General features: G+C 45.7%; 4 protein-coding genes across 5 annotated transcripts; 2 read left to right on the forward strand and 2 right to left on the reverse strand.

Annotated features, from left to right (window-relative positions):
* Positions 1–28,539: 28,539 nt before the first annotated feature.
* On the reverse strand, positions 28,540–29,879 carry LOC123129682 (uncharacterized). Its single transcript, XM_044549749.1, has 2 exons — positions 29,647–29,879; positions 28,540–29,588 (listed from the first exon to the last, which is right to left on the reverse strand). The coding sequence occupies exons 1-2, from the start codon at positions 29,877–29,879 to the stop codon at positions 28,649–28,651; spliced, it is 1,173 nt and encodes a 390-aa protein (XP_044405684.1). The 3' UTR covers positions 28,540–28,648.
* A 454-nt stretch (positions 29,880–30,333) lies between these two features.
* On the reverse strand, positions 30,334–36,228 carry LOC123128331 (nicastrin). Its single transcript, XM_044548302.1, has 16 exons — positions 35,967–36,228; positions 35,138–35,251; positions 34,890–35,007; positions 34,598–34,671; positions 34,433–34,509; positions 34,158–34,235; positions 34,006–34,077; positions 33,813–33,886; positions 33,536–33,668; positions 33,388–33,459; positions 33,021–33,140; positions 32,594–32,665; positions 31,926–32,066; positions 31,716–31,800; positions 31,195–31,633; positions 30,334–30,869 (listed from the first exon to the last, which is right to left on the reverse strand). Exons 1-16 carry the CDS (start codon positions 36,043–36,045, stop codon positions 30,605–30,607), a joined length of 2,013 nt encoding a protein of 670 aa, XP_044404237.1. The 5' UTR covers positions 36,046–36,228; the 3' UTR covers positions 30,334–30,604.
* Positions 36,222–45,951, forward strand: LOC123128330 (ATP-dependent RNA helicase DEAH13). Of its 2 annotated transcripts, XM_044548300.1 has the most exons (13): positions 36,222–36,421; positions 36,496–36,574; positions 36,685–36,840; positions 36,947–37,021; positions 37,098–37,147; positions 37,234–37,294; positions 37,380–37,799; positions 37,893–38,105; positions 38,227–38,457; positions 38,868–38,981; positions 39,065–40,225; positions 40,324–41,821; positions 45,589–45,951. In XM_044548300.1, the coding sequence occupies exons 2-12, from the start codon at positions 36,503–36,505 to the stop codon at positions 41,749–41,751; spliced, it is 3,981 nt and encodes a 1,326-aa protein (XP_044404235.1). In that variant the 5' UTR covers positions 36,222–36,421; positions 36,496–36,502; the 3' UTR covers positions 41,752–41,821; positions 45,589–45,951. The 2 variants fall into 2 exon arrangements, with proteins under 2 accessions (XP_044404235.1, XP_044404236.1); XM_044548301.1 differs by lacking the exon at positions 36,685–36,840 and having other exon boundaries at positions 36,229–36,421.
* Positions 45,952–46,959: 1,008 nt separating this feature from the next.
* On the forward strand, positions 46,960–50,002 carry LOC123130945 (chromatin modification-related protein eaf-1). Its single transcript, XM_044550734.1, has 3 exons — positions 46,960–47,361; positions 47,469–47,785; positions 48,600–50,002. The coding sequence occupies exons 1-3, from the start codon at positions 47,046–47,048 to the stop codon at positions 49,800–49,802; spliced, it is 1,836 nt and encodes a 611-aa protein (XP_044406669.1). The 5' UTR covers positions 46,960–47,045; the 3' UTR covers positions 49,803–50,002.
* Positions 50,003–71,666: the final 21,664 nt, after the last annotated feature.

The following is a 71,666-nucleotide window of genomic DNA, read 5'->3' on the forward strand; positions in this document are numbered from 1 at the left end:
TTTTAAATATGCACAAATTTAGGGGGAGCTCTTGCTTATCAAATACTTCTCAAAGCGACGATGTGTTTCACCCTTATTATCATTTGTCGAAGCTTTGATCTATATGTTGTCATCAATTACCAAAAAGGGGGAGATTGAAAGGGCAACTATCCCTGGGTGGTTTTGGTAATTCCTAACAACATATAGTTCATTGAGCTAACATTATTCCGAGATGAATATTTCAGGAAAAGCTCAATGGATGGCATGGCATGGATGAGGAAAGTGGATCCCTCAAAATTATAAGGACGAAGGATTGGCTCAAACTTCAAGATCAAGACTCTACATTTTATATTTTAGTGATCCAAGATCACATTGAGTCTATAGGAAAAGCTAATACTATCAAGGAGGGATGAGGTGTTGCTTAATGAGCCTCTTCCTTCATGTGCTTAGTGATATACTCCAAAACCCTCAACTATTCTTCCAACATTCAAACTGATTGCAATTTCTCTGTTTCCTTTCGTAACGTTTCGGTCCAACCGAAGTGAGCGATCGGTCCCACCAAGATTGCAATGTAAACTCACTGTTTCCTTTTCGTAACATTTCGGTCTCACCGAGAAGAGCGAATCGGTCCCACCGAGTTTACCTGACCAACTCTCTAGTTAGCTTATTACCAAAATCGGTCCCACCAAGTTTGTGTAATCGGTCACACCGAGATTACGTTATGCCCAAACCCTAACCATATCGGTCCTACCGAGTTGCATCTCAGTCCCACCAAAAATCCTAATGGTCACTAGGTTTGCTGATTTGGTCCGACCGAGTTTAACGATTCGGTCCCACCGAGTTTGGCAGATTGTGTGTAACGGTTAGATTTTGTGTGGAGGCTATATATACCCCTCCACCCACTCTTCATTCATGGAGAGAGCCATCAGAACACATCTACACTTCCAACTCACATGTTCTAAGAGAGAACCACCTACCCTTGTGTTGAGCTCAAGATATTCCATTCCAACCATATGAATCTTGATCTCTAGCCTTCCCCAAGTTGCTTTCCACTCAAATCTTCTTTCCACCAAATCCAAATCCTGTGAGAGAGAGTTGAGTGTTGGGGAGACTATCATTTGAAGCACAAGAGCAAGGAGTTCATCATCAACACACCATTTGTTACTTCTTGGAGAGTGGTGTCTCCTAGATTGGCTAGGTGTCACTTGGGAGCCTCCGACAAGATTGTGGAGTTGAACCAAGGAGTTTGTAAGGGCAAGGAGATCGCTTACTTCGTGAAGATCTACCACTAGTGAGGCAAGTCCTTCGTGGGTGACGACCATGATGGAATAGACAAGGTTGCTTCTTCGTGGACCCTTCATGGGTGGAGCCCTCCATGGACTCGCGCAACCGTTACCCTCCGTGGGTTGAAGTCTCCATCAACGTGGATGTACGATAGCACCACCTATCGGAACCACGCCAAAAACATCCGTGTCTCCAATTGCGTTTGAATTCTCCAAACCCTTCCCTTTACATTCTTGCAAGTTGCATGCTTTACTTTCCGCTGCTCATATACTCTTTTGCATGCTTGCTTGAATTGTGTGGAGATTGCTTGACTTGTGCTAAGATAGCTAAAATCTGCCAAGAACTAAAATTGGGAAAAGTCTAGATTTTTATTTGGTCAAGTAGTCTAATCACACCCCCTCTAGACATACTTCCGATCCTACAGAATCCCAAGAAATCCGCGGACAGCAGAACAACTTGTCAGACGGAAGATCTCCTCCACATCATCACTCGGAGCTCTTCCAATAAAAGATCACTCGACGAAAACTAAGAATGGATCAAGGCGACTGAAAAAGAAGTTGGTGTCGTCACCTCGGTTCGTTGATCCAGAAAAAAATACTCATAGCACGAAAAACGGGTCGGAAGTGTTCTCAACTCCTTCCTCACTCAAACCCTGATCCATTCGGGGGCTAATGATGAAGCTATGTACCTATGGTAGGGTCACAGACCTGTCCAAGATACCCTCCCCAAGGACATCTCTAAAAGAACCAGAAACATTTGAAGAAGAATCATCATCCACTCGACCATGAAGAAATGTTCCACTCGACAGTCTTGAAGAAACTCGACCGCGTAGTCAATCACTCGACTACCGGGAGGTCTAAAGCCACTCTGCTCTACAACGGTCGGGAATTAAGACATAGCTTTAATGGTCATTATGTATCTTTATTACTGGCGTTACCACTAACGCCCATCTCTTAATGTACATTGAACCCTGTGTAATGGAGGGGAGCTGGGGTCCTGGCGCACTCTATATAAGCCACCCCCTCCTCTGGGACAAGGGTTCACACCCCCTGTAACTCACACGCTCATAATCCAGTCGACCGCCTTCGGGCTCCGAGACGTAGGGCTATTACTTCCTTCGAGAAGGGCCTGAACTCGTAAAACTTGCGTGTACAACTCCTCCATATCTAGGATCTTGCCTCTACATTCCTACCCCCCATTCTACTGTCAGACTTATAACTATGACAGGCAGTACGCGAAGCAGCATGCAATGAGTCACAGTCGAGGGCATGCATGCAGCCACTTAAATCGCTGGAATTAATTAGGCTTAAACTTCTGCATGCCGTTAATTATTGCCATGCCTTGGTCTTGCTGCTTTGCTCATGGGACTAATAAACCCGGACGGAGGGAATACCTTGGTTGGTGAGAGGTTTGAATTAAGCCCTGCAAACTGGAAAGGAGGTACTAGTACGTGTGTGATCCGCTCTTTATCCGTGTAGGATCGAGTAGGTCGTTTCTTGAATTGAGCCCTGCAAACCGGAAAGGAGGTAGTACGTGCGTGATCCGCTATTTATCCGTGTAGGATCGATAGTGTAGCTTGTCAGTTTCTTCATAGGTAGGCATTTTTATCCGTGTAGGATCGATAGTGTAGCTTGTCAGTTTCTTCAGAGGTAGGCATTTTATTCAAAAAACTGCCACTTCGCATCTTGCGTCGCAAAAAAATTTGCCAGGAGCACATTTGTAGGCTAGCTAGTGATTGATCAGTAACTTGTAAACACTGAGCGAACAGAAATAAGTAACTGTTAATGCATCTCAATGATTCACAAATCATATACAAATATGTAGCTCCAAAAGCAAAGATCAGCCACTTCGGATCTTGTGTCGCAACTAAAACTAACTAGTACGATTCCCATACATAATATCAACATGTTAATGCATCTCAATGATTCACAAATCATATACAAATATGTAGCTCCAAAAGCAAAGATCTAGAAAAAACATCTGTTCTTCCTACTAACATGGATGCTTCTCTTGGCCAACATTCAGTACAGACTGAAAGACAAATTTGTTTGTGAAGTCTACAAATCCTCTTGCAAAGGTAAGTGGTTTCACCAACAGCTGGAACCATGAGAATGAACCACACATGACGGAGGAACATCCATTGCAATATGATTTGGTCTTCTCTTGATCACACTGCGAGACTATTTTCGGAATACAAACTTTAACTTAGGCAAAATGATGCCCATTGTATAATCAGACCAAAGCAATGAAGCACCTAGTGTTGGCCAATAAATAGTACAGTACTACTTTTCTGCAGTCCATGAAGTTATCCAATCTTTCTGTGTCTATTTTCAAATGGCACTGCATGTAGTGACTATGCTATTCTCTTGTGCAGTTCAACCAAAATTGCGGGCACTTTGTTTGTTTGCCAAATAGCAACGGGCAGACATCTCTGTCTGCACAAATATCAAGCAGCTAGTAAACATATACCACACCTTGTATTTTCGGTTTAAACATGTCTCTTCTGCTTAGCATCTGTCATGTTCTGCACTGGACAATCTAATACAGTTATGTTTTGCCCTGGACAATTTCATACTGAATTGTTTTGCTGGTTCAGAGCAGAAATATAGCGCCTATTCTTCATCAGACCAAGGATATCCATGTTCGCGGTGATGGAAGAGGTGAAACCGATACAACCGAAATTGAGCATCCAATCATTAAATCCTATCCTGCACCTCCAATGTAGGTCCACCCTGCCAATAAATTCACATGCAAACCACTAGTATTACTATCTAATGACAGTACAAAAAGAGTAGCAAGATAGTAGCAAACCATGTACCTTTGTAATGAACAGCTCATAGTGCCACCAATTGGATATAAAGGTTTGGAAAAAAACATGCTCCTAATGTTGAACCAGTTGGACTTTTTGTGCAGTTCCACTAAAATCGAGCATCCCTGTTTGCATAGATATTGAAAGTGTGATTACTCTAAAAGTGGCACTAGTTGAAGCATAGACTCACAAATATAAGCATTCCAATTTCTTAATGGGAAAAGGTAGCAAGACTGTTTCTAACCACCTGTTTGAAGGAATAATAAAGCAACAGTGGCTGATGTCAGGAAGGCATGCATAGTTTTTTCTGGAGAAGTGAGCCATTCCTGACCTTTCCTCTTCTTTTAAGCAAATTTTGTGCAGTTCTACTAAAATAAAATGCCATCACCGCCTTGACAATTCAGTGACACTGTACAAAAGGAAACGACTTAACATTACATCATGATGTCAGGTATGTAGTTGACATGCATTAGAGACAAACATACAGACCTCCTCAAGAGAACAGCCGGAGGAGGAGGTGCCCACTCTTGACCTTTCCTCTTGTCTTCATAATTGTCTGTGCAGTTTAACCAAAATAAAATGACATCAGCGCCTTGGCATTTTGGTGACACTGTACAAAAAAATTAACTTATCTCATGAAAGTGAGGCATGTAATCTATAATCATTAATAGTGCAAAAATCTGAAGGTAGTAACAAGTTTCATCATTGGTATACTGGCTGTGCAACAACATTAGAATGCCTTAGCTGAAAAATCTTTAATACATCCACAATCAATAGCTAACCCTAAAATAATCCAGTGACATTAAATGGCATTGCTTAAATTTATGGGTGGAATTAGACTGAGAGCGGCATTAGTTAAATCCACATGCAACGACGTGGCAGATGGGGCAATAGAACAAGGTTATGGTTCGAAAAGAGGTAGCATACCTGAGGGTCGGTGGGAAGTGGCTTCGCTCGTGGTCGTCGTCCTCCGCACACACTACGACAGCAAGCTTGGGGACGGAGGCCATCCCGCGCGGGCGCTAGGTCTGAGAGGACGGCCTTGTCGTCAGTGTGTGACCTCGCTCGTCGATGACGAGTGCATCAACGCTGCACGTCCTTTTCTTCCCCGGTGGATCTGTGACCACCGGTGAGGAGGGAGAGAGGGGCCATCTTTTTTAGATCTGGAGAGAGGGTGGTAGTGTGAGAAGCAAGTGGGAAGCCCTTAGCAAGAAAGCGCTGAAGCTCCAGCCTATATATCTTTTTTATACTACTAGTACTGGAGGTGGGGTAGTGGTAGAGTAGTTTATATTTTCTCTGCGTACAGTACCAGTTAGTCATGCTTCAAAACCGATCGGCACGCCATTATAAAAAAATAAAGGTTGATAACGTGGAACAGCTGGAGTGATCTCTTCCCAATTGATGTCTTGTTGCGGGGCCAAAAGACACATAAATCCATCGGAGATTCATCGAGGCGATGTGGAGGCTAATGAACCTATGGATCTGCTCAAGACGAAGGTACTCGAGCGCAGTATAGCTGCGGAGCAGGTGCTCCATAGCCTTCTTCGAGATGACAACGTCGAAGAGGTCGAGCTGCTTGAGTTAAGGGAGAAGAAGAGCGGGCGCGGCATTAATCTGGGGAAGATAGAAGGAGCTGAAGCTGGCGCAGCGCAGCGTTGGCGTGAGGCGGAGCGCGGACGGCGGCAGAGAGCGACATCGTTCAGCTTCAAAGCTGAGCTCCTCGAGCTGATCTAGGGCGGGGGATAAGAACCACTTGTCGAACTTGGGTTGGACCTTGCAGTTGGTACTGAACATGCGGATGTCAAGGCGTTTGGCTGGCCCAGGGTGCGATGAAAGGATCTTGGAGACTGCGGCCATGCGTTTGCAATCCCCGTCGCAGAGGCAGCTGTCGATGGTGAGGTTGAGGGGGACGCAGCGCCAGAGGGGCCGCCACCATCGAGAGAGCAGGGCGGTCCGCACGACAGATTTGGTGGGGAGGAGGCCGATGATGATGAGCAGCATGTCATCGGGGAGGCTGTTGATGAAGTCCAGGCTCGCTGGATGCGGTTTTGGCTCGAGCCGCCTCCGCTTGTTGGCTGCCTCGCCGTCCATCTCAACCGGCGGCAACGCCGGTGTACACGTGTGCTGGTGTGTGTTGTGTGCTGGGTGTGCGCGAGTGCGTCCTTCTATGCATGCCGCCGCACAGTGGTGAATTGTGCGCGAGTGTGTCCTTCGCGCGCAAGAAGTTTGTCCTCAATGCGCCCTCAATTTACTAGCGTGCGTGGTGCTACCCCGAGTGGTTTCAACTTTGTTTACTTCACCGCGTGTCAGATGGGCCTCTAGTTTACTTATTTTCACCCACTGCCACATGGGCCAGCACACGAAGATACAGAACACGAGCTGACAAGGCAGCATGTGGATTGGTTGACCGGTCAACTAAACAATATACGGAGCTATACGCTGACACAATGAGCATATAATCCGTCGATATAGAGAGTTCGAGTGAGAGGGGAGGCCCGTGAGAGATAGAAGAGAGAGAGAAAGAGCTACTCCCTCCGTTCGATAATGTAGTTCCAACATTTTTTAAGTCAAACTTTTGAAACTTTGACCAAGTTTATAAAGAAATTACTTATATCTACAATACCAAAGATAAATGATAGTATGAAGTAAGTACATGTTGTGATGAATCTAATGGTCGTTCCAGATGTAAATGTTTTTCTCCACATATACCTGGTCAAACTTTTCTGAGGTTTGACTTTTCAAAACATCCATATGCTTATGGACGTGACAGAGTCCCTAACAAGAGAGAGAGAGAGAGAGAGAGAGAGAGAGAGAGAGAGTGAAAAAAGTGTGTCTGCGTGTGTGAAAGAGACATGGACAACATACGATAAAAGTAGAGAAAAAGCGTGCGTGTCTTATGCAAACATATCACACATGCATCTTCGACAACGGAGGCAAGGTGAGGAGATAGTGTGTGGTTGTTTGGAACCGAGAGAGCAAGACCCCTAGCACGTGGCCAAGAGGGGTCTAACAAACAAGGGAGAGAGGTCGAGAGAGACGTACGGAGAAAATGCAGACATGGGGAGGAGAGAGTGTATGTTTGTCATAGAGAGATCCCCTGGAGATCGTGATGGGACTACATGGGTGGGAGATCGAGTGACAAGGTGTGTGCGCGATAGAAGATGCCCCGAGAGATATCGAGATAGACGTATGGATGGAAGGAGACAATACGTGTGTTCCTGATGGCTAGTAAGAGATAATCATACTTAGGAGGGGGGAGTGCTTGCGCCTATGATGGATTGAGGGATTATGGTACTTAGGGGGTGCGTCACATGGAGAGAGAACAAGGGCGGAGAGTGTTGGATGGGTCTATATGTATAGCGCGAGTGAGACATGTGTATGTATGAACCAGGGAGATATAAGGCCAGTTTGGCTTGCGTCCTGAGCATCTTTTGCCTGGCCTGGGGTTGTGGCTGGATTTCATGCACGCTTGTTTGGTTGCTACCCTGTGAAAAAGAAAGCCCGCCTGGCCTGGGTTCCCTTGCACTTTAATTAGCCTGGCTGAACTCCAGACACTGCAAGTAGCCTGGCCCAGGCGACCTATTTCGAACGCCTGGCCGTGCCTGGTCGTGTGGCCATGAGGCTAACAGCAACATGGATGGATATTAGCATTAAATAATTGGTGCATGGATTGATTGATGGGACGTTGATGCTTTGCCTGGCCCAGGCATGAACCAAACGCTTCAGCGCCACACAAGCCTGGCCAGGCAGAAATATTTTACATCTCATGTCCACACCAGGCAGTATCGGCCATCAAGGCATGAGGGTCAGGTCAGGAACCAAACTGACCAATAAAGTTTGAGAGAGATTGAGGAGCCCCGATAAGGCTGAGTGGTGCGTCAGATAGCTGAGAGGGGAAAAGAGATATTCCATCCGCTCGATAATGCAGTGCATGTAAATTTTTTAGAAGTCAAACTTTGGAAACTTTGATCAGGTTTACGCAAATGTTATTTATATCTACAATACCAAAGATACATCATACAAAAGTACATCTCATGGTGAATCTAATGGTATATGTTTGTCGTACTAGATGTAATTCTTTTTCTCCACGTACATGGTTAAACTTTGTGATGTTTGACTTTTCAATAAATCTATATGCTATGGACCGAGGAGAGTGCCTCAGTCGAGACAGATCAAGTGTGTGTGAAGGAGAATGAGTAAGTGTGCAAAAAGAGTATGTGTGTGAAAGAGAAAGTGACAACAAATGATAAATTAGAGAGAGTGTGTGTTTTTTCGTTTCTTATGCGAACATATCACGCATGCATCTCCAAGATGGAAAAGCGAGGCGAGGAGATACACGAAGATAGCTAGTGTGTGATTGTTTGCAACGGAGAGAGACACCCCTATAGCACATGTCCAATAGAGGTCTGGCCAACAAGGAACAAAGGTCGAGAGGGACACATGGATGGCATGGACGCATGTGGAGGGAGAGAGGGTGTGTTTGTGATAGAGAGATCCCGTCGAGATCGTGAGGGGACTATATGGGTGGGAGATCGAGGGAGTGTGTGCGCGATAGAAAGATGCCCCGAGAGAAATCGAGATAGACCATGCACATGTTTGTGATGGAGACTAAGATTAGCTAGTCATATACATATAGGGGGGGACTGCGTGTGCCTACAATTGAGTGAGAGACCATCATACTTGGCTAGCTGAGCATGAGATTGTGTGTGTGCGCGTGTGAGATGGAGAGAGAACGAGGGGGAGAGATAGAGTTTTAGATGGGCCTATCGAGTGCGAGTGAGATATGCATGTGTATGTGTGACCCAGGTGGATGGAGAGTTTGAGAGAGGGGGGGGAAGAGCTCCGAGACGACATAGTGGTGCGTGAGAGAGTTACAGGCAAAGAGCCAAGGAACCTGTGTGCGTACGATGAGTGCACCCAAGATATCTAGCTTGGACTAGCTAGAGTATCATACATAGTGTGCGAGAGAGACATATAGATGGTGTATATATGCATGCGAACTAGAAGACCCCCCCACACACACACAAAGAGAGAGAGAGAGATGGAGAGAAAGGGAGAGGGACCAACAAGGTTTTTGTGTCGGATGCGTGCGACAGAATTGAAGATTGTCGGCGAGAGAGAGAGAGAGAGAACAGGAGTCCGGGAGAGGGGGAGGTCGTGTTTTATGCATCAAAGACTAATATAAACCATGTTTCGATATAAACTTGCATTCAAATATTTAAATTGGAGAACATGTTGTCTGCAATCCACACATGAACGGATATATGCGTATATCAAACAAGTTCATTAATTTGACTTTCAACATGTTCATGGAGTACTATAATAATGTACAACATGCTACTCGATTGAGGTGTTCAATTTTGGATTTAGTTCACTATTTTGACCTACTGAACAAGCTATTTCATTGAATCGAGCTATTTCATTTTGGGTTTGATTCGTGTTTTTGAGTGGGTCAACTATTTGTCATATAGTAAATCGCTAGCAACGAGCATGTAAAAACACATTACTCCCGAGCATCATCTCTCCATCTAAAAAAGGAGTGGCAAGCTAATATTTCAAAATTTGATCTGAATCGACTTGGTAAGGTAGACGTGGATGCTCGTTCTCCCAAAATTTGAATGAACCGTTAAACATCCTCTCTGCTCGGTGGAATTCGCCGGAGCAAATAAATGGGAGACGCGAAATTACCATCCTATGTGGGACACACATCAATTGGCCCGTTGTACATCGAGGGTAGGTTTGTAACTTCATCCAAGCGCCTTCTCCTCGGCCGAAATGACATGTGCCGAATAATTCATAAACCATGGTCGGCAAAACACGCTCTCCTCGCCCGAAATAGCTCGCGCCCACTATTTCAAAACACACTCTCCTCGCCCGAAATCGCTCGCGCCCACTATAGTTCAAAACATGCCCTCCTCGCCCGAAATTGCTCCCGCCCACTATTTGGGGAGAAGCAAAGTTACTCTACTATCCCTGACCCTTAGTACACAGAGCCAAGCCGAGAAGCCTATATGCAAGGGTAGAACTGTAACTCCCCCTCACATTTTAGACAAATGCGTCTTTAAGACATGGTTCCACTCCCCTCCCAATTCCCCCCCCCCCCCGCCCGCCCCCATTCATACCTCGTGGGCGCCAAATCACCTTCTCCCCAGGAAGCTCCCTTCTCCCAAGCCGCGAAACCTCAGCCCCACCTCCATGGCGCCCCCCACCGCACCAATTTCACAGCCGCCCTCCTCCCTAGCGCCGGAGACACTGTCCATTTGCCGTCGTGCACTGGGTCATGTGCCTCTTACTCCGTGCTGCTGGTGCTGCCTCGACGACGGCTGTGTGAATCGTACCAGAGATGATTCACCCCCGCCGTTGTTCACGATGTCGGAGCGGCTCCAACTTCGGATCCGTCCAGAGTCCTGGCGCTGCTTCGGCGTAGCCGTCGACCGTCGCGACATTGCTCTTTCCCTGCCGCCGGTCGCCACCGCAACTGCGCCGGCCTCATCGACTCGGCAGCTGGACCTGCCTACTTCACCATGCCGCCAGATAGGTCGCACCCTCATCTCAAATCACTTTCTTTAGGCATCAGTTGTCTGAATTTTTATTCTAGGCCAATCGATTTGCAATGGGAAGCAGCACCCCTCAAGGCAGCAGAGCTCCTAGGCTGTCGGTTGGCTGGTGTCTAACGTAAGGGTGGGGGCCACAAGTTCGCTGCGGAAGCAGCGCTTAGATGGCTATCTTTTAGAGTTGCGTGGGTTGAAGGTACTGCCGCCGCCGGATCTGGATGACGGGGAGTCTTTGTGGATTGGCCCGGGGGCGGCGCAACCACGGCAGTGCGGTGGGGCGGGGAGCGGGGTTTTGGCCGGGGCCACGGACGGCGGAGGCAGGCTGTTCTACCGTTGGTCGCTGGCTCTTCGGGGAAGATTCCGAACAGTGTCAGCCGGGAGGCACAAGACGGCCAGCCATCCGACGTAGATCGGACAGTACCAAAATAAAATAAAATTGTGTGACCCCAATTTAGTCTTCAGTAAACAGACGTGTGACCACTCTCGTACCTTGTTGTTGATCTCTTAGTGTATTTCTTCAGATCAAAGAGATATGTCGTTCTTAACATTATGCGTTATCTGCATCTTCAGACACACCGTCTTCCGACTCACCGCAGCTGCTCCAACAAGGGAAGCATACACCAGAAGGGAGCTATAGTCCCCACTCAACAGTTCCCTGCATCGAATGCACGTGCCTGACATGCACAGCCACAACAACTGCAAGGCCATCGACAAGTCAGCACATGATGCTCACTCCTATGGATGGCAGCCAGATAGGTTGTACCCTCATCTTACTTGTGTGCAACATTTATGGCTTTGTTATTCATCTAAGCATGGAAAATAGATCATCACATTTCACTGTATATTCATGATGATCTCTTACGGGTCTTGTTCAGGAGTTAACGTTGTTCCATAGTTCAGCTAAGATACTTGTTCTTTAGGTAACACTGTTCCATAGTTATCATCCATCAGCCAATGCTATCCCACAGGCTAGTGATTATAGTATTATACCACTTCTAGTATTACCTATGTTGTTCTTTAATACTTTTGTGTGCCATCTAGTTAATCTCGAGTATAAACGATACATATTCTGTAACTTTCATCTGTGTTCTCCCTTTAGTTTATGAGACCTGTTGCTGCTAGTTAACCCCAGTCCTACTATTTATGTCGTCTCCTACAGGCACTCATTACATAAATCTAACTACTAGTTGTCTTCCATGCATGTCAGATATAATTGCACACACTGATATATCCACAAGAACCTCACGGAGCAATGTAAAGGCCAATAAACTTGATGTCAATGATACCCAATATGATGGAACATGTAAAGGCAGTTCTTTAGAAGACTTGCAGAAAGATGATGAATCCTCTTCACCCCACAAGGTCCTTGCTCTAACTTGGCCTGTGATATGGGTACAACATGCATATAATGTCCTGGAGTGTATCTACTCTGTTGCAATGCCATGTGCTTAGCATGCTGATCATGCATGTAAATATGTCATGCCTTCCTGTTTTTTAGTACTATCATTCTACTCTATCGCAATGCCATCTGCTTAATTTGGACATCATGCTTCTGAATATCTTATGCATTGTTATTCATCAGTATGTACTTCATCTGTCTACCATACCATGTTTTTTTACATTGAAGTGCTATTCTAGTGTTCTGTTGCAATGCCATCTTATTTTCCCAATCATACACGTGTATGTTGCCTTAGTTATTTCTGTACGTATTCCGCTAGCATACAGTTTTACATTCAACTAGTGTTTTTTTTGCTGTGTTGTCCTGTCGTATCCCTAGCTCTTACACCATACTCCCTCCATCCGGATTACATGTTGCCGAAATGGATAAAAAAAGGATGTATCTAGAACTGAAATACACCTAGACCCATCCATTTTTTTCCGGATGGAGGGAATACATGTCAATATGTCATGCCTTTCTATTCTTCAGTACCTGTTCCATCTCTCTACTGCCGCATGTTTTATAATTAAAGCATCATTCTTCTATACAAGGCATTCAAGGGGAAGACGACTATGTTAGAATCTGAAGGGTTACGAACAAGGCCTTTGCAAAAGATCCAAACGCCAGGAGATAATAAACCAACTCCAGTTTTTATAGATACTGCTCCAGCACAGAGAAACCCAACTCCTACTGATAATAAGCAGATTCCAGTTGCCAAAGAACTAGTCCGCTCCAGTCCAGCAAAAATATGTCAACTCAATTCTAAGAAGCGTGTGCGTATCCTTGCATCATGAAATTTTATAGCATGCTGATCATATTTTCTACATGTTTCTTACCCATCTCTCTTTTAGAAAATAAGCTTAACAGATAGAAGATTTTCTGCAATGGTATCGTTTATGAGGAAAGATTCTTGCAGGAATTCTCTGTGCTCCAATGTAGATGTAAGTACCTGTTGTATATCACTATATTTTTACATCAGCATGTATTTTGTTAATCGGCGTGAATCCAACCTTTATCTGATCTAAATTTAGTTGTAGCAAAATGTATGATTAAAGGCCACGATGTTGATTTTTGCAAGGAAAACTGCCTGGTAGTTTTGCATCCTGAGCTGCATGAGTGTACTATCTCATATCAGTGGGTTTGAATACATTGGTTCTGCAGTGGGTTTTTCAGTGTTCTTTTACTGTGTTGTCCTGTCGTATCCCTAGCTCTTACATCATACTCCCTCCATCCGGATTAAATGTCGCAGAAATGGATAAAACTGGATGTATCTAGAACTAAAATACGCCTAGACCCATCCATTTATTTCTGGATGAAGTGAATACATGTCAATATGTCATGCCTTTCTATTCTTCAGTACCTATTATATCTCTGCTGTAGCATGTTTTATAACTGAATCACCATTCTTCTATATAAGGCATGCAAGGGGAAGACAGCTATGTTAGAATCTGAAGGGTTACAAACTAGGTCTTTGCAAAAGGTCCAAACGCCAGGAGATAATAAACCAACTCCATTTTTCATAGATACTGCTCCAGCACAGAGAAACCCAACTCCCACTGATAATAAGCAGATTCCAGTGGCCAAAGAACTAGTCCGCTCCAGTCCAGCAAAAGAATGTTAACTCCATTCTAAGAAGAGTGTGCGTATCCTCACATCATGAAATTTTATAGCATTCTGATCATATTTTCTACATGTTTCTTACCCATCTCTCTTTTAGAAAATAAGGTTAAACGATACAAGACTTCCTCCATTGGGATCGTATTTGAGGAAAATATCTTGCGGGAATTCTCTGTGCTCCAGTGCTGATGTAAGTATCTGTTGTATATCACTATATTTTTACATCAGCATGTATTTTGTTAATCGGCGTGAATCTAACCTTTATCTAATCTAAAACTAGTTGTAGCAAAATGTTAAAGGCGCCAATGTTGATTTTTGTAAGGAAAACTGCCTAGTAGTTTTGCGTACTGAGCTGCATGAATGTACTATCTCATATCACGCACATTACTGAATTGTAGTGCTTCTCTGGTTGCCCATTCATTCATTGTGTGAATGTTGCTTTCGTATTACCTTACCTGGCTGATGATAGCTGTGCCATATTGTGTTAATTTGGTGTAGGCTAGCTGCCCAAACGTTCATTGTGTCAATGTTGCTTTCCTATTATCTGACTTGGCCAATGATAGCAATGCTAGTGTGTTAATTTTGTGCAGGCTGCTGAAGATAAGAAGACAAACTCTGAAAACAGCAAGGCAACCCCATTGTTTCTTTCCAGTAAATCTAGGCCAGGTAATATGGCAATAACTCATGATCAATCTGTTTGGTTCTCGTCCTAATTTATGTTATGATGCAGTGGTCGAGACACTCTCCACTATCAATAATACAAGCCTGCCAAAATCACCATCTGAATCTATTTAGTATCCTCTGTCTCGAATGCAACGAAATAAATGTATGTTTGTGAACCAATTAATGGCTGAAGCAATGATGGAAATGGTGGATGAATCAGAGGTGCAGAGTCGTGCGACACAACAATTGATCAATGTTTTCAGAGACAGTGTGGCAAAGCAGCAAGAACTTGCCCACATGCTTATGGGCGTCATCTGTGCTGAGGTTGCAGATTGTGACATTGTAGATGGTTAGGTTCTGCTCATTTATTTGCACTGGCATCAATCTTTGATTGCCCAGTGGATGTAATTTCCTGTAATATATTCTGGATGTGCAACGTTATTCCCTGTATGTCATACCTTTGCTCGTCGTAATGGGCTCAAATTATCTAATTTGGCCTAAAGACATGAACGAACTTTAGTGGGCCCATTAAGTTAATGGGCCGTTACTAGGCCGAAAGTTAATGGTTGGCCCTCTTACCTCCCGGGTCGTTAACAGGCCGACATCGAAGCGGGCAACAGGTGGCCCCAATTTATTTCACGGGTCGTTAACAGGCTGTTACTAAGTTTGGGCTACATATGGCCCAACTATATTGTAGGCCTTTAGCAGGCCGAAAGAGACAGCGGGCTTGTACTGGACCATGAAGAGCGTGGGCCGCTAAGAGGCCGAAAGTCAGGTCATATTGTAAACGGCCCAGCTGTGTTGTGGGACTTTAGCAGGCCGAAAGAGAAACCGGGCTGGTATTGGACCATGAAGGGCATGGGCCGTTAAGAGGCCAAAACTAAGGTCCGACTACAAATGGCCCAACTCATTTATGGTCCGTTAACAGGCTGAAAGGCACACAGGGCCAGGAATTGGCCCAACACTTAAATGGGTCGCTAAAAGGCCAAAACTTAGGTCCGACTACAAATGGCCCAACTGATTTATGTGCCGTCAACAGGCTGAAAGTGACACCGGGTCAGAAATTGGCCCAACACTTAAATGGGCCGCTAAAAGGCTGAAACTCAGGATCCGACTACAAATGGCCCATCAGATTTATGGGCCGTCAACAGGCTGAAAGACACACCGGGCCGGAAATTAGCCCAACATTTAAATGGGTCGCTAAAAGGCCGAAAGATGTACATCCTGAAAATTGGCCCATCCATTAAATGGGTCGTTAACAGGCCGAAATCTCATCGGGCCGATATTGAGCCCAAATATATAGCGGGCTGTTAACGGGCTCGAACCGATGATGGGCTGCAATGGTGTCAAATCTTTAACGGGCCGAATTGGCACATCTCGTATGGGCCGTGGGCTTAAATGGACCTGACACAAGTAGGCCTTATATGGGCCGGCCTGCTAATTTTTACTGGGCCGGCCTTTTTCACCGGAATGGGCCACTGTTGGGCCGTGCCACATGTCGACCTATCATAGGCGCCTCCTGTCCAATGAGTGGATGACATCTGTCCTAACGATGAGCCGACACGTGTTTCCTCTAGCCAATGATGATTTTTACACGTGGAAAATCCCCATTGGTCGGGGTTGTTAACGGGTTATCGGATCCAAAACCCGACCCGATAGCTTAACGGCATTCCGTTACGGTGGATGCCACGTGTCGGTCACCCTTGACGAAAGAACTTCTATGACGCGTGATTTATCGTCATGGAAGTGGACACTTCCGTGATGATAATTTTGGTAATGTCATGGAACACTTCTACGACAGCACATGTATGACTATCTTGATTCTGTCATAAATTTGTCATGGATGTACATGCATGACAAAAAACGCGACCTACTGTGACAAACACGTATCATCACAGAAGTGTATTTTTTTGTAGTGGGGGCTCTCTCCCCCTCGCTTCCGGTGGCGCCGGAACGCCGCTGTGGGCCATCATCATCACCGCGATCTACACCAACACCTCCGCCATCTTCACCAACATCTCCATCACCTACCCCCCTCTATCTACAGCGGTCCACTCTCCCGCAACCCGCTGTACCCTCTACTTGAACATGGTGCTTTATGCTTCATATTATTATCCAATGATGTGTTGCCATCCTATGATGTCTGAGTAGATTTTTGTTGTCCTATCGGTGGTTGATGAATTGCTATGATTGATTTAATTTCCTTGTGGTTATGTTGCTGTCCTTTGGTGCCCATCATATGAGCGCGCACGGATCACACCTTAGGGTTAGTTGTATGTTGATAGGACTATGTATTGGAGGGCAGAAGCTTCAACCTAGCATAGAAATTGATGCATACGGGATTGAAGGGGGACCAATATATCTTAATGCTATGGTTGGGTTTTACCTTAATGAACATTAGTAGTTGCGGATGCTTGCTTCTTTACTTACAACAGCCCCTAGCTTTTATTTACGCTCTCTTTATTTTCTTGCAAACCTATCCAAAAACACCTACAAAGTACTTCTAGTTTCATACTTGTTCTAGGTAAAGCGAACGTCAAGCGTGCGTAGAGTTGTATCGGTGGTCGATAGAACTTGAGGGAATATTTGTTCTACCTTTAGCTCCTCGTTGGGTTCGACACTCTTACTTATCAAAAACTGTTGCGATCCTCTATACTTGTGGGTTATCAGCGGGGCCTCCCCCTGGCGCGTCTCTCTCTCTCCCCTAGCAACGGCGCGAGTTCTTCCGGCGGCGGCTTGGCGGCGTGGCGCGGCGGAGCTCCGGCGATGACTCGGTCCAATGGCGGGGCGGAGGGCAGGGCACCATCCAGTGGTGCTGCCTCCACGGCGACTACGGCTTGGGGCCCTTGACCCCGATCCGATCTCGATCTGGTGGTGCTTGGGCCTGGGCCATGGCGGTTGGCGAGGCGTGGTGTTCGTCGGGGCTTGTCGGCCTCTAGGCACCATGGGGGTGCCGGCGGCGCGTGCCCGGCGTGGTGACGCTGGTGGACGTGGTGGTCATCTTCTTCCATAGATGGCCGGCCAGAGGCTTGGTGATTGGATCTCGAGATCCATCATCTAGTCCCGGCTGCGAGTAGGGGAGACATGGTTGCCGGTGAAAACCGAGCCGACAGCAGGTGATGGCGGCGTTCTTGCCGTTACCTTGATGGAGGCATCGTCGTGTAACTACTGTCGACCCACTCATGCTGCTCCGGGGAAAACCCTAGGATCTGTTGTTCCAGATCGGACGATGGCGGCACTGTGGTGTCGTTTCTCTCTTGGGAGCATTTTGTGGAGCAGCGCAGGAAGTCAGAGGCAGGATGTAACATCCCAAATTTTCAATTTGGAATGTTATACATTAGATCATCATTGCATATTATATTTTATTTACTTTTGGTTCCGATCCTAGAAAATCCTAAGCAACTCAAGGACCCACGGAGAGAGTTGGCGATTTCGTTATTTTCATATTTGACTTTTCGCAAATTTTGAGAATAGGATCATTTGATTTTATTTATTTTATCATCAAATATTTCTATTACAAAAATATGAGAGAGGGAATAAAATGACTTTCCCAAAATATAGAAATATGGAGGATTTAATAAAAAAATCAAATAAGATTTATTTCGGAGTTTTTCGGTATTTTTATTTGAATTTAGGAAAAATATGCGTTTTTCAAAATTGCATTTAGGCCCCAAATAAATGTTCACTTTGGAGTCCGTTTAGTATTTCTTTTTATTTTTCTTCTGCGCGTAATTATTATTTAAAAAAACGAACCGACCTACGGGCCGTGTCCGACCGGGACTCCGGCCCGAGGTGGCTTTATAAGCCGGGGGGAGCCAGCCCGAAGGCCCAGCCGCCCCAAACCCTAGCCCCGCCGCCCCTCGAGCCCGCGCCAGCGCCGCCGCCGCCCCGCGCCGCCGCTCGCCGGAGCCGCCGCCCCGCCCGCACGCCGCCCGAGGTTCGCCGCGCCTTGGTTTATGTGCCGCCGGTTTTTTTAAAAAAACCGATCGGTTTTCCGTCGGTTTTATTTTCGTTTTTTTAGTTTTCGTTTTTTTATTAGATCGTTTTTTTCGGTTTAGGCTAAATAGCGAGCGTTTGCTCGTTCATTCATTTTAACGAACGTGTTCACCATTTAGATCTGGATAATGAACGTTCATTCGTTAATCCGTTCGTCATTTTTCTTTTTCTCAGAATTTCCACGGTTATTTTCTGATCGCGATTTCTAATCCGATTTTCGTTTTAGTATAACTTTTCGCTCGTTTATCGGAATTAGGCGATTCAAGCGCCTGGAGTTTCATCTCGAAACCCTCTTTCCGTTTAACCAACTTAAACAAGTTTTTGTTACAGTAAAATTTGACTTAGGTCCAGATTAGTAGAACGAAGTTGTTTTCTTTCGTCGTTTGACTTTCGTTTCTTCGTTCGATTTGATTCTTTTTGCAAACCGGAGTTCTTAAGTTGAACTTTCTGGTTAGATCTTTTATTTGAGTTTTACCTGTGCATTAGATGAGTACTTATTGTATACTTGTTTGTTTGTCTGCCATAGAATACCCGGAGTGCGCCGCCTGTTACTTCAAATCTCTAGGTTTCGCGGATCATCAGCAAGGCAAGTAACACTTTGATCATACCTCTTTTACTACCCAGTTTTATTGCATTAGATTAATCCTCAAACACTACATGATTAGGATCTAAATTAAATTGTGGGATGGGAAGTAGTTGAGGTAGTACCTATTACCTGTTTTATTATCAAACCCTCGGGAGTTACTTCAACGTTTGCTTATTATGCCATGCTATGCTAGTAGACGTGGATTGGGTGAGTGACATCCATGACAGATGTGAGATTGTTAATTAATGGTTTATCTAAGGTGGCAACTTAAACACACATCTGGGTGGATTGAGGTACCTGGGTATTCCAGGATTGCCTGTTCTTTTTCTTTATGGACCTCCACCCAGGCCCAAAGGGATCATGAGATTATTCAAACTAGAAACTTCCGTGTGCAGCCACAAGCCATTATGGGCTCTGGCATAGCTGACTAAGTCGTGCGAACTCTTACAGTGGTAGACTAGCAGATGTAGGGGATGTAGGTTGGTACGGTCTATCACATCGTAAGGTGCTAGCGCTTTTGAAAGACTGTGTCTCGGTCATCCGTTTCTCAAACACCATGTAGTGCGAGAAATCCAACGGAGGCGATCGAGTCTTATGGGGAAAAGTGCGCAAACCTCTGCAGAGTGTACAAACTAATCATGGTTAGTCGTGTCCCCGGTTATGGACGTTTTGAGTATCTAGTACTTGGATATCATGTGAATCTCATCATGTTACTCTAAATTAATGTTGTTGGGTTTAATGATGTTTGTTTTAATTGGGATTGAGGATGCTGTCAACCATTCTCAATGTTTAACAACCACCATGATAGTTACATAAATTTATTCCTTTGCAGTAGGGAAAAATTGGCTTTACGCAAAACTGTAACCATAGAGCTTTCCACCAGCCATATATGCATGTATTATAGGCTTAACTTTCATTACTCTCTATGTGTTACTTTGCCAGCATATTCCATGTGCTGACCCGTTTCGGGCTGCAACGTTTCATGTTGCAGACTTTTCAGACGACGAGTAAGGTGCCTTTTAGGTCGTGGTTCTATACTCAGTGATGTCGTTGGAGTTGATGGACTCTCTTATCTTCCAAGCCTTCCGCTATTATCATTATTGGATGGTCTTAAGCCATATTTATTGTAATAAGTTCTCTTTGAGACATTTGATGTAATAAGTGTGTGATTGCTACTCTGTTATAAATCCTTCAAAGTACTGTGTGGTGTTAGCATTACTGATCCAGGGATGACACCTGAGCACAGAGGTCAGACTATTTGAGGTCTGGTCGCTACACAGGAGGTGGAGCGGCTTTGTCTTGCACGGAGCTTCGGTGGAGATGTCAAGTCATGCCTGACCGACAGGTGCTACGCTTTGTCATGCCTGGCCGGCAGGTGCTACGCACGACAGATCTTCCAAGGATTTCAAGCTGTGTCGGCTGGTGATACTTGGCAGCATGGCGCTGAGGTGTATCAGTGGCGACCGCGACATGCTCAGATGTTCGCGCGCAGGAAGGAGGTGCCATTGGGCGCCGTGGTGGCGTCGACGATAGCTAGACCGAGCAAGGTTGATGCATCAATGCAGTTCTGAAGATGGAGCGGTGGCAGTTGGCGGCGGTGGCCTCTGAGAGCACGTCGGACCAGTGTGTGCCCCGGACCCGGCAAGTGGCTAGGTTGGGGTCTCAGGTCTTAGATGTTAGGCTCGGCTGCGATGTCTGTTTGGTATTAGGCCCAGGCTATCTGCGCCCCTTCATCAACTGGATAGGTGTAACGACAGTTTGTTGCTTAGACGGTGGCTTTAGTCTTACTGTTGTATGACTTTGTAAGGTCTGGTGAGAATAATTAATAAAGTGGCCGTATGCATCGCCCAGATACAGAGGCCGGGGGTCTGAAGGAAATATGCCCTAGAGGCAATAATAAAGTTATTATTTATTTCCTTATATCATGATAAATGTTTATTATTCATGCTAGAATTGTATTAACCGGAAACATAATACATGTGTGAATACATAGACAAACAGAGTGTCACTAGTATGCCTCTACTTGACTAGCTCGTTAATCGAAGATGGTTATGTTTCCTAACCATAGACATGAGTTGTCATTTGATTAACGGGATCACATCATTAGGAGAATGATGTGACTGACATGACCCATTCCGTTAGCTTAGCACACGATCGTTTAGTATGTTGCTATTGCTTTCTACATGACTTATACATGTTCCTATGACTATGAGATTATGCAACTCCCGTTTACTGGAGGAACACTTTGTGTCCTACCAAACGTCACAACGTAACTGGGTGATTATAAAGGTGCTCTACAGGTGTATCCAAAGGTACTTGTTGGGTTGGCGTATTTCGAGATTAAGATTTGTCATTCCGATTGTCGGAGAGGTATCTCTGGGCCCTTTCGGTAATGCACATCACTTAAGCCTTGCAAGCATTGCAACTAATGAGTTAGTTGCGGGATGATGTATTACGGAACGAGTAAAGAGACTTGCCAGTAACGAGATTGAACTAGGTATTGAGATACCGACGATCGAATCTCGGGCAAGTAATATACCGATGACAAAGGGAACAATGCATGTTGTTATGCGGTCTGACCGATAAAGATCTTCGTAGAATATGTGGGAGCCAATATGAGCATCCAGGTTCCGCTATTGGTTATTGACTAGAGACGTGTCTCAGTCATGTCTACATAGTTCTCGAACCCGTAGGGTCCGCACGCTTAAAGTTTCGATGACAGTTATATTATGAGTTTATGAGTTTTGATGTACTGAAGGAGTTCGGAGTCCCGGATGAGATCGGGGACATGACGAGGAGTCTCGAAATGGTCGAGACGTAAAGATCGATATATTGGACGACTATATTCGGACATCGGAAAGGTTCCGAGTGATTCGGGTATTTTCGGGGGTACCGAAGAGTTACGGGAATTCGTAATGGGCCTTAATGGGCCATACGGGATAGGAGAGAAAGGCCTCAAAGGGTGGCCGCACCCCTCCCCATGGACTGGTCCGAATTGGACTAGGGAGGGGGGCGCCCCCTTCCTTCCTTCTCCTTTTTCCTTCCCTTCTCCTACTCCAACAAGGAAAGGAGGAATCCTACTCCCGGTGGGAGTAGGACTCCCCCCTTGGCGCACCCTCCTTGGCCGGCCGCCTCTCCCCCCTTCTCCTTGATATACGGGGGCAGGGGGGCACCTCTAGACACAACAATTGATCATTGATCTCTTAGCCGTGTGCGGTGCCCCCCTTCACCATAGTCCACCTTGATAATACTGTAGCGTTGCTTAGGTGAAGCCCTGCGTCAGTAGAACATCAACATCGTCACCACGCCGTCGTGCTGACGAAACTCTCCCTCAACACTCGGCTGGATCGGAGTTCGAGGGACGTCATCGGGCTGAACGTGTGCTGAACTCGGAGGTGTCGTACGTTCGGTACTTGATCGGTCGGATCGTGAAGACGTACGACTACATCAACCGCGTTGTGCTAACGCTTCCACTTTCGATCTACGAGGGTACGTAGACAACACTCTCCCCTCTCGTTGCTATGCATCACCATGATCTTGCGTGTGCGTAGAATTTTTTTGAAATTACTACGTTCCCCAACAGGGTCATCCTTCTTTTCTAATAAAAAAAGTAGCTGAGGGTGATATACAAAACTAGCTGCATTATACTCCATCTGTTCCCAAATATAAGTCTTTTTAAAAATTCTAACAAGGGACTACATACGAAGCAAAATGAGTGAATCTACACTAAAAATTTGTCTATATGCATCTGTATGTTGTAATCCATTTGAAACCTTTAAAAAGACTTATATTTAGGAACGGAGAGAGTAGATGCTTTAGTTCATCAGTTTATAAATCATCATTTAATGCTTAGTAAACTGCTAACGTAACAGCAAAGAATACCAAACATCAATCATTTGATTTCCACATTTCTAAAGGGTTATGTGCACCACCAAAGAAATTTACCTGATTGTTGATACAACACACTTGCCTCCACCCTCCACCTCTCCCCCTACGCATACTTCACTTTCGTAGCTGCACTTTCCTTTATTATTATTTTGACATGATATTTTCTGCACTTTCCAGTACAAGAGCTTACGTTGCCTGCCATGTAGAAGTTCTGTCTGCCAAGAAGTTCCATATGAACCGCGAGGTATCATCTGCGTATGCAGGAAACTGCGTGCTAGAAGCTGAATCCTGGAAAATGCAAAATACCTGGGCAGGAATTGCTTGAAGAAATGAAGCTCTTCGCGATGCCACAAGGAAGACAAGGGTCACAGGTTAGTAGACATCCAATGTAACATTCATTTTTATAGTGTTCAGTGTCATGAGATCGACGGGCATATCAGCAGTAGCAAGAATGTACAATGATCTGGCAACCAAAGCAGCAGCTGCGGCTATTGATGAAGAATTGATGTTGCTGTAGCCAAAAAAGAACAAACGTTACAAATTGTAATTGATGTTTGATGTAGTTATAACTTTCCCTTTATTAAGAGTCATGTTTTGTACTGGATTAAGTTATACTATACTTAGTTGTATCCAACGTTAGAATGCCATAATATAAAGTGTAAACTATATTTGACACAATTGTAATAGGCAAAAGGCACACAGTTGAATTGCGGTGACACACTGACACCCTAAAAATAAATCAGCATCCACTACTCATAACTCTGCATGTACCTAATGAGGCAAATATGGTTTTTCTAAAGCAAAAGATAACTAATACATAAAGTTTTTTTAACACAATATAATCGCGCAAATGCTCACATACATGCACATACACTCACTTATGAACACACACACACACGCACGCACGCGCGCACGCGCACGCGCACGCGCACATCCTAATCGTATGAGCACCTCCGAGATACTAAGCCGGCACAACATTTTGAGATTGGCAAAGTCGCCACACACGCTTCGTAGTCGAATGGAATGTCTTCTCTCAATGAACGAATATCACCGGAAAGTCTAAAATAAATCTAGAAAAATGCAAGCATCAGTGCCAAGTCTAGGATTTGTGCCCTGCTGGGCTGGTTCACCACAAGAAACTTAACCTTATGAGCTACACTCAGTTCGCCCCTAATGCATAAACTGGTTCAGTGTGGAGGAAAGATCCACGTTGTGGCATTGAAGTCAAGAAATCTCTCCCTCCGACAATGACCAATGTGTCTCGCCTGTGAGGATTTCATGCAAAAGACTTCACCACCAAAATCGGCAAAATAAATAGCGTCTGGTTCTACCTCCCCACGAGCTAAAACAGACTTGCTGAAGGTTTGCTGATAAAAAGCGTATGGCCACCTAGCCCGCCGCCGGAGACCGGAAGCCATGCAGGTGCATTGACATCGAGCACAAGAAGCTCCACCTTCACTACTAGATTTTCCATTATAGCCGAGGGTCCAATCACCGTCGGATATCTAACTTCACCGTTGGATACTCTAATGACCGACGGGTCACTGTCAGCTATCTCCCGTCGGCCTTCCTTCGTCGGCCATTACACTTATAGCCGACAGTACCGTCAGATAAAATTGTTTCCTACGGTAATAGGCCGACGGTGAACCGTTAGACATAATTTGGTCATCAGAAGTTGGACGACGCTTATAGTCGACGGTTCCCCGTCGGATATTGATTTTCCTGCGGTTATTGCTTCCCGTCAATTTTCTTAATAGTCGACGGTATATTTGACTGTCAAGGTTATTTGTAATCGAGAGGTGTGGCAAACCGTCAGTTAGTATGATTACCCAGGGTCCATAGAACCCTTCAGGGATTCTTTTAGTTGAGAGGTTGCCAGCACCATCAATTGATAAATTCACCAACGTTTTGAAGTTCCCGTGGATATATTGCTTACCCAAGATGTTTGTTGCACCATAGGAAATATGTCACCCTTACAAATTGCTTGCATCGAGGGTTGTTGTATACCAAGAAATTGTGATTCACGATGATAGTATTTCAAAATATTGGCATTTCAAATACATCTCATAATCACACAACTACAAATGACCAAAGAAAATATATTATATTCAGCATAACATCAAAAAGTATAAAATGTCTAATGAGTTGAATCAATATTACAATCACCATAGTGATGCATCTAAGAAGTGTCCCATGCAAAACAAAATGGTAACTAAGATATAATGGTCCAAGCATTTCGCATAAGCTAATTTTCAATGAACTTCATAACTTTACTTTGTTGCATGACTCGAAGATCATCAGACTCATCACCATTATCGTCGTACTGATCATAAGGCTCCTCACCATATATATAATCTCCCATATTGCCATAGATACCATCGTCATTATTAGTATCATGAGCATTATCACAACTCGATTTATCTCCAATATTACTTCCCAATACCTAAGAAGTTATAAGAGAGATGAACAATGATATAATGGGCTGGAATTTAATTGAGCTAGAGGGAACAAACTTACTTGTTCAGGAATCATCACATTGATATAGAAATCACATCTTAGTAAGAATTATTAGTGTCACACCAATATTTCAATCCTTTTTCAACCATACATCTTGCGAATAGAAACTGAAAAGTCAACATGAACAAGAAAAATAAAACGACTGTATTGTTTTGCACCTTTTATGCACAATTGATGTGTTTCCCCCTTCTATCTTCCCCCCCTGACCTACACACACATGTCTCGGTATGCACCAGCCCAACAAACATAACACACGCACAAGATCCAAGAATATCTTCTAGGGAACAAGTAGTTGTACGAAGCTAAGCTAGTACTATTCCCTTGTTTGTACGTAGTTGTTTTGCCAGCATAGTTCTGTGACTCGTACATATTTGACATCCTAGCTAGCAAGGATTTGACATTCAGAATCAATCAGACTAGATTATCTTGGGTTGAAACCTTAGATTGCAGATAAGTACTAGTATTATTACTGGCGAGTAATTTGTACGATGGAACCAAAGAGGTGGTACGTACAACTACCAGAATTTGGCGATCTCACTGGTGGACGGGATCTGCTTGGACAATTTTTGAAACGAGCGATCTGCTCAGACAATGATTCGTAGAAAAATCCAGATGAATGGAAACATATGTACTCCAGCATGTATGAATTAAAAAAAAGGAGATGGATGGGATTTCATTATGGTGATACGGTACCTCTTCGGAAGGATCAAACTTCTGGCTAGGTGGGGAGAAGACCTTGCCTCGGGCGGCTGTTCGCTAGAGAACTGATCAGCGCAGAACATCAGCCCACGGCGCCGGTCGCTCATTAGCACGCCCCGCCGCTCGGCCATCAGCCCTGGACCCCAGCCCCCGCTAGCCCATCAGCCCGTGCCGCCGCCGCTCGCCGTTTGCCGCCACCACCACCACTCCCACAACACCATGCGCAGCCACTCGCCGTTTCCCGCCACCACCGCTCGCCGTACTTTGCTGCACGAAGAAAATAAAAATAAGAGATTAAGGCGAGGTGAGAGAGGAAGTCCAGGGGAGACAGATAAAGGAGGCACTGACCTAGCACCGTAACTTGCCGAGTGCTGTTGGCCGCTGCCAGAACGGCTGAGAGACGGGATCTGGGCGGAGAACGGCTCAAGGCTCCCCGGCCATAGGTGATGTGGAATGGATGAGGCTAAGCTGGGCGGTGGCGAGGTTCACGACGGCCCAGGGAGTGGTTAGAGGAAGTTGAGATCGTGGCTTCGTGCTGCGTGAGCTATTTCAATGTTTTTTTTTCGTTTCGCGCGCGTGTCTTTAAAAAAAAAATCTTCGCGTGTGTGGATTGAAACTTTCACCCGGGCATCTTGACAAAACTTAAAAATGCGACGTAAAAAAAAATACTAAAAATGTATACCTGAGAAAAGACACACTTACGAATACACATTGAAATACATCTATTTTACTAATTATTCATTGGGGCTGCCAAAATACATCCAACTCAATAATAGGTGGATGGGGCTGCCAAAGTGCATTTTTTTTAAAAAAAAGGATGACCCCGGCCTCTGCATCGGGTGATGCACACATCTATTTTACTAATTGCTCATTGAAATCTTACAAAGTAATACATCAATAAGTCTGAAGCCACCTTGCTGGCAACATCCGTCGATACTCCTATTAACTTGATAAAAGTGCACATCGTCAGGGTCGCATGCCCAGACATCACACCAAAAACCAACATCTAAAATCGAAGGAGTAAACCAAGCCTCCCAACATCAAGTCGGGGGCACAAACTGGTCAAGCGGACTCTCAGTGGGCACCGCTTACACACGCTCAAGAGACTGCCACCACCGGCTTCCGCCGATCCATCTTTAGAACAGGTACTGACACATTGACCTTGCCAGGCTTGTCGTGAATGCTGCTACGACGCCAGACAACGCCACCTCCTTACGCTTGTCCAGCCTGACACAACCGCCACTGAGAGCCTTCTGCGCCACGCCGCCGAGACTCCACACCATCGATGCATCACCTATAACGCCACTCCATCGCAGAAACGTTCCACTCATCCCTCGAGCCGCTGCATACCTCCAAGAATGACGATCAAAAGGGGATAACGACACAAGAGCGCTGCCATCATCCGATCAACTGATCAAGGATTTCCACCGGAGGTAGCGGGAGAAGTTGGGAACTTCACCACGATAATGCCTTCAAGAAGGAAACGGAGTCAATAAGTCGCCATCCCCTGCTTCGGCCACTGGCCTAAGACAAGATCTTCACCCAGATTCGCCCCAAGAGACTCCAACTGACAAGTGCGCATCTGCCAGACCACCTTCAAAGCCCCAAATCTAGCGGCCCAGATCCAGCGACCACCCACCGCGAAGTCCTGATGCTCTAGCCAGTGCACCACCACTAGAGCTTGGAGGGAGGGCTGCCACCCCACCGCGCCATGCCGGATGAGCCATTTAGGAAGGATCCCAAACACATTCTTCACCATCTCTGAACCGAGCAGGAACCATAGTCAAAGCCATCAGACTGCCGGAGCAACTCCTCCTTGGACATGGGCATCTCAGTGATGTGCAACTGAGGACGATTTGGGCCTCACCGGCCGCGCCCCGGGATCCAGACCACACATGGCCGCCGCCACCAACCACGCCCAAGTCGCACTGCCCTCCTCCAGTCGTTGGTCCCAAGAGATGACCTACTCTTGTAGGCCTAGACATAAAAGACTGTCTGCCTTGAAAAATGTCAAAACACATAATTAGTCGGCCTAAAAAATACCACATATGTTGGTCTTCGCCATCTGTAAAATTGGTGTAGAAATACACATTCTACGCATTAATCAATGGTTTAACTCGACAACCATTACATCCACTAGCCATGCATGTGTTAGAATCGAATAAACTTCTTCACAATTCAATGACGTGGGAAAAAGCGTCGATCGATCAATATGTTTATTCCCATTGTCCACTGAAACATATCGCCAACAGTGAACGTTCACCATCGGTTATTGGTATTGCCCCTCACGTATCTTGTCAAATATCCGAGAGTATCGTATGTCCCGTCGGCCATCTTCACTCATGGCCAAGAGTTGTTTTTCTACCGTTGGTTTTTACACTTCACCGTCGGGTATTAAATTAGATAACTGTCGGTAGAGCCAAACCCGTTAGGTATTTGTAAGACCCATCGGGCATTACATTGGATAGCCGAGGGTTGGAATTTCACCGTCAGGTATTTTTACTCTACCGTCGGTTATAGCTAGTTATAACTATGAGTAGAGGATAACCGTCGGTTATTATTAAAATAGTCGACGGCCCCTCGGCTATTAAATTTCACCGTCGGAAATCCGGGGATTTTTAGTAGTGCTTGTAAGTGAATCTCGCGCTATCCGCTTCTCGAATCACCATGAAAAGCTTCCCACATGACTCGACCAAGTACCGAAAGATCATATAGTCGGCTTCACACCGGAAGCCGGGGCCTACCTTGCCGTCCCTAGCTTTTAACATCAATTTGATGTGATTACGCCGTTCGGCTTTATCCTCTTCGCTAAGACGAAGCTCGTCATTATCATTCTCAACCTCACCAATGTTTTGCTTGGCACCCTCATCGTCTGTGTTGTCCTCGTCCTCGTCCTCATCATTGCCTGCTACATCGTCATAATCAATGTTGCTCCATATGATCTGCTCAATACTAGTAGCCATGGGTATGTCGTGGACATCGTCGAAGGTGATGGGGAGGGACACAAGTCCATCCATGGTGAGTCCGTAGAGTTTATCTCGAAGAAAGGCAATGTCGACGACGGTGCCCAAGTCCACGGGAGCTGTTTCCGGCTGTGGTAACAACACACCTTTCCCTCGCTGCACTGAAAATATAGGGAGATCCCTGTTGTTGGTCATAACCACGATGAGGTCATCAGGGGTCGACCGCATGAGCACCTTGCGGATCGTGAACAACTCGGAGACGTCGCCGACGACGGCGTCCAGCTCCGGGAGCGGCACGGTTGCCCTAGAGAAAGGATCGTGCAAGAAGTAGGCATGCCTTCCCTCGCCGTCCGTGCGGTCGAGGGCGAGCCAGCTGCCGGTGGAGCCGACGCACCGCAGGTTCTCGGGGAAGGAGGCGGTCGGTTCCGGCCAGACGTCGGACAACTGCGGAGGGAGGTCTTCGAGGAAGAAGCCGCCCGGGAGCACGACCCACGGATGTTGCCGCCGCCGGGAGAAGACCGAGCGCCAGATATGGCGCCATGGTGGTGGCTGGCGTTGGGAGGTCGGGGGTGACGATATTGGTAGGCGGTCGACGCTGATCGAAGGTGGGAGACGAAACGGAGTACCAGGAACGGCACACAGCGTCGACCCACGGTAGCTGCCGTGTGTCGGGGTAGGGGGCCGAGCGCCAGGAACGGCACACGGAGCTGAAGTGGGCGCGGTCGGCCGGGTCTGGGAGCTCGGCGACGATGAGGCCTAGGAGGTCCAGTGGGAGTTCGGACCACGGCGGCGGCGATGGAACGCTGGGGCACGAACGGCACGTTGCGCGGAGGCCGGCGATGATGGGACCGAGGAGCTTTTCAGGCCACGGTGACGGCGATGCCATCTATCTATGCTGCTTGTTTCGGATCGTAGAAGACGTAATATGCCAGTTGATTGGGTAGGGCAAATAAATAGGGTGTAGAGGAGTTGGCTCCTGACCGGGATTCATGGTCGGATTCAAACTTGCTTCGTGACGGACACTACTCCACTTGTTTGTTGTGAACGCATCACGCCGGATGGAGAGCTTGGTTATCCCGAGCTGGCACGGCCGCCTCGCAACGGGCCAACGGCTCACCTCGCTGCTTAAAACCAGGTTTGAATTTCTGGCTAGTGGGCTCGCCATCATCTAAAAGCAGCTCGACTCCGCATGATATATCACTCTCAAGTCTTAACCAACCCACCAAGCATGTTGCACCTTTGCACTGCACGCACATGGCGAATCCGAGGGCCGGTGCCGGACAAGAACTCCACACACGAGGCATTTGATTTCAGCAAACCATCTCATCGAGAGAAGACAATGATTGGGCAAAGTCTTAGTCGCAGGGAAGACGTGCACAACAAAAACCACTTGTCGTCCAGTATACACACGCAAGTAGTCTGCTCTAAGCACATTACCAAAGCACCTACAGTACCTACCAACAACATCCGCACGGCAACCCACCCAGGCCACATGCATATGCATATGCTCTGGTGGAAGTCTGCATCGCTCCGCTCAAGAATTACATCCATACTCGGTCCATCCCTACAAAGTTGCCAGGTCAGTTCTATATGATACACGTTGTCATGTTTTTAGTCTCGCTTCGTGATCTTCGAGATGTACGCTCTGCCGACGATCACCCCGAGGTACGACGCTGCGGTGACGGCAAGCCCTGCAAGAAGGATGAGCCTGTCGGAGGTCGTGGACTGCACCGCGTAGACCCTCAGGCCGATGGTGTTCCAGTAGCTCTCGGTCCATACAGGGTCGACGGCACCCATGGGGTCAGAAGAGTTTGCCGGTAGAACGTGCCAGGCGTTGTCCTCGAACTTCAGCCTGGTTGAATAGGCAGGAACGTACCTAAACAAGCGACCAAAAGTACAGCAATTCAGACAAGCAAACAAAAAGGAAACAACACCTTGACCAAATAAGAATGACATAAGGTTGAAACTAGACGATCGATGACTATCACAAGCAAGTAAAATGAGAGTAATTCCGTATCATGGCTTGTTTTTCCGTAGCAGCCGAGCACGATGCACAAAACTAGGTGCATTATAGACGCCTTACTTCATCAGTTTATAAGTTTTCGTGTAATGATCACTAAACTGCTAATGTATCAACACACAGCGCTGATTTGATTTCTACATAACGGAAGGGGCATGTGTGCCACAAAAGAAAATTTTACCTTGTTGTCGATACAACGCACAGGCCTCCACCCTCCACTTCTCCCCCTACGCATACTTCACTTTCGTTGTTGCACTTCCCAGTACAAGAGCTTGCGTTGACTGCCAAAGTTGAAGTTCTGTCTGCCAAGAAGTTCCATATGAACCGGGAGGTATCATCTGCATATATAGGAGACTGCGTGCTAGAAGGTGAGTCCTGGAAAACACCAACATAGTGACTCGGGCAGGCATTGCTTGGAGAAATGAAGCTCTTCGCGATGCCACAAGAAAGACCGGGATCACAGGTCAGTAGACATCCAATCAATTCTTCTACCAGTGTAACATTCACTTTTATAGTGTTCAGTGTCATGAGATCGACGGTCATATCACCAGTAGCAAGAATGTACAATGACCTCGCAACCAAAGCAGCAGCTGCTGCTATTGATGAGGAATTGATGTTTGCTGTGGGAAAAAAGAAAAACTTTACAGATTCATAACTACCTTTGGTGGGACAAATGGCCACATCTATGAACGGTCAACTTACCAGGGCTGTCCAAATGGCTGTGATAAAATCTATTGGAAAACTGGGAATCGAAGTCCTCTAACACAACTCCTGAAGTTGATGTATTCTGCACGGATGGGTCAACAGAAAACAGACTATGACACAATAGTCTTCAAAGAGAATAGCAAGGAAAAAAAAGATCAGATTTGGAAAGTTAAATTCCCAGGGTTTAATGAAACCAATGGCTATTACCTTTCTCATGAATGACATCAATGAAGATGGTGGTACACCAGGGTTTGATGAAGCTGCTGGTTTTACTTTGACATTATCAGAGCCAAGTGAATCACTGCCACTTTGGAGACCATCTAAAATCTTCTTTGAAATTGATGAATTCTGTACAAGCAGAAGATACATATGAACAAGATGGAACTTTTTTCTTATTGTTTCTAGTCCCCAAATTCAAAAATAAAACCCCAATTACAGGTACAAGCACAGCTATCAATTGGACTCCCAGTGTGTTGTACTCAAGACACAACAATTACTCTGACAGATCTCTTCACAGCTAAATATCTTCATAAAGTAATGTTTAAAAACATATTCAGTACAAATTTGACAAATATTGTTCAAACAATACAGTACAAGGATCACAGGCAAAAAAAGTCATGCACAACGACACCCCACGGATCTCATGTATCTCAAAAGAGGCATTCGTTTATCAAACATTTTAACAAGTACAAGATGAGTTTTTACCACTACACCACCACCATGAATCTAGAAAACCAGTTTGCATAATATGTCAAGAACAATTAGCAAGAAAAATATAGTTATAATCTCTATGGCCAATATGGTGAGCTAAAAATATCGCCATACTACCTAGCAATATATTAATTTGCGTCATGCGTGATTCAAAGAATCGTTACCCTTGAAGCATGTGCATAAAATAATGTATCTCCATGGCGTATGCCCTTGCCAACCGAACCAATCTCCAGTACCTGAATTATGTTCACAAACAGCTTGTTACAAAAATTAAGCATGATAGGCAGACAATTGTGAAATAACAGAAAGATATAGCAGTAATGCAGTATAGCACTCAAGAGACTTAAAAGTTAAAACATATAGTAAATCCATGAATGTAAATTCATTATATCCCATAAACAAAAATATGCAGAAATGCATGAAGAGTGAAAAAGATGTCTCTAGGAAAACTCATCTATATGGAAACATATAGACGATTCGCATATATCATAGTTTATATGAAAAAGATGTCCCTAGGAAAACTCGTCTATATAGAAACATATATCATAGTTTGATGATGCAATTGCTAGTGCCATCAAATCAGGTACTCACCTGCTCAATCATTGAGCTGTTAATGCCATTCACAGAATCACCACCTTCATCCAGTTCTTGTAAGAATTTTCTGCTACCAAGATAACCCCATGCTTCACCATCAAAAGCAGCAAATACAAGCTGCAATACATATGGGATGATGTTAGGAACAAGAACCATGATGGCTTAGGAGCCAATCACCAGTTCACCACAAATATGTCAAACACATTGAATCTACTGATTCAATGCATAACTAAGAACGTAGAGGAAGATACCAAAAGCTGCATGCTCTCAATATAGCAAAGAATATAAATAGGCGGATGAGATGTACAGGACACCGGTGATAACATGGAACCAACTAATAAAGCAATTTTCGGTCGTACAGTACCTGTTTCTTGAGTTTGCCTAGATCATGAAGGTGAGAAAGAGCATCAACAGCGGTGAGCAAAGCAATCAATCCCTGTGTAAAATTTAATATTATTGTGTAATGCAAATAAGAAATACAAACAAGACAATCATGTGTCTCTACTACTTACTGATATGGGAGAAGCAGCACCCAGACTGCGGTCCCTAAAGAACGATGCAGAATCCTGGGGTGCAACGACCATTATTATTGGTTTCTGATGCTCTGCTGATGCATTGCTCATTGGTGGTAACGAAGCCCATACACTGCCCTTCAAACACGACGATCATAAGTTGACGTAAAAAAAGAAGATAAAACAACATGTGAGGTAGACATCTTGGAACTCTACTATATGCATAATATTGTGAACGTAAGAGCAGGATGCCTTATGCAAGAAAGGAAGTACCGACCTCTGTCCTCCTAAGGGCAAGCACGACTGCTCTTTGAGGCAGGACTCTGAACCATTTGTTTCAGCTTTAGTTGTCTGTGGTTCATGCAATTTTAGAAGTATACAATACATGCATCACTGACAATACTTCTATTATCAATAAATAAACATGTACTGATAGAAGTAAAGAGAAATGGCCAGAAAAAACTCTGAACCTGCATAACAAGGTCAAATTCTGCTACATTTGCTTGATATCCATTGTTAGACTTCTCATTCTTGTCCGCAATCTGTTATCAACAGCAATGACCAATTATATAGGCTTGTAACTTTTGGTTAATTTTGAACTGAATAAAAGCAGATGGAATACCTTTCGCAGAGTCTGTGTGCTCTCCTCTGAAAGTAGAAACACGGGAAAATCATATCTGTTCCACATAATACCTGACCCCTACAAGGTAAAACTGTACCGCTAACAGAGGTATACTGGAAGCACAATAAGAGCTTTTGCATTAAAGGGGTACTACACATTTAACTATTTTTGAACTGAACAGCACGTTTAACACTTGAAGGGTTAATCTACTTTTCGAAAAAAGAAAAAGTAAACTCTTGAAGGGTGGTAGCATTCAAATAAAACCTAAAACTTACAGCAGGATTCCAATCATGGCTGACATTTGAGTATGGTGCAAAATCCTCTTGTGGAAATTTTCTATCCGGTGATAACTCTACAGTCAGAAACAGAACATTTTCTTGGTGATAAGACAACAAGACATACAAAGAGCACACGAAAAACAGGGAGATATTTCCACTGACCTAGTAACTTGTCACCATTTGATTCAACCAGTACACCGGCAACCTTATGGTAAAGTTCTGGCTCATTGGATACCCTGCACAAGAACATACAAACTACCAAATGTTACCATCTCTCAACGTGTCAAGTGCAATGCAGCTATGAAAGACAATCAGAAATATTATGTAACTTCAGTATCTCTGTTGTCCCATCAAGGAAGAGACACGAAAACTTCATTTTTCACTGGCATGCACAAACACTATAAAAACATCTGCAATTATCTAAACACAGGATTTCAACAATCTGATCTTATACCTCAGAAAGAAAGCTGGCATCTGATCCAAGGGAAGAAGAACTGCAGATGGTTGAGCCAACTGGTCATCGCTGTTTTTGAATCTTACAATCGGTGCAATAACCAGGCCGTGCCCAGGATCTGATTAAACAAAAGAGACACTGAGAACCAATTACACTAGACAACACAGACTTGTTGAAGATTGTTATGGACACAGAACATCAAATCCATTCTATAAGCATACAGCATTAGGGGAAACAAAGATACTCACTAGAGCAGCCGATTTCACCAGAAAGATTCAGCAGCCTGACACAAGGGAAGCTTTCAATGTTTACATACATTGCCTTCACAAGATCTGGAACAGATTCCAGCGTAGCTGCATCTCCTAGAAAAACATAAAGGCAACATGAACCTCTTCGCTACAGTACAGCAAGTGAGGAGAAAAAGAATTTAACAGAGCCACTAGCCATAGAGAAGCCAGAACTTATCACATTGTTTTGCAAATCTATCTCCAAGCTATTCAAGCACAAGACACAAGCGAAAAACAATGCAAGCACGCAAAGCAACCATACTAGTTTTGTAACTAAATCGCCTGTAATAACAGCACACAGTCTCATTCCGCCAACACAGTCCCAGAATCATGACCTTCAATTCAGACCAAAACTTAAACGTTTGCAGTTGTAAGGTATCACGATGCATTCCCCTTACAAATGTGGTGTGGCTCTAGTATAATCTAGCTCAAAGCAACACTTCTAGAACTGAGATAGCAGCACAAGCCGCGGACACATATCGAAGCAACTACCAATCCATGCTCAGTTAATGAGCAGCACAGCAGCTTGCCAAAGCTTACAACTACTAGTAGCCAACAAGGTCCACTACTTGGTTCACCTATAGGTTGAGACGGACGACCTAATCCCTACGCGGATTCACCCTAAAGCTTAGCAGCAGCGAACGGAAGGCTCCAAGGAAGCGTGGGATCGCCTCGACTGGACTCAATTCTCACATAAAATAAGCACGGCGAACTAGGCGAGGATTACTTTTGCTTTTGCTTTGAGAACGAGGGTTTTGGATGAGGCGAGGGGCACGGAGGACCAACTCACCGGAGACGGCGGGGGCGAGGAGCACGAGGACGGTGCAGGCGACGGCCGCGAGGAGGGGAGCCGCGGAGCCGGCCGCCATGGCGGACGCGGCGGCGATCTGAGGCTCAGGGGGCGGACGAGGCAGAGGCAGAGGCCGTCGTCGTCTCGTCTCTGACCGGGACCGGAAGGCGGAAGAGGCCACTGGCTAGAGAGAAAGGTTCGTGGGCTAGTGGGCCCTTATGGCCGTTTTCTTCTTTTTGCGGCTCCGCGACACTTAAGCCCAACACGGCCCTAAGCCCTAGCCAAGCGCCACACCCGCGCCGGCGCCGCCATCCCCCTGCTGCTCTCCTCCGTTGGCGCCGCCCCCTCCCTCCTCCGTCGCCCCTCTCGGCCTATCTGCCCGGAGTCCGCCCTCCAGCGTGCCGCGGCCAAGCTCCAATCTCCACGCGGCAGACGTCGGCGGCGGCAGCTGCAGTGTGAGTTTCCGGCCGCCTTACTCGCATACGTGGCGCGCTGTATCCGCGGTTTCTGATGCTTTTTCATGTCGCAGTTCGAGCATGGACGAGGAGGATAGCAACGCGCCGATCTTGCCCTGCAAGAGGAAGAACAAACCGCAAGGGAAAGGCAAGGTAATAATGGGTACATTCTACATTTTATCTGCCCCCCGTGTCTTGGTTTTCCTTCTGACCGGATGCTAGTAGTATATGATTGTGTGAACCTCTGGTCTCTGGATTGCCAGGATGGCAAGAAGAACAAGACCAAGGAAGATGCTAAGATGAGCAAGAAGACTCAGCTTAAAAAGCCGCAGAAATTGGAGGTTGGGACTCCTTCTGTTGATAGCAACGTGCTGATTTTGCCCTGCAAGAGGAAGGACAAATCGCAAGGGAAAGGCAAGGTAATAATAATAATGGGTGCATTTTATCTGCCCCACGTGCCTTGGTTTCCCTTCTGACCAGATGCTAGTATGTGATTGTGTGAACCTCTGTTTTCTGGATTGCTAGGATGGCAAGAAGAACAAGACCAAGGAAGATGCTAAGATGAGCAAGACTCAGCTGAAAAAGCTGCAGAAATTGGAGGTTGGGACTTCTTCTCTTGATATCCAGCTTTGGTGTTTGTATCAGCATATATTGATGCCGGTCTGATTGTTCGCAGGAGGACAAACAAAAGAAGGCGCTGCAAGCTCAAAGCATCGAGACTTTGCAGTATGTCGTAAACTTATGATGTCTACTTTCTGTGGTGGTTTGTATTTCTTCTGACGACTGTATATGACAATCGCCCTGCACAATAGGAAGCACAGGATCGCTGATGAGGCATACTCGCTGCTGCACACTTCAGGGTCTATTGGTCAAGTACGGTGGCCCCATCTTTAGCACCTGGATTAGTTCCTTTCGCATTGCAGGATTATTTTCCTCATGGTATTTTGTTGCACTGCAGGCTGCGACTATGAAAGAAAAACGTAGGCGTGCCATGCAATTATCCAAGGCTGGTTTAGATGTCCCTGAAGAACTTTCGCTATTCAAGAAAAACTCTGATCAGACAGGAGTTCCAGTTCCTGAAAACACTGAAGCTGCGCCGGAAGCTAGCCCGGTGAAGTTAGTTCAGGCCGCGAAACTCTATCATCCTGGTAGTGAACGTAAGAATCATGAGAGTGACGCAGTGAAGCCTAACAATGGTGTTGGTGTGAGCATTGTGAATCAGAAAACTGAAGAGACTAATGATGATGCTGACATTTTGGCACATCAGAGCATTCCGAAACAACAAACTGAAAAGACTAATGATGATGATGACATTTTGGTACATCCGACAGTTCATTCATCTGTGCCAAGTTGCTCTGGTGTAGAGATTGATATGCAGGTGACTGGTCCGCATCTGAAATATATTCATCTCAGAAAGCTGGTCCCATGTTCTGACTTAACTGAATTATTATCCTTCTGTTGTTTTTGTTAGGATAAAGAGCCACAACAAGGTGAAGCCGCTGTACAGGAGTGCTTCAATTCTCCCATTGTTGTGCATGTGTCAAGACCACATGAGGTTGAGAAGGCGAGGAGGGATCTCCCAATAATAATGATGGAGCAGGAAATAATGGAAGCTATCTATGAAAATTCAGTGGTAATTCTGTGCGGAGAAACGGGCTGTGGTAAAACTACTCAGGTCCCTCAGGTGAGTGTGCTTACACATGGCGCCTCTTAAACATTGGTTTAAACTAGGAGTTCTGATCCTATAGGCTTGTATTAAGAATCTGCCAAGTTTTTTATTGCTCTCTATGCTATTTGTTCTGCAGTTCTTATATGAAGCCGGCTTTGGCACAAGCAATCGAGCTGATAGAAAAGGGATGATTGGTATCACCCAGCCACGGCGTGTTGCTGTTCTTGCCACATCCAAGAGGGTATCTTATGAGTTAGGACTTAAGCTAGGAAAGGAGGTTGGTTTTCAAGTTAGACATGACAAAAAGGTGGGAAATAATTGCTCCATCAAGTTCATGACAGATGGCATTTTGCTACGAGAGGTCCAGGTTGTGCATCTGTTTGCTTTTCCTTGTTACTTCTATCAGTCTATTTATTACTCTATTCAATATCATGTCTTCATTAAAGTTTCGTGTTTGTTGTAATAAACTGATAACTGGTGCTAAATTATTATTCCACAACCTGAAATGCATCAAAAGCCATAACTGCAGATGAGATGACTCAAATTTATAAATAACTTTAGCGAGGTTTAAACTTTGGTTAAGTCTGATCGCTCATTTAGCTGTCTTCCCTAACTGTACCGTTCACAATCAGTTGTCTTCCGTAATTTTATAATTTGCACATTTTTTCTGTAAAACAAATTCTGAAATTCATATGCTGATATGCATCACTTTAATGGAAGCTGTGTCTGTAATAAAGATTGAAACTCCTTATCAGATGGCTTAGTGGTCTTCTGCAGAGTGACTTTCTGTTGAAGCACTATTCGGTGATCATCTTGGACGAGGCACATGAAAGGAGTTTGAACACAGATATACTTATTGGGATGCTTTCTAGAGTTATAAAGGCACGCAAGGTAGAAACTCAAGAGCTTACTTCATCTTCATTTTGATGAAAGGTAAAACATACAGGCATTACTAACTTCTGTGCATATGAAAGTTTGTGTACGCAGACCAACAGAAACAAATACGCTCTGGGATGAAGATTGACCCGGCAGATATGGTTAGTCAGTTGAAAGTGGTCCTGATGAGTGCTACCTTGCAATTAAAAGACTTTATTTCAAACAGAAGATTGTTTGATGTGATTCCACCAGCTGTAGAGGTGCCTACACGACAATTTCCAGTAACAGTTCACTTCGCAAAGAGGACACATGATGATTATTTAGCGCAGGCTTATAAGAAAGTTCTGTCGATCCACAAGAGTCTACCACCAGGTGGAATCCTTGTATTTGTTACTGGACAACGAGAAGTGGATTATTTATGTAAGAAATTGCAAAGAGCATCCAAGCGGCAAATTGGTAAGAAGCCTGAAATGGTTGGAGATGAGAATGGTTCAAGACCAGAAATAGAAGAGAAGGAAATTTTTGAAGCATATGATATTGATAGAACTGAACCTGAGCACCAAGACGACATATTTTCCTCATATGGTGAAGATGAAACGGATGATGAGCTAAATGTCGCTTCTTCTGATGCTGAAACAGAGAGTGAGATGGAAACTGACAGTGATGAGGAGGATTCTGTTGCACATGAAACCGCAGAAGAAGATGGGCCAGTGTTATCATTTTTAAAAGGTGCTGAGAGTTCATCTGTACTGAATGCATCCTTTAAAGCTATATCAGGACAACCAGAAACTGCTGAGGAAGCGAGCAATGCTACAATTGCAGAAAAGTCAGGTCCTTCTGCTTCGCGTGCTAGGCTCCGTGTTTTACCACTTTATGCAATGCTACCAGCTTCGCAGCAGCTTAGAGTATTCCACGATATTCCTGAAGGGGAAAGATTAGTTGTTGTGGCAACTAATGTTGCAGAAACATCTTTAACAATTCCTGGCATAACATATGTGGTCGATACTGGAAAAGAAAAGGTTAAGAACTATGACCATGCTACTGGGATGGCAAGTTATGAAGTACAGTGGATAAGCAAGGCATCAGCATCCCAACGTGCTGGGAGAGCTGGAAGAACTGGGCCTGGGCACTGTTACCGTCTTTACTCAGGTGCAGCATACAGTAAAGATGACTTATTTCCTGAATTCACTGAGCCGGAGATCAAGAAAATGCCAGTTGAAGGCATTGTGCTTATGCTCAAGTCTATGAATATTGATAAGGTAATGTACTTAAAAGTTATTTATCTTTTTCATTAATCATCTTTTTCTGATGTGTTGCCTTTTGTGCTAAATTTCATGCAAAATATTAATAATCACAGGTTGAAAACTTTCCTTTCCCTACGCCTCCTAACAAGGAAAGTTTGGTTGAAGCTCAGCGTTGCTTGAAGATATTGGAAGCAGTTGACAACCAAGAAAAACTTACATCAATGGGAAAGGCTATGGCGCAATACCCAATGAGCCCACGACATTCTCGTCTTCTTTTGACAATAATTAAAATGTTGAAGAGTCAGGAAGGATGTGCTAGATCTAACCTCATATTGGGATATGCAACTGCTGCTGCATCAGCTTTAAGTTATACCAATCCTTTTCAAGTTCAGGGCAACACTGATAGAGAAACAAATGAAGATGGCCCTGATCCAGAACATAAGGATCGACATGAAAGGAAGAGCCAGAAGAAGCTCAAAGCCATGGTTCGAGAAGCACGGAAAGATTTTTCCATCCCTAGCAGTGATGCTTTAACCATTTCCCATGCTTTACGGTCATTTGAGTGTTCTAAAAGCCGAGTTGAGTTCTGCAGAGACTACTCGCTTCACCTGAAAACAATGGAAGAGATGTCAAAATTGAGAAAGCAGCTTCTTCGATTAATATTTAACTATAGCAAATTTTGTGATGAATTTGCTTGGAATTTTGGAGGCTCTCAAGATGTTGAACAGGCCTGGGGGAGTGAAACCAACAAAAAGCCAATGCTGAATGAAGAGGAAATTCTGGGGCAAGGAATATGTGCTGGGTGGGCTGATAGGGTTGCAAAGAAGATAAACACTTTCTCTGGATTGTCAAAAGAGGATCGAAAGGTTCGAGCTGCACGTTATCAATCTTGCGCTCTCAATGATATGATATATCTAAACCGATCATCTTCTGTTGCCCAAATTCCACCAGACTATGTAGTTTACTCCGAACTACTAAATACAAAGAGATCATACATGTATGGTGTGACCAGTGTAAAGCCAGGATGGCTTTTGAAATATGCTAGTTCTCTCTGCACCTTCTCAGCACCGCTGGAGGATCCAAAGCCCTACTATGAGCCTCAGAATGACCAGGTCTACTGCTATGTCAGTCCCATCTTTTCTCGACATAATTGGCAGCTTCCACTGCACAGTTTACCCATCAAAGAAGCCACCCGTCGGGTGCAGATATTTGCATGGGCATTGCTTAAAGGGGATGTCTTGCCATGTCTAAGGGTGGTTCAAAAGTTCCTGGCTCTGTCACCATCTGTTGTCCTGGGGCCTGCCAGCCAAAGAAGAGTTGGAGATCTTCTTAGCAGGATGAGTAAAAAGACAATATATAGCCGGGCAGCATTAAGAGATGCATGGAATACTGACCCAGATTATCTTTATCCCGAGATTCAGGCGTGGATCCAGGATAAATATCAGAGCCAGCTTGGAGCAATATGGGAACAAATGCACCAAGAAGTTCGCCTTGAGGGGCGCGAACTTTTCCCGAAGAGGTTCAAGAAAGTTAAAGGGTAATCAATTAGAACAGATTGTGTTGTAATTGCTTGACTGATGGAAGCTGATTTGTGGTGGGAGCTTTCATGAGGTAACCTACGAAGCCACTCATCTATTACTGCCCTCTACTTCATTTACTGAAATAGATACGAAAGTAACAGTGAAGCATTCAATGTAATGAACAGTAAGATTGATATAGCTCGTGATGAAAACGATAACGAAGTAGGATATACGCTGTTGAACCTGCACATTTTGTCTCTACCTGTGCAGATGTTTGTCTCTTAGGGCTCATTTGGTAATCAGGGATCCTCCCGGGATCCCCCTCCTTTCCCTGGGTGAGGAAACCCCGAGCAGAATCGAGCCCGGGCAGTCTACCGCCGCATTTGGTTCCCAACGAGGGGGAGGGATCCTGGCCCTTTCCCTGGCCCTTCCCCGGCTAAGATTTCCACGTCTCCACTGGTCGGGGAGGAGTTCCTCGTCTTGCTCGCTCTCGCGACTGAGATGCGACGGCGTTTGATGAAAGCCGACCGGGAGCGATGTGACCCGCTCGCCCCTCCACCGAGCGCTCAGCCCCTGCGGCGCCAGCGACGGTGAGGGTCCGGTGGTCTTCCTCCTCCTTGCCCCGAGCTCCCCTCCGCCTAGAAGATCCACTCTTTGCTGCAACGACGTCAGCCATGAAGCTAAGTGATGCCCTCCACCAAAGGATCTTCCCCTAGCAAAGCTTCAGATCTATCTGCCCGTGGCTGCTGGCGTGGTCTCGCAGATCTCATGGTGTTCGGCGAGGACGACTTTGCCTCCCACACACATGGCCGCTGCTGTTGCCTCTTCAGATCATCCACAAACGGAGACTGAGCGGCAGTGACAGTATGGCTGTGATTGATGCGGAGGACGTCCAGAAGCCAGAAGGTGCTCATCTACAGCATATGCGCCATGGCCTGTGGCATTGAGCGATTTCGATTGGAAATTTCGCTGCTGCAGTTTGTTTCCCTGGTATGGCCTTCCCCGGTTATTCCGGTCAGCCAAAGGATCATGTACCTTTTCCCCGGGTTTTATGTTCGCACAAGATAATTCCACCCGAGGCATCTGCTCCCTGGGACTAGCTCCCCTAGCATCCAAATGAAGCCTTAATGTAAAGTAGATTTATTCGTTGCATCACCACCATGTTGATATAGTTATTTGTGCCCCTGCCAGTGATCTTTCGGGGGCGATTAGGATAGAAACATTGCCTCTGGTGAAAAGATACAAAAAATTAATATGAGCCATCGGATTGGAATTGAATGGCACAGATCTTTGTGGAGGGAGTTGTACGCATAACTACATGCTTCTGTGCAAAAAGGACACTCACTTCTAGTTATTTTCTAGCCAATATCCTTCTTCTTCCTCCGCAGTGGCAGCACAGCCCCGAAATTCCCCAAACCTAATGGAGTTACAGCCCCCTTCGAGTCCCTCTCGCTTGCCGATGACCACTGCGACAGCGGTCCAGATCCGTTGCCAAGCTCCAGCGCCCGGGTTGTGCAACTCGCATCTTCCACATCTGAGGCTTCAGCATCTCGCGTACGGCAAACCAGTGGTGGGTTCCCTGCCTCCTCCCCCTTTCAAGATCAAGCAGCAGCTCATCGGCGGCAAGGCGGTGCTGGGCTCCTCGCCTCCTTTCTCTCCCAGGCTCCTCAACTTTTCTGCAGTGCTATGCCGTCAGTGACATTTCTTGTTACTTGATGGCGAGGCAATGACACACCTACGATTGATAAGGAAACTCGCAAGGCTTGCTGTTGTTGACATGGACTAGGGTCATATTAAGGTGCTTTCAATAATTCATTAATTCTATTGTCTTGATAAGTATTTTTTCCGCCAAAACTATTTTAGCCATGCTCAAAGTACAGCTTTTTCAATTAAAGCATCTTGAGAATCAACCTTGAAAGGATGTGTTTTAGGCCAAACTTGTTTGTGTTCTCTGTGGGGTTAACCATTCTTTTTTGTTTTGCATACCTGTGTTTATTACATACTTCTATAAAATCTCTCAGGGATTTTTGCATTGTAATTTTTTAAATAGAGCCGGTAAGCAAGAGTTTAGGAGGAAAAGATACTTTGTTTTGCTGATTTGGTAGGCCGAAGTACGAACCATAGATTCGGCTTAAAAAGGTTTATTAATAGTTTCTATTCTTTTCTTAGTTATTCAGCAGTAAGAATAAAATCTCAAGGGATATGAAATCACTCTGTCTTTGGTCTATATATCCCCACATAATGATGACCCGTTCTTAAAAATGGCCATATCTATTTATACTCAAGTCACCACAAGTATCATAATTTCTTTGTGCCTTACATGCCAATTGCAAAGTGCCTGACCAATAAGAGGTGCTTGTAAGCTGTTACAGCAGTGGAAACCAACACCTTCAGTTCACATGCAAAACACTGTGGCCTGCACTTGCAGTGCTGCTGTCAGCAGAGTTGTGTGCATTAAGGCAATGGTGGGGCATAAGCATAATTGGCAGAAAATGTCCATCAGAGGAAGCAAATGGCTGATTGTTTTGACCCACTTGGGCTTGATTCAGGATAGACCTTCGGGTGGTAACCAGCCATTGAGCCATCAAATTTATAATGTAATATCAATACATCAGTACAACCAGTTGTAAGTTGTGTGCATTAAGCAAGTCTTATTGGAATGTATGAGCTGTGAAAATTGACTTTAACTGAACTTCCGATCTAACAAAACAATGAGAAGTTGGAACTTGCAACGACATTGAATTGCACCTTCACTTTTCTGTTGATACAAGTGATCTGTCATTGTCAAGCTGTGAATATATTTTGCTGTATGGCTTACCTTGTGCTGCAGCATCAAGTTGTTTCTTTTGGCATTTACGAGTTAGCAGAAGAAGCTAAATTGCATTCTTAATTTGTTCACTGCAGAAATGAACTGTTATTCGACACTTAGTATTTTGTAATATAAATACTTACTGAGCACTACTACGAGCAATTATTTTGAGTGTTTATGCAAACGATGTTGGTATTTCACTTACAAGGATGCGGTACCATGGTCAAATGTTTCAGTTGTTCTAATAATCTTACTACTTAATTTTCATGCTAGTCACCTAAATCTAGTATCCCGCTACTTAAAAGCACAAAAAGATATGCTTGTCACATGCTGACTTTGAAAAATTGACACATATAGTTTCTATCCATGTCTGCATGGGGCGCGATTGAAAACTGGCTTCACATACCTGTTGCATGGGGCCGAGGCCAAACTGGGGGAGACAATGTGGAATTCCACTGCTAGTTTCAGAAATGTAATTTGTTACTCCCTCCGTAAACTAATATAAGAGCGTTTAGATCATTAAAGTAGTGATCTAAACACTCTTATATTAGTTTACAGAGGGAGTAGTTTGGAGTTAAACTCCACTGATCTTTATCCAATTGGTCTTGAGGCCAACCTGATGGGTTTCTGGCTATTGAACACAACATCTAGTCTGACAAAGAGTTGGTCCTTCCCATTGGGGACCTTCCAAGACGTGACGCATTCTCCAAATAGATAAATCCCAGCCTCACTTCATGCATAATATGAGATCCAAAATTAGCTGTTGCAAAAGGTGAAAAAGGAAGTCCAGCTACTATTTTCTGTTGCAGCAGTAGGGAAACTGTTGTGATAAATTGAGTTGAAATATACAGAAGTCATGATGGTCTTTATTCATTGTTCGTATAACTATTATGATGTGCTAGCTACTACTCAGCAAACGCTACAGAAATGTACGTGCATGACTGAACCATAATTCAAAGCTTTACAACCTTTCAGCCCGTCAGAGAACGTAATTATTTCTATTTCTTGCCTTGTGATGTAAACTATAATTATTTTTCTTGTATTTGTAGATGGATGATGCTCTGACAACCGGAAACATCAGGACTACAGGTGGACAGAAGAAGATTTTCACAAAGTCTTCCCTTTCCTTACAATTGCGAGAACTTCTCTGCATACACCTATACCTGTCTGTGCTCAACTGAATCGCAAACACAAACAGGAGCAGTGACTGGCCAAGGACAGGGGATTGATTGCTTTAGGATGTTTTGTTTTTTATTTAACATATTCAGCCTATATAAGCAGAAAGAAAGTTTTCATGTCTAGTGCGTGATTTATAGATAATGAATGGTTGGAGCTTCCGCGAAGCATCTGATCCCTCTGTTAACGACCGTTTCCTGTGATGATGAACTTGATCCAAGCCTTTTAAGGTGTCATCTACTCTTGTATGTGCTGGCCAGTGGCCACTCCATTTTGTGGGCATGGATGCTGGTGGGAAAGGGTAGATTTCACAGGTAGTATGAGTTGCTGCCGGTTCTGAAGTTGGCAGAAACTATGGTTTCTTATCACGTCATCTACTGCGTGTGGTCGACATAGATCTGCGTTTGTTCGAGGTGGTAGAAGTTGGGACATCATATTGCTTACTTACCTATCATCTGTCGCCGTAATGCTCCTATTTTCTCTTGTTCAGTTCAGCTCTAGGCATGAGAAAAGGCTGGAACTCTGCCAATTCAACTACCTTACCATGTGTCGTGTTTGTCCAGTTATCTAAGCCTACATTATTGACAACACTGGATTTGTGTATTGCACGAAGCTTTGTTTGTGTTGATTTATGCTCCTTTTAGACTGAGCAAGCACCAAACTTTTCTTGTGGAATGTTACAGCAGTAGAACCGAATCCTGCTGCGTGAACGCCATGCAGCCGTTGTTCCTCCAGCTTCTGTTGAAGCATATGGGTCATGACACATCGGACATCGGCGCGCGAGCGTAGTACCCCATGAGCAGCCATGATCCACCGTGGCATCCCGGCGGTCTGAACGGAGCTTGCGTGCCGTTGGCTTGTAGTGCTGGTGCTGGTGCTCTGCACGCGGTTTTGCATGGCGGGGGCGTTCCACCACGGCTGCTCCTCCGCGGGCCTCTCGCCAACCTACTTCTCCGTCGCCTCTGCCTCCGCCGGGCACGCGACGTTGCGGTTGCCCCTGTTTGAGCACCACCAGGGCGGCGGCGTTCATGGCGGACCGGCTGTCGGCGGGGCGGAGGGAGGGCAACAGGCCCCATGACTCGATCGGTGCCGGAGGACGGCATAGGCGCGTATTCTATTCTCTTCCGGATCCGAGTTCGTAACGAACCCGAGTCTGTATTCGATGCGGACACAGGATTTGCACCACATCCACGTTATATAATGCAGCCTGCGGCCAAAGAAGGCCAAAACCAGAACCAGATCGATTGTAGCACGCCACGCCACGGCACGAGAAGGCCAGAACGATCTCCTCTTCTTTCGCGAATCGCTAGTGCGTGCTCTACTCGCCGACATGGCAGGGGAAGGGGACGGCGCGGAGGAGAAGACGATCGTCGTCGGAGCGGGAGAGCAGGAGGGGCAGATCGTCGTCGCCGGAGCAGCGTACGAGGAGGAGGAGGTGGACGGCGGAGGAGGAGCCGCAGCAGACGAGGAGAGCGGCGGGGGCGACGGCCAGTTCATCATTCCGCCGCCGGGGTTCCGGTTCAGGCCGAGCGACGACGAGCTCATCAGGTACTACCTGCTCCCCAAGCTGCAGGGCCGGGGCCACGCGCCCAACAGGGCCATCATCGAGCACAACGTGTACCAGTGCCACCCGGACGAGCTCACCGGTACGTTTTCTCGCCGGATTTCGCTGCTACTAATCGTCTTACTTGCAGCCTCTGGTGATCAACTCATCGACATGTTCGTTTGCTTCGTCTCCGTGGATCTTCTGCAGGGAAGTACAGGGGCCGGGGCGAGGGCAAGAGCTTCTACTTCCTGTCGCCGAGGGTGCGCCGGTACGACAACGGGGACCGGCCGCGGCGGGACACGGACGACGGCCGCGGCCGGTGGAAGGTGTCGACGGGCAAGAAGGACATGGGGGAGGAGAAGAAGGTGGCCGGCGACGGCACGACCCGCTACTGCATGAGCGTGCTCAACTACTTCGAGAGCCCCAGAGGCGGCGGGCGCAAGTCCGAGTGGCTCATGAGAGAGCTCACCGTCCCGGCGTACGAGATCAAGCTCCCCAAGGACGGCGGCCCTGGAGGCAAGACGGTCAGTTTTCCGAGATTTCAAACCACGTTACAGTTTCGAAGTTTTTTTCTTCCTTTCTGTTTTTTTGCTAGAAACGTTGGCCGATTTCTAGATTATGAACAAGGATTTTCCAAATTTATTTATAATCGTCATATAAATCGTGAAAATTTTGCACAAAAGAGCACCTGCGCGAACAACGCCAGAAAAGACCTGCTCACAGAGTCAATGAAATTTCTAGATTGCCGTTCCAAAGTGTTTTTCTTTTTCTTTCTATTTGCTAAAAGTAATTCGTTTAAAGCTAATTTCTAGATTATGAACAATCGATTTTGTTTGCTGGCAATAAACAGTCAAATCTTCTCTAGGAACTGCTGCAAAAAAAAAATCTTCTCTAGGAAGCATTTATTTTTTATTTTTTGCGAGAGAACTTTTGATCTACTCCCTCCGTTCATAAGTCTTTCTAGAGATTACACTATGGACTACATACGGATCAAAATAAGTTCTTACTATCATTTGATTTTACATAACGAAGCTTACAATTTTGATTATACATTCTCTAGGAAGTCCATATATATAATACTCCCTCCGTCCCATAATATAAGAACGTTTTTGAAACTAGTCTAGTGTCAAAAACGTTCTTATATTATGGAACAGAGGGAGTAGTAAGTATTTACTCTCATTTGATTGAGACATATTACGGAGATATTGTTAGTGGATCTTAATCAACTGGAATTTTCTTGAAGTCCTGATGGATTTTAGAGAAGTGCTTACTCTCATTTGATTGACACATATACGGACCCAATTCAAAATATATCTGGCTTTGATTGGATGCATGCAGTTGGATAGGTACGTGATGTGCAAGATTTACCTCAAAGACGACAAAGGTGACGACGACGAGGAGGCAGGGCCCAGCAGCGCCTCGCCGCTGCTCCTGCACGGGCCGGTGGAGGGCGACGAAGGGGCGACGTCGGCGGAGCTTCCTAAGCTTTCGAAGAAAATGGCGGGCAAGAGGCCCGCGCAGGACCAGCAGCCGCGGAACGCCGCGGCCACCGCGAGGAAGCGGGCTCACCACTCCTCAAAATGCATGCAAATCGAGCCACCAGCACCATCGCCACAGGGCAACGGCATGCAGGCTCCGTTCAGCACGCCGGGATGCTCATACTACGGTGGATCAGGGCAGCCCATGCTCATGGGGTGTCACGCTGGCACACCGATGCCGCGGCCAATGCTGGCATACAACAACGGCCAGGTGCAGGTGCCGCGGCAGCAGGTGGCGTACAACGGCCAGGTGCCCGTGATGGCGCGACAACCGGCGGCGTACAATGGTCCGGTGCCGGTGATGGCGCGACAGCCGGCGGCGTACAACGGGCCGGTGCCGGTGAGGCAGCAGCAGGTGGCGTTCAACGGCCAGGTGCGGCCGCCGCCGTGCCGGCCCGCAGGTTGCCGCAACGTCTATGGTCAGAATCCGACAATGATGACGCGGCCTTCGTGCCCGGCCCCGGTCGGCCAAGCGGTGAACCCGCAGGTGCAGAAGCAGCCGGAGACGGATGAGATGCGCGAGAAGCGGGTGCTTCAACAGAACCTGCAGGAACACCTCCGGATGCAGTCGCAACAACAGCTGATGGGGTTCACGCAGCAGCAGCAGCAGCAGCAACTTGCGATGGCGTCCACGCACCAGCAGCGGCAGGCGATGGCGTTCATGATGCGCCAGCAGCAGCAATGGAGGATGTCGTTCATGATGCACCAGCAGCAGCAGCAGTACCATCAGCAGCAGCAGCAGCAGCAACAGTACTTGGGCGGCGCCAACGCCGATTACTATCACCACGAAGGGGCCATGGTCCTCCCGACGGCGAGCAGTTCTCCAGGAGAGGCGGCGCTGGTAACAGCAGACGGTTCGCCGGTCAGCACGGTGGTGTCTGTGGAGGGAAACGAGGAGGGTAACAACGGGGATTGCAGCAGCCATGGTCGGGGGGAGTCTGCGGGCGGGGTGACGGCACCGGCATCGGCACCGGCAGAGGGTGATGGCCCCCAGCATGCATAATTCGGCACAGTGGTCGACGCAAGTGTACATGTATTGCACAAAGCCTTGTTTCTGTTGGTTTATGCTCCTTTTAGACTGAGCTCTGCACCAAACTTTTACAGCAGCAGATAGACCTTCTATGCTTTTAGTCAACTGTATGTTGTGTTTCCTGAATTGCAACAGCCTCAAGAGTAAACGTAATTCAGCTACGTATTTATTTCTGTTTTCTTTTTCGTTGATGTGTTTTTTTTTTGAAAAACCCCACCCATATATTAATTAATTTACACAAATATTCGTACAATCATTCGTTACAGCTCTTGCCACGCAGGGCGGAACACTATTAATAAGAATACCATCAGATCTATTTATAAAACTAAATTTTACAAAGTACTCATCATCTTGGAGACACTCAATGCTTCCTTCTTCAAATCAACAAGGTTTGACCTGTCCAGGTTATCATTTGCAAAAACCGAGACCACAAAAGAGCTGTCAGTTTCCAAAATAATGGGCTTGTAAAGAGTGATACCAATGTAAAGGTCTAAGATGGCTGCTCGAAGTTTCGCTTCCTCAGCACTAAGACAGGTACCAATATAATCCCAAGAAGAAATAAGAACTTCTCCGGAGGCGAGCAACTATATGTTTTTTTTTCTTTTTGAGCGACTTCATCTAGCTGAATCTTCTTAGAAAGTTTTGTTATGAGGCGAGCAACGAACGCTGCGGCAGCAGCCAGCAGTTGATTGATGCCGACCGCGTACGAACGCCACGAACAGCAAAAACATGGATGTGGCGAGCAACGAACGCTGCGGCAGCAGCCAGCAGCATTTTACACAACACGAAGCGAATCGTGGCTAACGGACACGGCCGGGATCAAATGGTTGGCTCACTCAACTGAACCCGGCGAACGATACGGTGCCGCCCGCCTACTTCCCCTGCTCCGCCGCGACGTCGCCTCCTCCCTGTCCGGGCGGGGGAGCTGGCCGCACGCGGCCGCCGACCGCGGGTGCGCCGTTCACCGGGGAAAGGAGGAAGCGGAGCGCGCCGCGAACGGCTCCCCTCAGCACCGCCCCTCTCTTGGGGATGCGGCGAGGGCGTGCCCTTGCCGGCGCCGGCTTCTGGCCGCCACCCGCGTGTCCACCGCCGCAGCTCATCCCGGTGGCCAGCGTGGGGAGAGGCGAGCTTGCAGTGTGGGGGGTCAGTTTGTAAGGAGGGAGCGTGAAGAAACAGAGAAGCCGAGGCGTCTGCCGGAGCCAGGGGACCACCGCCATTAGAGGCAGGGCAGGCGCGCGCGTGCGCGGCTACAGTGCACACAGAGCAGGGAGGAAAGCGGCTGGAAGCAGGGGTGAACTGGACCGGAAGAGGTGGGGGTGAGGCGGCGATGGCTACTGCTGGACGATGAGGTGAGATGGGGTGAAGTGAACTTGTGAGGCACACTGGTGGGTGGGAGCGGTGGAAGTTTCTTCCGTTGGTTGACGTCGCAGGAGGAGCCCAGCCAAGAGGGAGGGAAAGTTTCAGGGAACCGGCGGCAGACATGTGGTGGCTCCATCTCGATCTCGATCCGCCGTGGGAAAGCTCGATTCCAGGCCGCACGGGGCCCCTCCGGATCGCGGCGGTGCTCCTTTTGTCCCGGCCGGGCTATACGCAATGATGACTGGCAGTGGCGCGCACGAACCCGTCCATCCATCCACTTTCCCCATCACCAGCGACCCCAACCCAATCACCCCATTCGTGATTCGTGTCACTTGCTCGCATGAGAAACAAAATGGTACCAGAAGGACGTGCCCCGGTGTAATCTACATTTCTTTATTTACGTCAATGATTAAGTGAAAATGTCCTCGTAAACATCTTGCGTAATCTAGATTTCTTTATTTGCCTAAGTCTAATCAAAGACCGCTATCAAGATATTTCATATACCATACACTATAGAGATCTAGTAAATTTTTTAGGGATACACTATAGAGATCTATAAGAAGACCTCGGGCTGAAAAAAGTGTGCTTCTGTTTAAGAATGCACGTAAAAACATACTATATGCTATATTCATGCAACAATCACAAATTAATCGGATAAAACATGTACTCCCTCCGTCCGGAAATATTTGTCATCGAAATGGATAAAAAGGGGTGTATCTAGAACTAAAATATATCTAGATATATCTTCTTTTATTCATTTTGATGACAAGTATTTTCGAACGGAGGGAGTACATTTTTAATTTATTATTTTGTAATATTTAAGTGAATTTGGTTTAAATACTTTTAAGGTGCAATATGTTAAAATTATATATAACTGTGTTTTCACAAAAAGCTATTTATAAATAAGCACTATTGTTTAGTTTAAATGATTATATTTATTTCGATTCGCACCGGGCCTAATATTCGGTTGGACCGGCCCAGCTTATAGTAATATGTAATAGTACTCCTCGGATACACTGGAAGGTCTCTTCTTTCTACTACTACTCAACGAAACACATCCGAAAATAAGACAAAACGATGATGGTAAAGATTGATGTGTCGCGCCGCCAGCGGGCTCCTGCTTGATTTGTTGATATCGGGTGTGGGACGGGCATGCTGACCTTGGTCGTTGGAGGGTGGATGCGGCTGGGTACACGATGGATGAATCACTCAGCGAAGACGAGATGCCCGGCGGCATTTACGTCTGCGGCATTTACAGCCGGAAACGCCGTCAACTGAAGAAGAGAGAGAAGCAAGAGAGTCCAGCATGTGACCAAAAGAAACGAGAAGACATGCACCCACATCATCATTATTTATTCCTTACTAGTTAATTGCCCGTGCGTTGCAACGAAACATACATATTATGGCTTTTGAACATCAATTTTGTCATGTCTAGTATATTTCTTTATAACCCTCATGGACATTAGGAGTATTATTTACAATTTTCCCATTAAAGCACACTTCTTCACCTACCCTCTTCGCGTCTTCGCCTCCTACTCCAAGGTCACCACCTCGTCAACGACACATGCGACTATCTCCTTTCCACCACACATGTACTTTGAATTGAATCTCCTTTCCACCCTCACTCACCACATACCTCTCAAGTATCTTTTTCTCGCTGTGCTGTAAACTTAATGCAGATGAAAAACAACATGTATACAAAACATAAATCTTAATGAATTTAAAACATTAAAAATCTACTTTCTACTAAAATGAGTTTATAGAAAAGTTATACCATTTCAATGGTGTATGTATACAAGAAAGTAAGGACATGACTAATAATTTATTTAACTATCATTTAAGACGTATAATCACAAATATTAGTCAAAAAAATAAATTAAAAACACACACTCATATCAATAATTCTTAAAGACGAAGCAGGACAGAGAAAGAAAAATCCAAATAGACATTGTACTTCATCAGTAAGGCACTCACCATCATAGTACGTCACTACAGTTTACACGCCGCCAAATCCAATACCCATCACCAATCTATGGTCGTCGACAACCCATAACTCTCTCTCTCTCTCTCTCCCCCCCTCTCTCCCCCTCTCTCCCTCTCTCTCCTTTACATTCGCAATTGAATGTGCAAATTAGCTCAATGTTTGGATGCCCGTGGTGAGTGAGTTATAATAGCTTGAGTTAACTATAAATCATTCAATCCAACACCACTATGCAAAAATATCATAATACTAATTATTTTTCCATCACAACAATGTACATAACACACATACACACAAATTGACACTATAAAAAAAAGACATATCCGTGACATTTTGGGCCGAACGATTTTTTTCCTGTCATACTTATGACACTTCTATGATGATAATTGTGACAAAACCCGGTATCATCATAGATGTGGTGGGCTCCTACTTCTATAACAAAAAATCATGACAGAAAATGGGTTTTTCGTCCTGGACGGGCCGGAGACGCAGCTGGATGACATTCTTTGGACCGTCCATGACGGAAAAAACCATGGTAGAAGCGAGGGCGAGGAAAATATCTGGGTGTTCCCGGTTACGGTGGGTGGTGGGCCGACCGATGCATGGAGGTTTGCGCGTTTCTCTCGTACACGCACGCGCGTAGGTGCGAGACGTTGGGCTCTAACTGAACTCGATCGAGCGAGGCGTTCGCCTACTGAACCTGAGCGATTGCACTGCAGGCTACGCGTTACTGAATCCGAGCGATCGATCGATGGTTGTTAACTGAACCCGATCGAGCGATTCCTTCACTACTGCTGCTAACTGAAGCCGATCGATGCTGCCTCTGGATGAACAGTGAGTGTTGCTGGGAGGGGGGGTGGATGAATAGTTCCCGATGGGGATGGATGAACAAGACCCCGTGGTGTTACCTCTGGATGAACAGGACCCCGATCGATCGAGCCGGTTGGGGCTGGATGAACAGGACCCCGTGGAGGGCTGGATGAACAGGACGACCCCGTGGAGGTCTGGTTGAACAGTAGACGATGGAGGGCTGGATGAATAGTAGCCCGTGGAGGGGTGGTTGAACAGGAGCCCATGGAGAGGGCTGGTTGAACAGTAGCCGATGAAGTAGCGCGCGGTGGAGGCTGGATGAACAGGAGCCCGTGCATGAACAGTCGCAGGTGGAGGCTGGAGGAGGTCGACGGTGGATGAAGAGTAGCCCGTGGAGGCTGGAGGAAGTCAACAGTGAAGATGAACAGTATCCCGTAGAGTCCTGTTTTGCGGTACACCACACCCCTCCCGATGAACAGGACCCCCGTTTCGACCATAGCGCTCCAACACAAGTCCGTTTCCTCCATTTTACGGTACGCCACACCCTTCCCGATGAACATGACCCCCCGTTTCGACCGTAGCGCTCCAACCCAAGTTCGTTTCCTCCATTTTGCGGTACGCCACACCCTTCCCGATTAACAGGACCCCGTTTGGACCGTATGAGGTCCAACACAAGTCCGTTTCCTCCGTTTTGCGGTACGCCAGACCCCTCTCGAAGAACAGGATCTCGTTTCGACCGTGGCCGGTCGAACACAAGGCCGTTTTCTCCGTTCTGCGGTACGCCAGGCCTCGTTTCCATCGGCTGTTCCGTCCAAACCCTCCCGATGAACACGACGATGCATTCTGTTCCGACCCAGCCGGTTGGCTCCCCATGAACACGACGACGACGATGTTTCTCCGTTCCGACCCAGCCATGTACACGAGCCCTGGCTGTACATATGTTCGAGTAGGCGTTCGAGACCCCGTCCGTATGTACGTACGTGGCCGCATTTTCTTTCTTGCACCCTGGCCGTTGTACGTACGTGTACATGCTACGTGTGCGCCTCTACTACGACACGTGCGCGTCTACATCGACCAGTATGTACGTACATGTTCGCGACCAGAATGACAACGCTACATATGCTTCGACCAGGTGGGTCCCGACTGTCAGGCACTTCCTTCCATGCGAAGATGTAGCTAGTGGGTCCCAACAGTCAAGGGGGCGAATCGTTTTTTTGCCCGGACGCACTTCCTTACGTGCGAAGATGTAGCTGATGGGTCCCAGCAGTCAGGGAGGAAACATTTTTTTCGCAAAATACGGTAGCCTGTCCGGTGGGTCCATGTTGTCAGGTGGAGGAATAATTATTTTGCGCGTAATAAGAAGGCACTTCCTTGCGGCTGCCGTGGACCCAGTTGTCAGCCTCTCCACGTACAGTACTCTTCCGATGAAAGTCGTTCCCTGACCATGTTGACCACGCCGCGCCGAGAGCACCAGGGCGGTGGACGACGGCGAGGCCTAGGAAGGGGACGACGTGGAGCCGGGGAAGATGCGGCAGTGAAAGCCCGCGCAGAGAGGAGTACGAGGGTTCACTGGTTCAGCTACGGTGTGAGGCTGCCTTCGCCGCAGAATAACAGGGAATGTGGGTGAGTGGAGGAATGGCCTGGCCAGCGGTGGGAGTAGTAGGGGGCGGTGAGGCCTCCGCGACAGCACAGCCGGCTACGGGAGGCAAGAGGAGGCGGCACAACCGGCGCTGCTTTGGGCAGCTGGAGCAAGAAGACCAGAGGTTGAAGAAGCACTACAGCCGTTGGATGGACATCGTACGGTCACTGCAGCTAGAATCGTTTATATTGACTAAGTTGACAAAGCTATTGGTACGCGTCAACTTAGTAGGCCCACAGGCTAGCCTCTGAAAAGGTGCACCCCAAATGTCAAGGGGAGGAATCATTTTTTGGGCGGCCGAAGCTAGAATATTCGAGATTGAAGAAGAAGCACGACATCCGCTGGATAGACATCCAACGGCCACTGCTGCTAGAACCGTGTGTTGACTATAATAAGTTGACAAAGCCTTGCATACGCGTCAACTTTTTTTTAGGGGACACGTCAACTTAGTAGGCCCACAAGTGTGTGGCAGAGAACTTATAGCCCATTTGTGATTTGTAAGAATGTACAGCCCATTTTTGAATTCTAATGGAATTTACTACAGTCCATTTACAGTTTGTTAAAAGTACAACCCATTTTCTAGCTAGGACAACGATTAATAATTTCAACCAACCGTTCAAGACAGAATTCAATAAAATTTCCCACATTTTGATGGGATCTGAAATATTTTTATCCCGAAATTTCTAGTCAGATTAAATATAAATTTGTATTATGTAAAAATCCAACGAAACATTGCGCGCGCAACAATTAAAAATTAAGATTTTTCAAAATCCATAAATAATATTTTATAAACTAATTTCGTGTTTGGTGCATTTTTTTTATAGTTACTGCCCAGTTTTTATAATTACATCCCATTTATTATTTTTTAAAGCCCATTTTCCTGTTAAACCTAATGCATCCCTCCTAGAAAAGATTTGCAGCCCAGCGGAGCAGAGAATAACAAGTTGACCTTGCATGGGTATTCCTCAAAAAACGTATAGCTGGGCTAGCCATTTTCATCTTGAAAAATAATAATATCTGGGCTGGATATCTGTCCTGGACTAGAAGGACCATAGCCCGTCCAGTTAATACCCTGCTCTCCTCTGAACAACAACGAAAACATCGCCAAGAAAAACTCTGCAGTGCTCACGCCTCAAAAACACAAATACTGCTCGAGCTGCTTGGTCCCAGCTGTCGGCCGCACCTTGTGCAATTCTCTCGTTTATATTGACTACATAGGTTGACAATGGTGTGGGACCGTGATGTCAGGAAACCAGGAGGAAGCAAAAAAATATAGTTGTACATAATAAGGAGGCACTTGCATATGTACGGCTATGGCCCTAGTGAGTCCCTACTGTCATCCAGTCAAAATAAAGTCATCTCCTAAATCCTCATGTTCATTGACCATGTAAACAATGCTCGGCGCCACGGCGAGCGCAACAACTCGAAGGACGACGGAGAGGGCCTCGCGGGCCCTACGGATGGTCTGATACAGCGCCCACTGCTCATTCAGGAAGGCAGGATCATCGGACACCTATGAGCACCTTCGAGAGACTGAGACGGTGTGAAACGGTAATGCCGCGCTTGGGAGCTCTGGTTTATTTCACACCTGTATTAAGATACAAGTGTAATTTACTCGTCATCGGAAACAACGTGTAAAATACAGGCGTAATGAAACCGAGGGCCCGAGGTCTGTAAGTAAAACCGGCGGGTTACGCGTGTAATTTGAGAGACCAGTGTATATTTTACTAGTCGAAATCGACCAACCAAGCGCTTCGCCCGAGACCATCTGCTTTTATTTACAAGCGTCAGTTTTACAAGCGGTTTTGGTTGGAAAACGACGATCCAATCACAGCCTAAGATGATGAGTTGGTCAGAAGATCATATGGTTTCACGTCTAACCTACCCGACTTGCCGTATAGGCTATGAATGAAACATAAGACGATGAGCTTCTTAAGCATGGAAACAACAGAAGAGGATGATCTTCTTAACAAACAAATCACTGGCATTAGATCGACATGCAAAACAATACGAAGCATTATTCTCAGGAGGCACGGTGAATAGCTCGTGATGCCGCATGTCAGAACATTCCAAGCTCAACTTTGCAATCAAACACAAGGCCTAGCATTACATAGACAATATTCAGAACAAGCTCTTAACACAGGAATATCTCAGGGGAGTAACTATTTACTTCTAAACTGAACACATGAATAGGAAAAAGCGATTGACACTGCTCACAGCAAAGGGCGTCCCACTCAAAAATATCAAACGCATGTCTTCTGGCTAACATCAATGAGCAAAATTTGATAAGGTTTTCCAATTCCAATATATTAAACTAATGTCTTCTTGCTAACATCAATGATTAAACTTTGACAAGCTTTTCTCATTCAAAATATGTAAAGTCTATGATCGTGGAGTCCTGTCCTGGCTTCTTGTACTTGTTTGGGCACTTTTTGCCCAGTGCACTCCACGTGTTGTAGAGTTGTCTATGCTCTCTGCAGACTAGTCATGTCACCAGCGTCTAATAATACTCTGTAAAGCTTCTCGATCATTCCTTCTGTAATGTAGCACAAACAGTGACTACTTCTTTCTGCAAAGTGGAACGACCAATTGGACCCAGTAATGCAACAGTTTGCCTTAGACACATTGGCTCCTTTTGTGCAGTTCAACTAAAATAAAAGTCAGAATAGAACCGAGCTTTAATTTTGATGTCCCTATAAGCAACAATAGGTATAAGGAAAACAATTACTGAGAAATAACGGTTGATGACTTGTACTCCCAAAAGAAAAACATCTACTGATCTACCTTATCTTAATGGGGAACAAAGCAGGAGAGTAGCAATTCTCAATCAGTGTGATTCATTCATATTAACTGAGACATTATCTTAACAATGCCTTGTTTCAACACGTATAAAGAACGACAAAGAAGAAAAGTATCATTCCTAAAACAATGCGACTGATTTATTTTAACAGAGATATTATCTTAACAATACCTTGGTTAAACATGTAGAAAGAACTACAAAGCAGGATAGTACCATTTGTAAAATGCTGTAACTGATGTATAATAATAGAGACATTATCTGAACAATACATTTCTTAAACATGTACTCCGGCCGATCCCTAACAGAAATGGTACTCCCGCCGATCCCTAATAGAAATGGTACTCCCGACGATCCCTAATAGAGTTTGTTGTAACAAAGCAACAATCATCATGTCTGGGTTGGTACCATTTTTGTTCACTACTTAATGGGAAAAGAGAGCAATACAATAGCTTCAATTCAACATTTATTTAAAACAGTACCAATACAAGTAGCACAACATCTCAAAACACACTGCACGATCATGTGGATGAAGGCAAGTACCAACCTGTCATGACGCACACAAGATCACCTACGAATCTGCCAACATGAATAGGAAATCCAATCTTGTTTTGTGCAGTTGCACTGAAATCAAGCAAATTCGCCGGTGTGACGTTTAAGTTTGCTAGGCAACAAGTTGAATAGATATCCCTGTTTTAACAGAGGCAAAAAAGGAAACAATTACTGGCCAATAAAGGAGGATGAAACAAATGGCGACAGAAAGATGCATCTAACTTATCTTGATGGAAAACAAAGTAGGACAGTAGCATTTCTGAAACGGTTGCATTGATTCATATTAACAGAGACATTCTCTTAAAACAACATTCGTTAAGAATGTAATTTACTTTTAACAGTGGCATTGCTTCAATTTTCCAGCAGCATTCTTAGATTAACAACAACAAAATAGTTGTATGGGACATGACATGGGACATGGGACATGCCAGCACCATGTGCGTCCACACATATAAATGGGTGATGTAGAGTATGTAGCCAAGCAGCATATCTGCATTGGTCCCATATTTGTTCTCTTTGAAACTTTTTCCTATGTGAGGGCAGCAAATCTAGTCATGCACAAACTACCCAACCCCCCAGTTTCTTTCCCTTTTCAACGAAGAGATCGGTTCCTTACAGATGTGTGTACTGGGTTACCCCCCTTTTCCCTTTTTGACCAACAAAGTGGCTGGATAGCTAGTCTATACTACTTTCCCTCCCTCCTTTCCTCATTGAACCACGTCCTAGATTCATGCTCCACCCCACCGCACCCTTCTTTCCTCTTTGAACCAAGACCTAGATTCTACTACAGAATCGAAAAAGACCCGCATGCAGCTAGAGCAATGACGGTTTCAAAGAAACTTATACCTTAGGGTCGTCGGGATGTGGCAAGGCGTGCGGCGGGAGGCCGGATCTTCCCACACTACGTACGACAGGAGGAAGAAGGGGTCGGTGGCCCTCCCGCACAGGCGCTTGGTGAAAGAGAACATCGCAGCCGTAAGTGGATTGCCTCCCTCGCCGAAGGCGATAGAGTGAATGTTGCACCTCCTCCCCTTCCCGGTGCGACGGGATCCGGACGCCTCCTTCACCAGCTGTGAGAGGGGAGAGAGAGAGAGACAAGAGGCCAACGCAGTCTTGTCTAGATCTGGTGAAGAGAGGATGAGAGACTGTGAATATAGCAAACCCTAGCAAAGGAACGCTGAGCCTCCGGCGTGTGTATATATGTAGTGCGGCGTGAGTGTGGAGAGTGCAAACCCTAGCGAACAAGCGCTATGGCTCCAGCTTATATATATACTATAGTATGGACTGAGCTCCGGTGCCTTAACTACACCTGCTTTTGGCTGTATGACAGGTGGGCTGGCCCACCTATCATAAACCCAAAGGCAGGTGCACTAAAGTCAATGAAGCTGCGTCCATATAGTACTCGTGTATACAACTAATATATAGTGGAGTGGTTTTCTTATTCTCTCCATAACAATCATTTTAAATTATGTAAGTACGAAACGAAACTCTTTATTTAACGTACCAGTGAAGAAAACTACTACTCACTCTGTTCCTAAATATATGTCTTTCTAGAGATTTTAACAAATGACTACATACGGAGCAAAATGAGTGAATCTACACTGTAAAAAATGTCTATATACATCCGTATGTGGTAGTCCATTTCAAACCACTTGAAATACAAATATTTAGGAACGGAGGGAGTACTTCCGATGAACTAACGATCCACGCGTCCTGGTGGCACTTCCTGTCCTTCACGTGCGGTACACTACCCTCCCTTAAGTGAACAACCACACATGCGCCAAATTATCAAAAACGTGTGAGAGTGTGTACAAATAAAGAATTTTAATTTCAGTTATAGGAAAGGTTTGAGAGTATGTACAGTTTGCCCTCTCTAATAATTATGGTTTGTTGTGTTCGGCCTAAACTTGGTCAAACTTTACAAAGTTTGACTTCAGTCAAATTTAATATGCAGAGTATATAAAAATGGAGGGCTACTACATCCATCCGGCTTTTTAGTCCACACCATTTTTTTAATCAAAGTTAATAGCTGGACAAATAAAATTACAGGGGAGATGGAGACAAAGTTGTGAGAAGGCTTAGAAATCAATACAAAACTTATGCTCTTAGTACCAACGTTGATTCTTCTTCAAGGAAACATTTGGTTCATAGCCAATTGTGTGATAAAATTGCACCAACGTGAAAGACGACTGCGTCTCCAACGCAACCAAGGTGAACTGACAAAGGATATCATCTTTGTGGGTAACAATCAAAGAGCACTGATGGAAGACAATTTGTTTTTCATTGAAAATCGATCAGCTTCACCAGCCGACGCAACCATGAGGAGCAACCATGAGCATCGATAGGTCATCGTGGTGATGCATCATCCATTTGGCATCAAGTTTGGGTGAGGCACCTATGAAGTTTGACAAATCCTCACTGTGGTCTATTTCTTCTCAGTAATCAAGCTCGAGGAAGGAAGAACCACGTGGCAGAGGACAGTGAGGCGGAACAACAATGGCCATCCAATTTTGTGCAGTTCCACTAAAATTGAGGAAGACATGACCGGGTATGGAGATACGCATCGCTGTTTCCAAAAATATAAAAAAGGGATATAGTGTTGTTACTTTGTTTTACAAGATTAACAACGACATCTCAATTGTCAATAAGAATTATGAAAAGTACACCAACAAACAGAAGCATCATGATTATCTTGATGGGAACTAAACCAGGATACCCAAGAAAAAAATTATTTCTTCATTTAACCAGTGATAGTATTAGATTAGCAGCAGCAATAGGAGCATATGGACAATGACTGCACAACCACCATGTACTTTTTGTCGAAACAACATGTATACCTCCACCGAGGCATAAATCAGGACAACTTTTTGAGTGACATTTCCTCTATAATAGTAGGTGATGTTGGACCAGCAGAACAACCCTAGCTACTATACATGGGGAGCTGGGGAGTAGTCGCATAGAATAAAACCCACATGCAGCGACCTGGGGAGCTAGACTAGTACAAGAAGTTATACCTCAGGTGGGCGAGATGTCGCTTAGGCGGGCGGGCGGGATCTGCCCACACGACGACAGCGAACAAGGGCGTGGAGGACCTTCATACGTGCCAGCGCCGGCTCCGAGAGGATGGTGCGCATTGGCTTCCTCCATCACCGACGGCAACAACGTCAACGCTGCACCTCCTCACCTCCCGCAGCGGACGGAATTCGGCTGGATCTGTGACCACCGGTGAGGAGAGAGATAGTGTGGACACTGTCATCTTTTTTTGATATGGATAGGGTGAGAGAGCGAGACGCGAGAAACTCTATCAAACAAGAGGCTATAATGGAGTAAAAAAATCTCTCCATAGCAGTGGTTTTAAATAGAATACGCGCGTTCCCGAAAAAAAGAAACGAAAACTGGCGGACAATTTTTTAACGTACCAAGAAAGTAAACTCGATCAAAAACAGGCCCCCGCTTTCAGGTCGCGAGAGTCGTCGCGCACACACACATAGACATAGACATGCATATCCGTGTTTACGTTAAATTCCATTTCCATCGCCATCTCCAATCATATTTGTCCAACTGGCACATTATTTACGTTGTTAATTATATACGCGGCAATATTAACGTACAATGATGTCTACTATGCAACCTTCTTCTTGTAGACGTTGTTGGGCCTCCAAGTGCAGAGGTTTGTAGGACAGTAGCAAATTTTCCTCAAGTGGATGACCTAAGGTTTATCAATCCGTGGGAGGCGTAGGATGAAGATGGTCTCTCTCAAGCAACCCTGCAACTAAATAACAAAGAGTCTCTTGTGTCCCCAACACACCCAATACAATGGTAAATTGTATAGGTGCACTAGTTCGGCGAAGAGATGGTGATACAAGTGCAATATGGATGGTACATATAGGTTTTTGTAAACTGAAAATATAAAAACAACAAGGTAACAAGCGGTAAAAGTGAGCGTAAACGGTATTGCAATGCTTTCAAACAAGGCCTAGGGTTCATACTTTCACTAGTGCAAGTTCTCTCAACAATAATAACATAGTTGGATCACATAACTATCCCTCAACATGCAACAAAGAGTCACTCCAAAGTCACTAATAGCGGAGAACACATGAAGAGATTATGGTACGGTACGAAACCACCTCAAAGTTATTCTTTTCAATCAATCCGGTGGGCTATTCCTATAAGTGTCACAAACAGCCCTAGAGTCCGTACTAGAATAACACATTAAGACACAAATCAACCAAAACCCTAATGTCACATAGATACTCCATTGTCACCTCAAGTATCCGTGGGCATGATTATACGATATGCATCACACAATCTCAATTCATCTACTCAATCCAACACATAGAACCTCAAAGGGTGCCCAAAAGTTTCTACCGGAGAATAACGACGAAAACGTGTGCCAACCCCTATGCATAGGTTCATGGGTGGAACCCGCAAGTTGATCACCAAAACATACATCAAGTGGCACGTGATATCCCATTGTCACCACAGATACGCACGGCAAGGCATACATCAAGTGTTCTCAAATCTTTAAAGACTCAATCCGATAAGATTACTTCAAAGGGAAAACTCAATCCATTACAAGAGAAAAGAGGGGGAGAAGAAACATAAGATCCAACTATAATAGCAAAGCTCGCGATACATCAAGATCGTGCCAAATCAAAAACACGAGAGAGAGAGATCAAACACATAGCTACTGGTACATACCCTCAGCCCCGGGGGTGAACTACTCCCTCCTCGTCATGGAGAGCACCGGGATGATGAAGATGGCCACCGGTGAGGGATCCCCCTCCGGCAGGGTGCCGGAACAGGGTCCCAATTGACTTTTGGTGGCTACAGAGGCTTGCGGCGGCGGAACTCCCGATCTAATCTCTGTTCTGGAAGTTTTAGGATACGTAGGTATATATGGGTGAAAGGAGTACGTCGGTGGACCGAAGGGGGGGCCACAAGGCAGGGGCGCGCCCTAGGGGGGTGGGCGCGCCCCCTACCCTCGTGAGCACCTCCTTCATCTTCTGACGTAGGGTCCAAGTCTATCTGGTAGGTTTCCTTCCAAAAATAACTTCTCCAGTTGATTTCGTTCCGTTTCGACTCCGTTTGATATTCCTTTTCTTCGAAACACTGAAATAGGCATAAAACAACAAATATGGGCTGGGCCTCCGGTTAATAGGTTAGTCCCAAAAATAATATAAAAGTGGAAAATAAAGCCCAATATAGTCCAAAACAGTAGATAATATAGCATGGAGCAATCAAAAATTATAGATACGTTGGAGACATATCATACAACATCTCTTGTTAGCGGCGTTCGGACCGCTGCCACGGCCGCTCCTGACCAACCCGAACCCTCTTCATCACCTGCGCCTGCTTCCCGCCTGAAACGGTCAGTGCCGCATTCATGCCCGGCCAGAGTGGACGCGACCTCTCATTGGCGCCGTCATAGAAGCGGCGCGCCGGCCGAGAAAGCGTCACCCGTGCCGCTTCCTAGTGCACGTGACTGCTCCGCGTTCAAAGGTCGCAATAGCTGGCCACAACATGCATGTAAAAATTTCTTGGGAGTTCGTGCTACAGCTAGCTGTCCTCCCCCAACTCGTCAATCTCTTCCAGTAGTGCTAGTACTCCATGGTGCAATCCATCGACAAGCAGGTGGGGAAGTTATCGTATACTCGGTTTGCGGTGAGTGGCATGCCGAGCGACCGTGTGGGTTCGAGCCGTGGAGGAGGGTGAGACACGAACGCGATAGACGTGATTTAAACGTTGGTTTTGCTCGATGGCGCGATCCAACGAAACGAAACGTTGGTTTCTCTCCGTTTCCATTTTTTCTCCGAAAAAATGGAAACTTTTGACTCCATTTTCATTCCTACTCCAAGGTTGCCCTATTACAACATTCCATCAAATACAAAGGAAAACTAACACGCATGCTGATGCATCTCAATGATTCACAGATCATAGCCAATATTTACTTCACAACTAAAGACAAAAGTTGTGAGAGCGTGTACGAAAGAAAAACTACTAATGGGGTCACTACGACTTAAACCCTAAACATGATTTAATTTCCTGGCCAGGTAGAACCTGTCGAAGGAAAGACGACTGTCACCCTCGGATCATACGATGCTTTTGTGCAGTTCCACTAAAATCGAGTTGAGCATCCCTGATGGCAAAGATATTGAAGAAGTGTGATTAGAATAATAGTACTAGCACTAGTTCATGAGACAGAAACTCATCACAAGTAGAAGCCGATAGAAGTAGAGAAAGATCGACTTGGAGATGGAGCTACGTGGGGAGCTGTGGCAGTGGAGCAAGCCGGCTCCAAAAGGAAGATGGACTACCTGGGACGTCGGGCTGTAGCTAGAAGGGCGGTTAGGACGCGGCATCGGCCCATACTGCGGTGACCCCCGATTGGGACGCACCGACTGTGGATTTTCTCCCTCGCCGATGTCGACCACGTCTACGCAGAACATTGTTCCCTTCTCTTAGCTGCGGGATCAAGCCAGATATGTGACCAGCGGTGTGGCCACCGTCGTTCTATGCTTGTGAAGAGAGCAACCCAAGCAAGCAGGCTTGTAGCTCAGGCTCCTGCTAGTGTATATATAGTAGTTTTCTTTTTCTCTCCATATCAACCATTTTATATTGCGTACGTGTCATTGAAGAGTGAAATGATGGTTGCTTCTTCCGACTAACTTACTGTGTGATTTGACTGCTCCTTTAGTGGCCCCTACACGTACTCCCCCTACGTGTATGCAACAGTCACACGTACACATGGATGCAAAAACGTGCGTGACGCCCTAATGCATGCATGTCCGAGCACACAATGGAACACACACGGTCACGCTCAAGTGCTCAACCTACACATGCATGCACACACATACTCAGCCAGGGTGAGCTAGTGACCGTATAAACACCGGAAAATGTATATATTGAGCGCAATGAGCATATTATGAAGTCCACTGACCGTATTTTTACAAATATATAGTGACATACAATGTATTTATCTCATTTGAAATTAAGCCATATTAACTGAAGAGGAGGCAGTATGGACTAGCATTACTTTGCTGTGTCCCGTCAACTTGCCGAACGAGGAGAAGCTTGCAGGATGGGAGAAGCTTGCGCGCGGTGGCTCGCAGGACAAGGAGAAACTTTTGACCAATGCAAGCTCTCCCTCGCTTAGGCGGTAGATGTGCAACAGTTAACTCGGTGTCAGATTGCGAAAAACATACACTATACTAGTACTATTATTGTCCGACTTCCTGAAGAGGCGAACAGCCAAGTGCAAAGTTTACTAGTACTAGTACTACTACTATAGTCTATAGAGGTATGTACTATACTAGTACTAGGAACCGGATGGAGGAGTGTCTGCACTCTTATTATATTTTTAAAATGTGATAAAGCAATCTTCAACACATTTGGTTCTTTTCGAGGGTTCTCGCATGTGATAATGGAAGTTGATTGCATGGAACACTCGCCACAATTCTCGCTTAATTCTGGCTCATATCCTGTTACAAATAGGAGCGCTCGGTAATATTTCCTCTTTTTTGTTATTCAGCATGTAAACAGGTCAGCAAACCTTGCAGCGCATCTTTGTGCGAACCGTGCTTGCTGCACTTTGAATGTGGCCGAGAGCTGGCTTGATGAAACACCTCGCTTCCTACTTCTTTTTTTGCAGGGTACCTCGCTTCCTAATGACCAGTGTCTTGGCTGATCGTCCTAAGAATGCTTATATATGAATAAAGCTCTCTCATTTACCCGTAAAAGATTAAGCCATATTAACCGGAAAGGAGGGAGTATGGACTAGCACTACTCTTTGGTGTGTCCCGTCAACTCGCAGAACGAGGAGAAGCTTGCAGGACAAGGTGAAGCTCGCTTACGCCTTTTGACTAATGCAACCTAGCCTCGCCCAGGCGGTGGACATGCATCAGTTCATTCAGTGTCAGATTGCCAGAGGCATACACTGTAGTACCGAACATGCAGAGTACCATCATTGTTCGACTTCACGAAGAGGCGAAGAGCCAACCGCAAGGTTTAGTAGTATGAGTAGTACTACTACTAGAACCGCATGGTGGAGAGTTTGTACTCTTATTTTTTAATCTCTGATAAAGTACACATTTATTCCGGAGAAGGGCGGAAAACAACAGCCCAACATGTAATGATGATATTGATCAACCATGCTCGAATATATCTTGGCCTCCGTGCGAGCCCGTCTGTGTGTTCTCGTTCCTTGTCTCTCTCAAGGAACGGCGGGTTGGCCATTTTTCCGTCAATTGAGATCGGTTTGCTCACACTCCGGTCCCACATGTGAGTGATATGTCAAGAGGAGGTGCGTTGACCGACTGGCCATACGCGTACTTGGTTTTGCACCTTCATACTACTCCTCCCCCATCACAGTTTATAGGGCGCGCTTCATTATGATGCATTTCTCTCAATGCATTTCCACCACCAGAGAGACTTTAGACGCGTTTGGTTTAATGCTCAATTAATTACGGCGTGGTTACCGCAATCAAGTCCACAATTTTCTCTCGATGTACTACAAAGTGGAGTAAGTGCATGCCTGTGTGTACCCGGGGTGGAAGCACTGCATGCATGTGTGTACGCATTATTTCCTCTAGTAATAGACGCCGTGCTATAACTACCAATGCTATTTTTAGGACGATTGCTAGTCGCCTTGGTCCTAGAGTTTTTTCTTTTTCTGAAGCGCGCTCTATAAATAGTGACGGATGGAGTAGTATGAGCGGATTCAAAGAAGAGCGTATTGATGGTTGCTTCTTCTGAGCAACTTACAGTGGGAAAGGTGGGGCTTATGATTTGACTGCTCATTACTCACCATTAATGCGGCGCAATGACCGGGCTGAGTCTCCCATGCGGCTGTGCACTACCCCCTCGGTTCTTAAATATACTCCGGAGTATTCGTCTTTCTAGAGATTTCAACGGGTGACTACTCAAATATTTGTGTTTTTAGAGATTCAAATGGACTACTACATACAGATGTATATAGACATATTTTAGAGTGTAGATTCACTCATTTTGCTCCGCATGTAGTCACTTGTTGAAATCTCTAGAAAGACAAATATTTAGGAACGAAGGGAGTACACATACGAAGCAAAATGAGTGAATCTACACTCTAAAATATGCCCATTTGAAATTTGTAAAAAGACAAATATTTAGGAACGAAGGAGTATAATTTTGTGGATGGCACATGGACCCGGATGCTGAAGAGGCTTCTGGCAATGCTATCAAGCTTCCAACATTTGTTTACATAATTGACGTACTATACAAATAATTTTCCAGCGACATGAAATCTTACAATGGTGTGAGCTTTCAGCTTTTGTTTCGTGTGTCTTGCCATCGATGCTCTTTCAGAAACAATAAAAAAACTAACTTCCTTGCTAATGCATCTCAATTATTAGCATATCAGAGCTAATATTTACATCACAACTGAAGACAAAGTTGTGAGAAGGTGTTAAATTAAAATTGATCCATGCTTTCGTTGGCAGCAACGTCCCCCCCAGCTCTGTCTAAATCAACAAGGCATGTTGGGAAAAAAAAGTAGCTGTCTGGAGCATGCAACATTCTGATCATTTTGTGCAGTTCCACTAAAATAGAGCTGAGCGTCCCTGTTCCAAAGATATTAAGTGTGATTACGATAATAGAGGACTGCTGATGAAACAATAAACACACAAATGGAAGCCGGTCACCTTTGCGGTCTCTCTTAAGACTAACTAGTTGGAGAAGATTTGGCTCGGAGTTGGATGAGGAGGATAGAGCAAAACCAATCTCCCTTTGTGCAGTCTCACTGAAATGTAGAGACGTTGCTCGTGTGACATTTTAGTACAGCTGCACAAAATACTCTTAAGAACAAAGTGATTTGTGCAGTTCACCAAAAGGTCACAATAGCAACGAGGTGAAATGGATAGCCCTGTTTGCAAAAAAGAGGTAGAAAGGAAATAATTACTGGCCAATAACAATTGATGACACATGCGACGACAAAAAAGAAGCATATTCCTTGTCCTAAGGGAAGATAACAACACAGTTGTGTTTGTCTAAGATGGTGTGATGATGAGATTGCAATATGGAAAGTACGCCGGACGAGCTACGTTTTGGGCAAAGAACTACGGAAGATCCACATGCAGCGACGTGGGAAGACGGGCAGTGGAGCAAGGCCGGAGGGGATACCTGGAGGTCGTCAGGAAGTAACTAGGTGAGCGGCGGCGAGCGGAATCTTCCCATATTGCGACATCGAGCAGGTGGCGTAGGCCCTACCGCGCGGGAGCTTGGTCAGAGAGAACAGTGTGTACCGCGGATCGGGACATGCTGCCTCGGTGCCGTCGAACGGAAAAACGATGCACATCCCCCCTTTCCGCCAGCGGACGGGATGCGGCCGGATCAGTGACCAATGGTGAGAGAGAGAGAGAGGCCACTGCAGCCTTGTGTGAGATACTCTGAAGAGAGACAAACTAGGCAGGCATGCTCCATTGTATATAGTGGAGCGGACTACCTTTTTCTCCATAAAAATCGTTTTATATTCTGTGTACGTGCCATTGAGCGATATAACTTTATTTAAAAATAATGCGCCAACGCATCAAGTCGAACTTTGTTTCGTGCACGCGTGGTACACGACCTCCGTAGGTAAACAACCTCTACACGTGTTCAAATTAGCATGTGGGCTGCCATTTCATACAGAAATGAGCTCCACCGTGTACCCGCGCGGGTGTGGCTGGGCACGAAGCGTGAGTACGTGCACGGTGCACCTATTCTGTTCTTGTATACATACACCACCTACGTGGGGTTGTGTGAGGGAGATACAAACATAGAGAGATATAGTGTGTGGGTTCATGAGAGTTTTTTTTGGAGGGGGGGGGGGTCAATCAAAAAATGTAACATATGCAATGTGTGTGAAATAGAGTCCTGGATATATCATAAATAGAGAGGGGGCGATCCACGAGAAGAGAGTGGAGGTATCATTGGCTTGAGGTGTCCATAGAATTGAAGAGAGGGATGATGTGTGTGTGTGCGCGCGCGCGATCGATAAAGAGTGCCATCAAATTTGTGTGTGCCCATGTCAAAGATATAGAGTGGCTGGCCTACTGGAACGTGAGAGGGGACAAGTGCAGTTTGTCTCTGTGGCATGGATACCTACCTACAATGCTCGACTATCGGTGTGTGGTGGGGGGGGAGGGAGGCCTAATTAACTATAGAGGTACAATGGCTGGTATATGTGTGGAGGAGGAGAGAGGCCTACCTCATGTATTAAGGGAGATCGATCTACCTCATGTATTAAGGGACATCGATCGGCATCCATGCATATGTGTAGGAGAGGAATAAGGTTGGGAGAGAGACAGAGCTAGAGTGTTGGAGGGGGTGGTAGTGGAGTTGCTTCTAACAAATGGTGGGATAGGCTTGCTAGACAAACGGAGGGCACGCCTGCAATCTCAATAAGAAAAGGGATGGCTGCCTGTCTATGCACGTGCGTGTGAGTGACGGGTCAGGAGGCATGCACGAATGATGAGGGGGGACGATATGGCTGTGGTAAGAAGACGTAACTACATAGGAAGATCAATCGTCCTTTGTCAGAGAAAGGAGACATAACTTGTGAGGTACGTCGATCGATGGGGGGAATAGTTAAAGTCGACCTAGGTATATGTTGGGAGATCGATCGGTATACATGCATGTGTGTGTTAGAAGCAAATGAGGCACGGGGAGAAGGATAGAGAGAGAGGGATGCATCTAGGAGGTGGTGCGAGAGTCATACTATATCAAGGGGGAAGGAGTGTGCGAGTACGAGATCGATGAAAAGAGTGGTGGGAGTGAGGCATGGACGGTGATAAGAGAAGAGGGGAAGCTTGTGTTTGTGCTAGGCACACCTGGCTAGAGAGGCATATCGATCGATGTGTGCTTTAAAGAAGGAGCTGGGGGGCCTACACACACCGTGGGTGAACGACCTAAAATGAAAAAACGAATTTGCGTGATGGAGCTAGAGAATGCCGAGGGAGGGTGAGAGGGATGCGGGTGTGTGCATGCACGAGAGAAAGTTAGTGCTAGCTATAAAGATAAGAGGATTGTGTGGGTGTAAAAGACGAATATAGATCATACTTCATTATAAAAAGCGAATTCGGATATTTGAAGAATTTATCATAGTGTTTTAAACCGACACATGTGTGAATATATATAACGGTGATACACATGATGTGGTTATGAACATGTTATACTATATATAACATATTTTATCTCTACTCTTATAAAAAACGAGGTTGTTGATGATGGTGTGCCTACCATCCTGCAATATAGGCCGTCCGATTTATATCTGACGGATAGGAAGGAAACTATGGAAATTTTGAAAAAAGATACCCACACCCCTCTCCATATTTGCGAATTAGGCCTCCCCTTGATCACGTTGATGTTCTGTGGAACGCATGGGCATCTTGCTAGTACTACGTATGATATATAGAACATTGATTATAATTTGGGCTAATGTGTGGCTTTTGCAGCTCAGGTCTAAATACTTGTCATAATGTAGGGGGCGGAGCACTATATTATGTGTGATAAACACGGTGTACGTATGGAACATGGTTTAGATTATGAATACATAGTTAGTACATTAAATATACTATTACTTGGAATCAACATCAAGTGTGTTCAAAAAATAGAATTCGAGTTCATGTAGTACACATAGTTTATATCTATCTCTATAGTAATCATGTGGTGTGTTATTAAGGTAAT

This window comes from Triticum aestivum, chromosome 6A (genome assembly GCF_018294505.1).
Source record: "Triticum aestivum cultivar Chinese Spring chromosome 6A, IWGSC CS RefSeq v2.1, whole genome shotgun sequence".
NCBI lineage: Eukaryota > Viridiplantae > Streptophyta > Magnoliopsida > Poales > Poaceae > Triticum > Triticum aestivum.

Coding starts and splice junctions, on each gene's coding strand:
- LOC123129682 (XM_044549749.1), bottom strand. CDS start 29,879: ATGGCATCGCCGTCACCGTGGCCTGAAAAGCTCCTCGGTCCCATCATC. Junction 29,589..29,646: donor CCCGACACACGGCAGCTACC/GTGGGTCGACGC, acceptor ACCTTCGATCAG/CGTCGACCGCCTACCAATAT.
- LOC123128331 (XM_044548302.1), bottom strand. CDS start 36,045: ATGGCGGCCGGCTCCGCGGCTCCCCTCCTCGCGGCCGTCGCCTGCACC. Junction 33,460..33,535: donor GTGCTGCTTCTCCCATATCA/GTAAGTAGTAGA, acceptor AATTTTACACAG/GGATTGATTGCTTTGCTCAC. Junction 33,141..33,387: donor TAGGCAAACTCAAGAAACAG/GTACTGTACGAC, acceptor TATGTATTGCAG/CTTGTATTTGCTGCTTTTGA.
- LOC123128330 (XM_044548300.1), top strand. CDS start 36,503: ATGGACGAGGAGGATAGCAACGCGCCGATCTTGCCCTGCAAGAGGAAG. Junction 36,575..36,684: donor AACCGCAAGGGAAAGGCAAG/GTAATAATGGGT, acceptor CTGGATTGCCAG/GATGGCAAGAAGAACAAGAC. Junction 36,841..36,946: donor AATCGCAAGGGAAAGGCAAG/GTAATAATAATA, acceptor CTGGATTGCTAG/GATGGCAAGAAGAACAAGAC.
- LOC123130945 (XM_044550734.1), top strand. CDS start 47,046: ATGGCAGGGGAAGGGGACGGCGCGGAGGAGAAGACGATCGTCGTCGGA. Junction 47,362..47,468: donor CCACCCGGACGAGCTCACCG/GTACGTTTTCTC, acceptor GATCTTCTGCAG/GGAAGTACAGGGGCCGGGGC. Junction 47,786..48,599: donor GCGGCCCTGGAGGCAAGACG/GTCAGTTTTCCG, acceptor GGATGCATGCAG/TTGGATAGGTACGTGATGTG.